The sequence below is a fragment of the Bactrocera oleae genome, chromosome 3 (genome assembly GCF_042242935.1).
Source record: "Bactrocera oleae isolate idBacOlea1 chromosome 3, idBacOlea1, whole genome shotgun sequence".
NCBI lineage: Eukaryota > Metazoa > Arthropoda > Insecta > Diptera > Tephritidae > Bactrocera > Bactrocera oleae.
In genome coordinates, this window is record NC_091537.1 from 35,174,088 (window position 1) to 35,236,318 (window position 62,231).

A 62,231-nucleotide genomic window follows, 5' to 3' on the forward strand; every position below is an offset into this window, starting at 1 on the left:
ATTATTATATTTTGATACTATTGCAACTATATTATATATTAGTTTTTTTTACTTATTGTTTTTGCTTAATCTTCTTTTGTAACTTTCTCAACTGTAACATTAAATTCGAGTCAGATCGCTTTGTTGCCAAAAATCTTTGGTTTGTGCTAGCTTTGTGATGGGCTTGCCCATATTAAATGTGTAGGCCTGACAGGTAGAATCTTAGATTCTCTTCTTGACTGTAAGAGATTGCGTTGGACCTGTTTAAATCGCAGATAAATTAATTTGATTCCGAATAAATTTGGTAAATGCTTAGATTTAGTATACATTAATACCTTTTCAAAGTGTTCCGTTATTTAGAGTAATCCTCTTGTTCTACTAGAGGATTCGTATCATCCTGAATTGGAAATATGTGTCGAAATCATAGGCAATGTACAGAATGGTAATCATCAAACTTCTAGCCTCTGTACTCGGTTTAACTTTTCAAAAGCTAATTTTAAAAAGTCAAGTAGAGAACTTTCCATGATAACATGGCCTGATTATAATGGTGATATTGAGTTCATTGCCTCGCATTTTAATAATATTATTACGAAATTATTTGAAAAGTATTATCCAATAGAAAGTGTCTGTGGTTTTGGAAAGAGTTATATATATTGAAAAACAGAAAAACTCGAGCATTTAAACGTTTAAAAAAATTGGTTCACAGTATTTAGACCTAAACAAAAAATTTTATAATATGTACTTAAATAAGGTAAAAAAGAATGTTGTACGTTATCCAAAATCGTCTTGTGATTTCATTAACACCAAACGCATGATTTCCAAATTGCCGTCAGCTGAAATACAATTCTTTCTTATCATGTGACAATCACATTGAATCCAACATGTTTGCACAATTTTTCAAGTTAAACCATGGTAATAATTCTCCTAAAACTTTTTCCTATCCGCACGTGCTATGTCCGAATACTTTATTAACGCTCCAAATATTTATGAAGGAGACGTCCTCCTTAACATAAATATATTTACTTGCCTTTGACAAGGATATTTAATTCCTCCATTAAACACGGTATATTTCCTTCAATATGGAAACAGTCATTTATAATCCGACTCGTAACAAATTTACTTTAATTTATAAACCATGTACCATTGGTATGAAGTAAATCTCTCGACTCTCATACATAAACTTGATCTACAAGGCTCTCAGCCAAGATTTCTTCAATGAATAGCTTCTTATTATTATATTGTAATAAGTTTCAGTCTGTTGCAAACAGACTTAAACAATTTGGTTGTTTCGTGTGATATAAATGATTTTCCATTGAATTTCAATAAATCTAAGAAGATGTGCTCCCCCTTATAAAAAACAATAGTCTAAAGCAGGTTCTTAACTTTCTTGATTTGGGAGTTACTATGGACCATAAGTTTGATTTTAGTATTCATATTGATACCATGGTCTTCAAAACAAAAGGTGGCCTCAGTTTTGTTAAACGTTGGTCTAAAGAATTTAGAGATCCGTATATTACTTAAACACTTTTTACAACTTTGGTTAAACCTATATTGGAATATGGCTCAGTTGTATGGAACCCTAACTACCAAATCCGTTCTGACAAGTTAGAGCCTATTCAAAAATAATTTTTACTTTTCGTCTTAGCGCATTTCCGATGGGATTCTAGGGTAAGTCTACCTCCATACACTAGTCGTTTAAAACTTATAAATACACCTACACTTACTAGTCGTCGGGAAATGCTTGGCATAATGTTCTTCGTGAAAAACTTGAATGAAAGTTTGCAGGTCTTTTTTCCTGTCTGAAATTAAATTTAATATCCCGGTTCGCTCTTTGAGGCAGTTTAGACCCTTGCTGTTAAAATCGTGTAGATCAAATTTCGAACTAAACGAAGCATTCTGCCGTATATGTCATGATTTTAAATCTCATTCCTGCATATTTGATTTATCTGACTCACTTTGCAAAATTAAAAAGATTATATTGCCTTCTCTTAATAAATAAAACCGTAACAATTTATTATATCGTAACTATAAATCTTAGCTGTTGAAATTTTTATTTCGGTAGCTGAGCAGTTTTAGATATCAACGCTTAAAAAACTCTCTTGCCTTTTCTGACTCGGCTAATTCCGCACGTATGCGATTGCACCCGTCGCGTCGGTTGGGCGGGAGGAAGGTAATTGTTGGGTTATTATTATTATTATTATCTATTTATATAAAGAAGGATGTATATGTTATAAAATCGGTAGACTCAAAAACTATTTCAGCGATCATTATGAAAATTGGTAGTATATATATTTTTTCACGGAGAATCTATACTCTCCCCATTGACGTACTTACTACCAGGTGGCGCTACAATGTACCGACTTCTGTATCGTTTAACCGATTGTTACAAAAATTAGAGGTTGGCGAAAATCCTCCGCTGAACCCTCCACGAGGGTGCTGACTGGGAATAGATACCACAGTGTCACAACGCATGCAAGGACGAGATGACAGCAGTTCGCCCCTGTTGTAGTAGTGAGGCATTTAGCTAAGGTCAGGCTTCCATCTAGGTTTTCGTTACTCTTCAATGGTACAGCATCCAGACAGGAGGTCTTACTATAGTAGAAGGAGTTTAAAGGGCTGGATCAAGGTGTCATGGGACCCCTTGTAGTAGTGAGGTATCTAGCTAAGGTCAGGCTTCCTATCTGGGTGGTCGTTACTCTTCAATAGTACAGCATCCAGATAGGAGGTCTTACTATAGTAGGAGGAGTTTAAGGGCTGGATCAAAGTGTCATGCGACCCGTTCCGAGGATCACCCTGGCTGGGGGCCCTTAAATAGCCCAGTCTCGCACGAGCTAACGATTGGCTGCTAAGCAGGGGAAAGAGGGAGATACCAAAGGTTTATGCTGCCAATAGTGCGTCAGCCAAAGAATGGCCTACCTTTAAGATTGACGACCCAGCGAAGGCAAAGTATGCAGAGAAGCGACGCGCTGCATACCTGCTGAGGAAGGGGGAGCTGCGACCGCAAACCAATGAGGAGCTCACAAAAGAGCTCCAGGAATGCATTGATTGCGCGAGAGCTTCAAGCTGGAAGCACCGGCAGTAGCAGCTGAGAGACAAAGGTCAGCTGAAGAGGCTAAGCCGTCAGCTAAGAGATCAAAGACTAAGGGCGTGACGCCCGCAAAATCTTTCGCTGATGTGGCCTGGAACCGCATAATCATTGGGGTGCTGGATGAGGGTGATCCCGAAGGAAAAATTAGCAGAGCCCAATGGAAGTGGATGCAAGTCGCACTGACGAATGTGGCGTTGGAGGTGCTAAGCAATACAGGTACACCCCTGTCGTGTACGGATGCCGGATGGTATAAGGGTCAAATAAATATGATAGCGTGTGACGACGAGAGATCGGTCCAGCTATATAAAGCCGCAATACGTAATAGGGGGGAGGTCTACCCCGGAGCCAAACTAGTAGCGGTAGACAAAAAAAATATCCCATTCCGACCGAAAGCAAGGGTATGGAATCCCTGCTACACCATCGCAGCCGGACCAGATAATTTAGCTCATAAAAGCCTGTAACCAGAATTTGCCAACTGGGGGATGGAGATTCGTCAAGCTGCTGCAAATATCTATGTTGTCTCTTATGCTGAGACATATTCCGTTGACGCATGAATTAAGTGGTCCGACTAACTAGGTCAGCTGCGGTAACCTGATATTTGACTATGCTGCAAATGACTACGTTATCGCTTATGCTGAGTCGGCTTGCCGGCTGTAGCTTTGTAGCTTATGGGTTCAACTTTTAGGTTTAGCTTTAAGTTAATTTTGTAATGTAAATCAGTTCAAATCAGACTCAATAAATGCAGAAGTGTACTGCATAAACTATACAAGCTACAAGTTGTTCTTGTAATAACTATACGTAACTGTGACTGGATCTGAAGGCGTAGCCTGCGAACGGTTTGCATCTAACGTGGGATATTTTTCTATCACACTCGATAACTTATAAACGATCAATTTAGTAAAATAAAATTGGAATGAAATGATCTCACTTGATGACGCATCAATTTGGCGTTAGTGGAAATTAATTGCAAAAGATAGTTATTATTGAAGAAATAGAAGATTTGTGTGCTGATATCATCATCGTTATCATACAAAAATTAAGGAAGCAAAAAACATATTAAATAATACAAAAAAGGAGAAGTACATAAAGACGACAACACGAGGATGGGAAAATCCAGTTAGAAAGAAGAGGTACATACAGACAACAATACGAGGATGAGTGAATCTATTTGGTACAGAAAAATAAGTAGCTGTACCTAACCCAAGAATGGTCAACGAAGAAGTGAGTGCAATTACCGTTACGCAATTTCACGAACAACCAAATTTCTCTCTGGTAATCGGAGAAGATCAAAAATTGGGAGAGATAGTTGAGGAGAATAACGCGATGACAGCGAGGCAATACTCATTGAAAGCGATGAACTGAAGGAAGGCGATATACGCGTAGAACACATTACCGATGAAAAGAAAAATGTATTTAACGATGATGCTAATAGTGTAAACACCGAATTGTTGTCTCCTCTGGTAAGGAGGATGAAAAGGCGGGAAAAAAGACCTTTCAGACATAGATGTTGAAAATGATGCCACAATGGAAGAGTAGGACACAAAGGTAGGTGAATACAAGTATATAAACCCAAATAAATGTGGCCACAGTAGAAGAAGAACGCGGTAACACACATGAAGATAAGAATCAAGCTGAAGCAATCGAACACAGAGAGGAAGATGATGCATATGAGGAGAAATAGATTTTGCACAAGCCGACATAATTACCGAAAAAGTGCGAAGATGTTGTAGAGAGAAGAAGAGGTCGATTACGCATGCACATTTACTATATGGAGAAACTATTTAAATATTTTTTAATGAATTTATGGTACATTAAAACATATGGCTTTTGGACTTTTAATACCTTATAATTCCCTAATTAATGCATTAGTTATCCGATAGGTTACTTTTGTTCTAGCCTCGGGAAAAAAGTAACTATTTCTGGTCTTTCACTACACGTCGGTGTGACAATCTTACTCTCTCTCTCTCTCATTGCTTTTGTGCAAATGCTACATATATTTTACTGTTCTACTTTGCCAACTGTTTGTTACTCTTTGGCTATTTGTTTGGTTAGCCAGCGGTTATTGAAAACATTTTGTATGGTTATTGATATGATTACCTATAAGATAGATAAAACTGGTTCCTAGGTTATTTGTTTGGTTACCTATTGGTTGCAGAAAACTGGTTGATCGGTTACTCGTCAGCTGCTATGGGTTATTTGTTTGGTTATTTGGTTATTCGGCTACCTTTTTCCTTAAAAATGAAAAAATGTTAATTCTCATTTAATTATTTATTTATTTAATTTTTTTTTCAAATTTAAATGTTTACAAGTTATGGTTTCATTTTGACTTTCTATTTTTAAAAACTTTTAATAATTATTTTAGTTCAGCTTTTAATTATTAGCATTTATATCATCTATTGTATAATCCCATAGCATTTGAAGCAATGAAAATCTGACACCATAGGTGGCATCAGTTTAAGCTGTTAAGCTGTAATTTTTTCTGTGATGTGAATTTTTGTGCGATTTGTCAGTTTTAATAAGTTCCATTAATTTTTTATTTAGTGATTTATGGGTGCATTTTCAAATTACATAAGGATAAGTGTACTTATCATTTTTTTATTGCATTAACTTAAAGTTCATATTTTATAAATTCTGTGCCAGTAATTTTTTGTTTCAATTTATTCTATTTTATCTTCTCTTTTTATTTAATTAATTTTCTGACGCTATTCACAGCCGAGTTGCGCGAAGAGTTTTTATTGGTTTCAGTGCTTTTAAAACTGCTCGCTACATAGTTATTTTTAACTGTTCTTGGAATAATATTTTAGAACTTTTATTGCTTTCGTGTTTAATTATATTTATTACTAATATTATTATATTTTGATACTATTGCAACTATATTATATATTAGTTTTTTTTACTTATTGTTTTTGCTTAATCTTCTTTTGTAACTTCCTCAACTGTAACATTAAATTCGAGTCAGATCGCTTCGTTGTATACATTAATACCTTTTCAAAGTGTTCCGTTATTCAGAGTAATCCTCTTGTTCTACTAGAGGATTCGTATCATCCTGAATTGGAAATATGTGTCGAAATCATACGCAATGTACAGGATAGTAATCATCAAACTTCTAGCCTCTGTACTCGGTTTAACTTTGCAAAAGCTAATTGTAAAAAGTCAAGTAGAGAACTTTCCACGATAACATGGCCTGATTATAATGGTGATATTGAGTTCATTGCCTCGCATTTTAATAATATTATTACGAAATTATTTGAAAAGTATTATCCAACAGAAAGTGTCTGTGGTTTTGGAAAGAGTTATATATATGAAAAAACAGAAAAAAACTTGATCTACAAGGCTCTCAGCCAAGATTTCTTCAATGAATAGCTTCTTATTATTATATTGTAATAAGTTTCAGTCTGTTGCAAACAGACTTAAACAATTTGGTTGTTTCGTGTGATATAAATGATTTTCCATTGAATTTCAATAAATCTAAGAAGATGTGCTCCCCCGTACATTTGTGCATTCCTCTCCTTATAAAAAACAATAGTCTAAAGCAAGTTCTTAACTTTCTTGATTTGGGAGTTACTATGGACCATAAGTTTGATTTTAGTATTCATATTGATACCATGGTCTTCAAAACAAAAGGTGGCCTCAGTTTTGTTAAACGTTGGTCTAAAGAATTTAGAGATCCGTATATTACTTAAACACTTTTTACAACTTTGGTTAAACCTATATTGGAATATGGCTCAGTTGTATGGAACCCTAACTACCAAATCCGTTCTGACAAGTTAGAGCCTATTCAAAAATAATTTTTACTTTTCGTCTTAGCGCATTTCCGATGGGATTCTAGGGTAAGTCTACCTCCATACACTAGTCGTTTAAAACTTATAAATACACCTACACTTACTAGTCGTCGGGAAATGCTTGGCATAATGTTCTTCGGGAAAAACTTGAATGAAAGTTTGCAGGTCTTTTTTCCTGTCTGAAATTAAATTTAATATCCCGGTTCGCTCTTTGAGGCAGTTTAGACCCTTGCTGTTAAAATCGTGTAGATCAAATTTCGAACTAAACGAAGCATTCTGCCGTATATGTCATGATTTTAAATCTCATTCCTGCATATTTGATTTATCTGACTCACTTTTCAAAATTAAAAAGATTATATTGCCTTCTCTTAATAAATAAAACCGTAACAATTTATTATATCGTAACTATAAATCTTAGCTGTTGAAATTTTTATTTCGGTAGCTGAGCAGTTTTAGATATCAACGCTTAAAAAACTCTCTTGCCTTTTCTGACTCGGCTAATTCCGCACGTATGCGATTGCACCCGTCGCGTCGGTTGGGCGGGAGGAAGGTAATTGTTGGGTTATTATTATTATCTATTTATATAAAGAAGGATGTATATGTTATCAAATCGGTAGACTCAAAAACTATTTCAGCGATCATTATGAAAATTGGTAGTATATATATTTTTTCACGGAGAATCTATACTCTCCCCATTGACGTACTTACTACCAGGTGGCGCTACAATGTACCGACTTCTGTATCGTTTAACCGATTGTTACAAAAATTAGAGGTTGGCGAAAATCCTCCGCTGAACCCTCCACGAGGGTGCTGACTGGGAATAGATACCACAGTGTCACAACGCATGCAAGGACGAGATGACAGCAGTTCGCCCCTGTTGTAGTAGTGAGGTATTTAGCTAAGGTCAGGCTTCCATCTAGGTTTTCGTTACTCTTCAATAGTACAGCATCCAGACAGAAGGTCTTACTATAGTAGGAGGAGTTTAAAGGGCTGGATCAAGGTGTCATGCGACCCCTTGTAGTAGTGAGGTATCTAGCTAAGGTCAGGCTTCCTATCTGGGTGGTCGTTACTCTTCAATAGTACAGCATCCAGATAGGAGGTCTTACTATAGTAGGAGTTTAAGGGCTGGATCAAAGTGTCATGCGACCCGTTCCGAGGATCACCCTGGCTGGGGGCCCTTAAATAGCCCAGTCTCGCACGAGCTAACGATTGGCTGCTAAGCAGGGGAAAGAGGGAGATACCAAAGGTTTATGCTGCCAATAGTGCGTCAGCCAAAGAATGGCCTACCTTTAAGATTGACGACCCAGCGAAGGCAAAGTATGCAGAGAAGCGACGCGCTGCATACCTGCTGAGGAAGGGGGAGCTGCGACCGCAAACCAATGAGGAGCTCACAAAAGAGCTCCAGGAATGCATTGATTGCGCGAGAGCTTCAAGCTGGAAGCGCCGGCAGTAGCACCTGAGAGACAAAGGTCAGCTGAAGAGACTAAGCCGTCAGCTAAGATATTAAAGACTAAGGGCGTGACGCCCGCAAAATCTTTCGCTGATGTGGCCCGGATCCGCATAATCATTGGGGTGCTGGATGAGGGTGATCCCGAAGGAAAAATTAGCAGAGCCCAATGGAAGTGGATGCAAGCCGCACTGACGAATGTGGCGTTGGAGTTGCTACTAAGCAATACAGGTACACCCCTGTCGTGTACGGATGCCGGATGGTATAAGGGTCAAATAAATAAGATAGCGTGTGACGACGAGATATCGTTTCAGCTATATAAAGCCGCAAAACGTAATAGGGAGGAGGTCTACCCCGGAGCCAGACTAGTAGCGGTAGACCAAAAAAATATCCCATTCCGACCGAAAGCAAGGGTATGGAATCCCTGCTACACCATCGCAGCCGGACCAGATAATTTAGCTCATTAGAGCCTGTAACCGGAATTTGCCAACTGGGGGATGGAGATTCGTCAAGGCCTTCGATGACCCTGCAGTGTAGACGACACATTCCACAATGCAGATTCAGTTGCTTGTAACAAAGGACTCCGTAGAACCGCTAACGAAAAGTGGTTCACTAAAGTGAAGGTCACGACCTACAAGTCAGACGCCGATGCAGGAGAAAACTTGGCATCGAAATCGGAATACGAAGTCGAGGAAGATCTAATAGAGTCCTGGAGTGATATGGAGAGCACTGAACAAGGTGAGTGTACTTCGCGGTCTAAACTTGCAGTCAGACTCTCTAAACTTTACACTGAGAGTGAGCTTTTGAGCGACTCTCAAGAAGACGCAGAGAAGACACTAATTAAGGCGTCTTCTTCAAATTAATTTACACCACAGCAAACTAGCTTCTCTAGCTATAGTTAACCGCATGACAGAAGAACGGCTTGACTTCGTCCCCTTTCAGGAGCCATGTGTTAATGGAGGGCGTATTTGCTGTCTGAGGACACCGGGGTATAATTTATATTATACATGGCAGGGTGCGTAGGTAAGGCTAGGACTTGTATACTGGCTAGTAAATAGCTTAATGTCTTTTTATTGCACAGTTTTAGTGATAACGACACTACAGCAGTAAGCCGGGAGACGGGCGGAAAGAAATACCGGCTGGCATCATGCTACATGCCGTATGACGACGTAGCAGTACCATCGCAGCTGATCAAAGAGGGCATGGAGAGGGCTGGAACGAGACACCGAAGCATCCAAGTGCTCGATTATTCTTGATTGCGACTCCAACGCGCACCACACACTATGGGGCAGCAGGGGCATCAATGAAAGAGGTAAGTTGCTCTTTAATTATTTAATAGGAAATAAGCTTTCGCTATGCAACATTAATAACCAGAAACCGACAAGATGTATTAGATATAAAACCTGTGTCGGAAGACCTGGTGGATAAAATGATACAGTCGAGGGTACTGGAGGAACACTTCTTCTCAAATTACCGCTACATTGACTGTATAATTGAAGAGAAATTTAGTATCATAGAACAACGAACTGGCAGTTGCATATGCAGTTTTGCAGTATGCGTACTCTGAGGGTAAATCCACATAAACGGCGTTAAGCTTAGTGGTAGTAGAGATTGAAAAGTCTCTGGAGATAAAAGAACACACCCTCGTAGCTTTCTTATACATAGAAGGTGCTTTCAATAACATCCAGCCGAAGGCCATACTGAGCGCGCTTAGAGATCTGGACATCACTGCGCCTCTCCGGAAATTAATTAAACAGATGCTCTTGAGTAGGTCAATTATTTTAATGCTGGGAGTTTCAACGAGGCGCAGATCTGTCCGAATCAATGAATAAAATGCTGGTGGATCAGTTTCAGATAGAGGCAAGTTCCAATACCCTCGCTAGCCTTATGCAGACAATGTTAAACGATATTAATCGATGAGCCGTATCATGCGGACTGAATTTAAATGCTAGCAAGACAGAACTAATATTGTTCACTAAGAAACACAGTACTCCAAAAATCACGCCGCCAACTTAAATGGCACCAGTCTAACGATAGGAAATAAAGCAAGCTACTTGGGACTACAGCTACAGCGCTTTACACGTGCAAAAGAATGGTGGTGCCCAGATGGGGACTGACGCTTTGGGTAGCTCACTGACTCTATACAGCAATTGTAAGGCCGATCATGACTTGCGGTATATTGATATGGTGTACATACAATTACATAAAAGAAATAGTCGTAGTGGACAAAGAAGCAGGGATAAGCTTATATACGGATGATTCCAAACTGGATAACCGAGTAGGCGGTGGTGTTTTCTCGGCTAAACTAGATACCTAAATCGCTTTTCGGCTTCCAGACCAGCGGAATGATATAAGAACTCTAGTAGGAGTAGACCTATAGTCTAATAGGCCACTGTCTAATAGACAGACATGCAAGTAGACTTGGAACGCCATATAACGGTTATTGTAGAAGCTGTCAGGAAGTAGAAGAGGATTAGACCATTAAACATCTTCTATGCGATTACGTGGCACTATATAGGAAAAGAATCGCAGCCATCGGTCGAGGGTTTCTTGACGATGTCTCAGAGGTTGCACGGATAAAACTTATCTCACTTATGAAGTTCATCAAAAGTGCGGGGTGGTTCAGAAGAGCCAGTAGAGTGAGGGGACCTTAGTCCCGATGGTATCACAATGGGCCTTCTAAAGGCCTAGGTGTGTCGAAAGACAGCCACTCTACTCACCTACCTACCTACAAAAATTTGTAAGTACATGTATTTTTTTCATGGAGAAGACGATACCGAAACAATATGACCATGTAATTTATCTAAAACTAGCTGAGCCGGCGAACTTCGTACCGCCATAGCGTAGCTTTGATGCAGTACTTTATTTTGTATAGCTGACTGTTGTCCTATCTTAGGTATGAGTACGTATTCAATTTAAACTGGAATCTATAATATCCTCCATATAAAAATGAATCCCTATTTCCCTGGTCTTGCCATAACTGAGAAGGCGATAGAATTTAATTAAGTAACCACATTTCCGAACAAACGATGCACTTTCAATATAGGTAGTCTATGGCTGTAAATTATGATGACATTCGTTACGCACTTTTGTTAAAACATGCAAAATTAAATGTATTTTTTCAATCTTTCTGAGACATTTTCTTAATATTTTTTAAGAACCTTCTATAGAGTATTAAAAAACAACAAAAACTACCAGCCATATCGGTCTAGCCGTTCTCAAGTTATGGTGTGACAACGGGAAACGAGTTTCATTTTTATATATTATATATAGATTATCGCGAAGAATGAGCCATTACTAACAGATGAACAAAATACTATTTACAATCGGATTTAGCTAATTGCAAGATCGTTTCAGCACTATTGTACACGGAAAAAGAAAATTAATTGGCAGTATTTTCCCAGACAAACAAAATAATTACTGAAATCTAAACTGGTTTTGTAATAGGGCTATATTGATAGCAAAATATGTTAAAATTAATTTCGATAATAATATTTTTACTATATTAAACAGCTTACTCAAATATAATTTAATTATGCCTTAGCCACAGCAAGCTTCTAGTAGTTTTATAAACAAATTTACAAAAAATAGTAATTTGGCAGCGTCTTGCTTTCATAAAAGTAGCAATTTTAAAAGAGTTTTGTTCTATTCATCGAATATAGTTTAAAGAAAAGAAAGAAGACCCTCTGCCAGGGAAATTATAGTTAAACTTTTCGAAGAAGGAAAAACATACCTTGAAATCGGCCGGCTTGTTGAAGGGACAAATTCTTTCATACAAAGAGTAATAAAAAAATTACAAACACAGAGGCGTTTTTGTATCTCGGTGCGTCCAGGGTGGCCAAAAATACTAGCACAGCGTGAAACTCGTAACGTTTTGCATTGTGTGAAGCAAAACCTTCGATTTACTGCATCCAAAATCGATTAAAATGATAAGAAAAATTTTAAGAAATCCCTCTGCACTGACACCATTCGCAAAATTTACAAAAAAAAAATAAGGTTTTAGGTCGAGTCGCACACAAGAACTCATTCATATCGTTAGTCAATAGGTGAGTCCATAATGTTGCCGCGAAAGAGCACTAAACAAGCCCCGGGAGTTTTGGCAAATAGTTATTTTTTCCGATGAGGGCATGTTTTGCGTCTTTAGAATCAAGGAGCGTAAGATCTTATGGCGAAAAACAAGAACGGCACTCGATAAGGAAATATTGACGCATACGATGAAGAATATATGGGGGTGCATAGCTAGCAACTGTGTGGGCCAAATGAAATTTATAGAGCCCACCATTGTTAAATATGCATACATTAATATTTTAAAAATAAGTTTCAAGCAAAGAGTGGTAGAATTGGAAGTGACTCCTATTTTCTAGAGGATAACGACCCGAAGCATACAGCAGACATCGTTAAGCTTTAGTCACTCTACAACGTTCCCAAGCAGCTTCAAACACCACCATCGCCATACTTCAATCTGATACACAATTAACTAAAAAGATATGCTCAAGGATGTGCTGCACGAGGAATGGGCTCAACTCCCTTCAACAGAAACCTCTAAGCTATTTTCTAAACGTTGGGGATATATCCGATTATCTTTACTTCTTTAGGCAAAGGGAGGCGCAGTATACCATCATACAGTACGTTCCACAGGATCGGACCCAATACGGCACACCACCCGCGAATTTATACTTTTTCGGTCCTTCATCTGTGTCATAGAGCAGCTGCCTGTCAGATAAGTAGCTCTTTATGATTTTCAACAGATAAGATGGTGTTCTCTTGGTCTCTAGTGCTTGCAGTATATTTGGGCCAGCTGGCCGAAACAAACGAGTTTTTTACATCGAAAGTAATGACTGCGCAGTATAGTTAAGAGCTCGGTTCCCCTGCCGGCGTTGAATTTTCCATATCTTTGAGAATACACCTTCTCGCAAGGATCGTGTATATAACTCCGTGAATGGCTTTGTGTTGAGTTTTTCTGCGAGTTTCAGAGCCCTGTTGGGAGTACCATCCAGTTCTGGCGCTTTAGAATTTCCGAACCGCTCAACAGCTTGTAGTACTTCCTTATCATTGACCTCTGGCTCATCTGTGCCTTCTGGCTCTTCAAAGCGTGGAACTCCACATTCTTGGCTTTGTTTAGGAAACAGCGTTTCCACTACCTTTTGGAGTAATTAGGGACAGGTAGGTGCTTGACCTTTGTTCCATCCAATCCTTGTCATTACGGTCTTATATGCTTCACCCCAGGGGTTCTCGTTTACTTTCTCATATAGAGCTTTGAAGTAGGCATTTTTGCTCTGTTTTATCGCCTTTTTGAGCTTGCTTCGGTTTTTCTTGAAGATGTCACGAAGTCCCTTATATTCCCCTCTTCCTATGCTCCGTTGACATAGACGTCGTGCTTTTGCTTCTCCATTCTAGAGCCCAGGCATTATGTTAGGTGTGGTTGTCATTGCTTCTTTCACAACTTCGTCCAGTATTTTTTCATAATCAGCCTGCGATATACTTGGCGGTATGTAGCAACTGTCAAAATAAATCCCACATATTTTTCCTCGTGTGAAGTAGGCATTTTGCGTTAGTGGTATGTCTTGTATCGCTTTATCTCCACATGCCCATATTGCGACCTTATTGGTGGTATCTGAGATCCACATGTTAGTGCCTTTATTTTTATATTGTTCACAAATTATTGCTACACCTATGGCTATTTCATAGGCCATTTGCGTTAAGAGATCCTGAGCTGCCTCGCAGTGGTTAAAGTTTATTTTCAGGATCTTTACTTTCTAATTTTACTACACATTGCTGTATAGATGGGGCATCTTCGGCTTACTATTTGGTGGTCGGTGTTCGTTCTCCCACTGTTTTTACATGCAGTGCAAAAAGATTTATTAGCACTGGTTTTTGCAAGGTGGCCCGCTTCTCCGCATTTAATACAGCACTGACTCCTGTCTTCCGTATTGTTGCATGCTTTCGCCACGTATATTGCCCAGCCGATCTTTATCTTTTGCGCCTGCAATAAATATTTTTCTTCTTGCACCGAAGGACTTATCTCTGCTTTTTGAGTGCCTGCGAAAGCCGCTCAAATGCTTTTTATTGATTTGTCGTTGAAAAGGCAAGCTCTTTAATTTGAGAACGAACCGCTTCTGCAATATCCCCTTTCGTTCGTAGTGATACCGCCCATGTCACTCACTTCCAATGTTGTCTCCTGTAGTAGAGTTCTTATTTGCACCTGGTCGCCACTTATTTTTCCTATGTTCTTCTTGTAACCTTCAGTGCTTCCTGTTTGTGTCTTCTTCAGTTCAAGCAAAATCTCTCCTTTGGCTGTCTTCTTTACTCAGGAGACGTTTTTGCCAAGCTCTTGCAAAGTTCCATTATTTTTTACCGTTCGGAGTATGTCAGCGTACGTCATATCACCGTTTCTTGCAATTGCAGTTGCATTAGGTTGTATGTGTGGTGCGGGGTTTGCAATTTTTTTTTACTTTTCTTCCTTTGCCCTTTACGTTGAAACATAATCTAGTCCTCTTCTGTTGACGACTCCGTTCTTGAACATTTATTATCGCTCTTTTCTTCCTCGCAACTCTTGTTAACCACCGTTTTCCCCGTCCGCTCTTCGTGGGATGTTTTGGTCCTTTTTGGTGGCGTCTTTATGCTTATTTGGTTGTTATCTCGTGGCATTTTAGGCGTTACTCTAACAACTGTTTACTGGCTTGCTTCCCTCATGGTATTGTTGATGAAAGGCTGTGGCGGGCGCATCATATTCGCTAATTTTTGGATAATTTCTACCAGTTCGTATATGATCCCGTTTGGCTTGCCCCAGACCCGAAGCCTTCTTAAAGGGGTTTGTTGCTAGTTTTTCCTATTTTGTCTACATTAATCAGTTTTACTAGCGCATCGGTCGTAGTTACGTCCGCACCTAACATGGTGAACAGACGCTGACCAGGAAGCCGCTCATTGTGTGTCGCGCCTGAATTTTTGTATTACTCATCATGCTTGGTGAGGGGGACACCTATTGTTGAGAGGCGGCTTCGACTCGCCTCTGTCTAAGGAGTAAGTTTCGGGTTAGCTGGCTTTTATACCGCATCCTCCACTCCTGCCGCTCCTCGTCGGGGATTGCTTATTCGTTGTTACTTATTTCGCAATTAACCTGCGACTACAGGCCGACAGGCTATCCGTGACCTGACGACCCCCCCCCCCCCCCTCCGGTAGCTTAAAGCTCAGCTGCAAAGCCTGATCCCCATAAGATCAAGACCAACGTGTAACTTATCAGTAATAACATGTGCGCACACTGTTCTATACATATGTACATACATATGTGCGATGGCATTGCCGAACAGATAATGCATACACAAACCTACATACACATATGAGTACACATGTAAATATGTCACCCGCACAAATTACAAACATTGTTCTACAAAAACAACAATCGTCTTAAGTAGCATAAGTGGCAGCCAAATTGCTGAAGCCCAAATTTATAGTAAATCATACAGCAACAACATTTTGATTCATGAACGCAGACGTACTCTTAACAAGCGAGTTGACTTATTCATAAAAGTAAACAATATACACATTTTTCCGAGCATGCGTTTGCCTACAAACGTCTTTTCACGACGATGGTAAAAGCCAAAAATCATAAATTGAACAACTTTCTGATTGATTCAAAAATTTGCGTCGATATATAATATATGCATGCTTATACATATGTATTTACGATTGTTTATTGGCAAATCTATTAGAGCGGCAAGGGAAGCGGTGACAATAGGTGATCGTTCGTTTGTTTTAAGAAACGTCAAAAATTATACTGAAATTTTAACATTGTTTACTTCCGGTAACATTTTGATTGGTTACCAAACAAATGATTGACATGGGTTCCCTATGTTAAGGTAATCAAACAAAATGTTAAATTTTCAGCTGTTGACATTTTTTTACCAAACAAACATTTTTTGAGTAATATGAAGTAAACTTCCACTTTCAATTTTGTGCTAAAAATGACACAGAAGAAACGATTTTTAATAAAAATCCCAATTATTAAAGTTTAAATACATATTCAACATAGAAATGTACAATATTGGCCAGTTATGATTGAATTATTCATACTTATAAAATATTATTATGCATATATATGGCCCCAATTATATATAAAATCTAGAATAGTTATATAATTTACTTATTTGTATTTAGTAAGCTGTCATTACTTCACACAAGGGCAAAGGATGATAGTTTACGTACAAGCCGTAGAACTTCAGCAAATCATTCATTTCCTTCTCAACCGATTTACGCGCAGTCTCTATGCCCAAAACTTGTAATATTGCAATTCGATACGCAGAAACTATGACAAATTGAGTGTTGGATTAAAATCGGGCATCTTACAGTAGAGATATTACCAAATAGGTTCCTCACTATAAACTTTTCATGCATATAAACTCTTTGTAGAAGTATTACGCTTTATATCACAATGGTCTTCGTTTGCTGGTTTCCTGTTTTGAAAAGAGTTTAATTTAATAAACATGTATGACAATTAGCAATTAAGCAAGATTCGAAACTTAACTGACGCTCTTTAAATGGCAGATTCAATGGCGGCAATTTCTGACAGATTAATTTTCTTTGTGTGCATCTTTTTCTTTCGCATTGAAAAATTTTACCTGACGAATGTTGCTACTCTACAAAAAGTTAGATGTGGTTATGTAGTGGTGTAATACGTGAAATTTTACAAGTGGGGTAGTGAATTGGTTACCACCAAGATTGTTAGAATATAAGATTACGCCAGCCGCCATGTTGTGATGTCAAATAGCCTGTAAATTATAAACCAAAAATTACCAATTTTTAATTCGTGAAATAATGTATTTATTTATTCAATTTAGATATAGTATACAAATATTATATCTAAAAAAAGGGCGCACTGGCTGACAGGGCCCACGGCTCAGTTTTGCGAAATGGTATTGTTATATTACTATGTTATAATATGGTGTTTGTCACGTGAACAAATTTTATACTCTCGCAACCTATTGCTACAGAGTATAATAATTTTGTTCACCTAACGGTTGTTTGTATCACCTTAACTAATCGAGTTAGATATAGGGTTATATATATATAAATGATCAGGATGAAGAGACGAGTTGAAATCCGGGTGACTATCTGTCCGTCCGTCCGTCTGTCCGTCCGTGCAAACGCCATTAATCAAAAACAAATAAATTGCCATAACTAAGCTCCGCAATAATATACAAGACTGTTATTTGGTACACAGGATCACATTAGGGAGGGGCATCTGCAGTTAAAATTTTTTTTAAAAAGTAGGCGTGGTCTTGCCTCTAATAGGTTTAATATGCATATCTCCTAAACCGCTAATGTTATAATAACAAAATTCACTGGAAGCAAATTTTTTTAGAACCTCTACCCACAATGTAAAAATAGTTGAAATCGGGTGGCAACTCCGCCCACTCCCCATATAACGGTACTGTTAAAAACTACTAAAAGCGCGATAAATCAAGCACTAAACACGCCAGAGACATTAAATTTTATCTCTGGGATGGTATGAGGTGACTTTATAGGAACCGCGTTCAAAATTAGACAGTGGGCGTGGCACAGCCCACTTTTAGGTGAAAACCCATATCTTGAGATCTGCTTAACCAATTTCAACCAAATTCGGTACGTAACATTGCAGTCGACGATTAGGTGGTCTATGGATAATAATCCTTTGCAAGAGGATATGGTTTTTTGAGAGTTTTCAATGTAATTGGACAAATATTTTGGTTCGGTTGTGTGGAAATTAAGGTATGCGAAACGTACGGCAGAGTCGGCGAAATAATTTCCAATGATACCTAGTGACTTTTTTTGCAGACTTGTACTCTGACGAAAAGTTTGAGTCATTTGAATAATTGTACGTTTCTGTAAAGGAATTTGCTATTTCTATTGAAGAGGCTTTGATTGTAGTTAATTGACCTAATTGGTGTATAGGGTGCTCCTGTTAACGATTTTATGTCAGCCCATGTGGATGCCGGTGATATGGAGGCTGTAAATTTTTCAAAGCTTGCTGTTTGTGCTTCCTTCACCGCGTGAAAATAGCATTATCTCTCTTGTAACATTTTCAATTCTTTAGATTTTTTTTTTAGGTATGCCAGCTGGTTTTTGTTTTTTTGCGTAATGTGTTCAATTCGGAATTCCATCAATGGGTAAAGTTTTTATGGAAGAACAGACTTCTTTGGGGAATGGATACATTAGCAGACTTCTTTATGGCTTTTGTGATTTCGGCAATTTTTTGAGTTATGTTAAGGCTCTGAAGATGTTTGAAGTGGTGTTTGGATATTGTTTGGTGTATGTTCCAGTTTGCTCATCAGTAATGAATTTTGGGATAAATTTAACTTTTTTAAGGTTCAAGGCTAGGTTCTCCGTAAGTACTACGTTTTAAATTTTGTTTCCTCTACTATTTGTTTTATTTGATCTTAGTTAAAGAAGTAGCCAATGTATTGTTTTGAAGTTATTGTATTGCTTGTGTTTAATAGTATTAATAGTATTAGATCGTCGTAGTTGTTTATATAACCGTTTATGTTCCACTGAAATATTTTCAATCCCATTTTTAAGATAAATTTAAGATATATATTTTGCTTTTTTTGTTTTTTGTTTTATATGTGTTAAAAATATTTCTATATTTGGGTGAGTCTGATGCGTTGCTATTAGTTGATTGCAGTTTACCCAACTTGGATTATTTTTGCAGTATTTGGCTGTGTGGCCAAGATTCTGACATGATTTGCATCTCATTGGATTCGGAATGTATTCTCTTATCTTAACAGAGTACCATGAGATGTCGATTTTGCTTGTAAGTTTGTGAAGGTCAAATGATAGCAGCGCTTCACCGCTAAGTAAAAGGGCACCATTTACGTTTTTGCGTTAAGCTCTTTAATTATTTCTTCGTCTAATATTACACAAGATTAAGCAGGTGGCAAAGATTGTTCCCTTGACAGTATTTAGACAATTCTTTTGTACGCACAAAGCGATCCTCTATTGATTTTGACTTTACTAGCAGCAGAAGGTTTCCAACTCTAATCGGTTGTATTTTTATAATATCTTTGCTTATTGCGTACATTGCTTCACAATGAAGCAAGAGTAATCGGACAATGACGTGTTTCGATCAGCTGCGAACACGACTATGGATTTTGGGGTTTGCTTTTTTACCACTGGCAATTCAGGGAATTCGAACTGTTCGTATGTTTTTCTTTTTTTCATATTTAGGGTATTATCATAATATTGCAAACCTATTTTCGTCTAAGTTAGTAGACCCTGTGGTAACTTTTTGCACAAAAAATCGATACGAATTAGATTCGTTAGAGGCGATGCGCGGGGCTTAAGAGAAACTAAGCTAATGAAATGAGCTGGAAGCTGGTGTTGCGCGAGTTAAGGAAAGTTTACTTACAAACAAACATCAAAACAACCTTATCTCTGAATGAACAGAATGTATGAAAACAACATTAAACAAAACAACCTTATCTAAGAACAATGCAAATGTATTTAAACAAACAATATGTTATATGTAAAGAAACTATCAACTAGTAATAAGTAACACTAGTTAGTATAAATAGCAGTAAGATCTATGTAACAAGTTAGTCTTAAGAATATCAATAAAGAGTACACATTTCGGTGCAGCTCAAAAGTATATTTCTTTCGACTCATATCGTGTAAACGATATTAACTCGCGCTAAAGCACAGAAAACTAAATTAGGGGGCACCGAGCTGATTAGCAAACCAATGTCTGTTCGTGAAATAAACTTAATTCCTTTGTTATTGGTTAAAAAATTGTAGTCAAATTAATGGAATAATGTTGCGTGAAAATATTTGCATCATTTTTTAGTAAACAATTTGATTCATTGATATTATAACAGCTAATTAACTGGTTGGTTGAAATGAAGAAGTAGTTTCTTTTATTGTACACAAATATCCTGATCAAGAATTATAGAACGTAGTTGAGTTCTGATGTATTTCTATGAAATTATAGTGAAATAATTCTGAAATTATATCGGAGATATATTTGTAACATATGTAAACAAACATTTTTAACTTATCGTCAATAAGTTGTATTAACAACTCACTATAGATTTACTTACTTTTGACGACTATGCTCCTTATTCAATCCTACAAAAAGTTATCAATTTTTTGGCAGCTTTTATATCCGAAGGAACACTGAAAAAACTTGTTTTCATTAGTTTATTTGCATTCTGGCAACTACGAATTGGCTGTATAGTGGCTTCTGGCAAAGATTCAGCTGTTTTCCTATGTGTGTGAAACAGCCGTGATCACCTGATCGATTCTGTATTTTTTTTGACACAGAGATGTAAATAAAAGGAATATATTGTAGTTTAACAACTTGCTTGTGAACATGCATTTGTAATGGAGAATATTAATGAAAACTTTCAAGAATATTTTTGAAAATAAAGATTTATTGCTTTTCCTCACCACCTCTGAGGTGTTCGGTTCCCCAGGAGGCCTATATTCCCCCATATAATATATACAGTTCTAAAACAATCTACTTTTCATGACAATTCTAACTCGAAAAATATATACATAAAATCAGGTTCATGAATATTAATAACATCAGCAATATAAGTTGAAATATTCAACTTGATTTAAACAAAAACGAAAATAAATATAAAAAATTAGGTACAATTCAGGATTAATAACAATAATCAAAACAGTCTACTAAGTAATAAATAAAATTTACTAAATATTCTAAATCACCGTTACACAATAATATTTATATATGATAAAATTGGAAATATTTAATAATATTTCAATACAATAAATAATAATTTAAATAATACTATGTAAATTTAATCTTTAGGAATTAAAACAATCGAAAAATATTTGAATATGGAATAAAAAAATTCTTAAAGTTATAAATTTTAAAACATAACACGGCAACACACCATAGCAGATTTGTATCATTTGGACGTTTTAGTAGCAGAATATTGGTTGGCAGCCTGTGTGTGACTTTAGTAGTAGAGTATAAGTAGGTAACCCGTACCAAGTGTGATTTTAGTAGTAGAATTTTCGAGGCAACCCGTACCAAGTATGACATTTTTGGGTTGATTAGTGAAAATCGTAGTATTGGTTAGACGGCTTTTACACACAGATTCTTTTGTAACTCATGTTCGGGTCGCACGTTTTGTTTTCTTGTTCATGACAGCTCGCTGCTACCCTTTTCAGCATTCCTTTTCACTTTTAAATTCTTTGAATGGTTGCAAGAGCGCTCGGTTTCAATCGAATCTATACCACTCGTTCAGAAATTTGAATTCTGTTATCTATTTTTTGTATGTGATATGCAAATATGTATGCATTGAATAATAAGAATATTTTGAAAAATTGTAAATAAGGAAATACTCAAAATTCAATTTTAATTTTTAATAACATACCCATAACCGCAAAGAATTTAGTTCGAACAAAATTATGCGATTTTAATACTTGAAGAAGGAAATTCCTGTTATAAATTCGGCCTTGAAAATATTAGTAGCGGGTATTCAACACATTCTGGTGGATTAGGGAATTCCCGTCTTAAGTATTTCTTTGAAACTATTAAGCGGGTAGGTATTATGCATATTGTTCTACCATATTCATGGTAATTTATTGCAAGCAAAATGTGAGACCATCATCCCAACCTACAAATGAAATATGCAACACGCTCTAACTGTGCAGAAAAAGTAGACTCGAGTTGCTGGACTCTTTTTGCTCGTGTGAATACACAGAGCGACACCAAAAGAGAATTTAACGAAAACGATGGTCAAAAGAGTCTGTGTGTACAACCCGTGTTACTTGTAGTTTTATACAATGAGTTTATCATAAGCGCCCTTTACACGGTCATTTTTGTATGCAAACATGGTATGATGCAAAAAAAACTGGTTTTCGTTTAAACGGTCGAACATGCAATCATACTTTATTTCTCTGTTATTTGTGAACGAAGCAACATCAAGGATGAAATGACAAGGATGACATGAAGCGAGACTCTCTCATTTTCGCTAATTTTTCTGTTATTATCGAAAATGAGAGAGTCTCGTTTCATGTCATCCTTGTCATTTCTTCCCTGATTTTAATAATCAGGGAAATTCGAACAGCTGATGTCAAAAAAGGCGGGATGCCAGAAATAAACCCGCTAAAAATAGCTAACAAAAGTAGTGCGAAACGAAATTTCAGGGAACGACACAAATATTTTTGAACAACATGCAACTAAATTTTATTTGCTAATTTAATTTAAAACGTTCATCATAAAACCATGATATTTTATTATGACTTGTATTGTTTCTTTGTTATAATTTTTTTTTATTTATATGTTTTTTTTTATATTATATTATAAGATTTTTTTTAAAATTTATAATCCAGAACGCTTAGATAAATTTCAAAGAAGTCCTTCCACAGTTCTTTGCTTATCCGTGACGTCATTACGCTTCAATGTTTGCTTACGACTGAAAAAATATACTGCGTGCATGATGCAAGCGTTTACACCATAAAACATGTTTATAACAACATCATATTTTTAAAATTTTTTAAAAACCATCGCACATGTATGACAAACACGAATTTATTATGTTTACACGCTCATTCTTCTCATCACGCCGCACATGCTTGCAAACATGAATGACCGTGTAAAGGCCGCTATAGATTCTGATTTGTTCTGGTATTCGTGTTCGCCACAATATCAAGTTCTTTTTCTGGACTTACATACATGACCTTAAATTACGATTTTTATACTCTCGCAACTTGTTGCTACAGAGTATAATAGTTTTGTTCACCTAACGGTTGTTTGTGTCCCCCCTACTATAAGGTTATATATATATAAATGATCAGAATGAAGAGACAAGTTGAAATCCGGGTGACTGTCTGGCCGTCCGTCCGTCTGTCCGTCCGTGCAAGCTGTAACTTGAGTAAAAATTGAGATATCTTCATGACACTTGGTACACGTGTTTCTTGGTACTGTGAGACGGTTGGTATTGCAGATGGGCGTAATCGGACCACTGCCACGCCCACAAAACGCCATTAATTAAAAACAAATAAATTACCATAACTAAGCTCCGCAATAAGATACAAGACTGTTATTTGGTACACAGGATCACATTAGGGAGGGGCATCTGCAGTTAAAATTTTTTTTAAAGTGGGCGTGGTCCCGCTCCCTAATAGGTTTAACGTGCATATCTCCTAAGCCGCTAATGCTATAATAACAAAATTCACTGAAAGAAAATGTTTTTAGAACCTCTACCTACAGTGTGAAACTAGTTGAAATCGGGTGACAATTCCGCCCACTCTCTAATTTTATCTCTGAGATTGTATGAGATGACTTTATAGGAACCGCGTTCAAAATTAGTCAGTGAAATCCCATATCTAGGGTTCTGCTTAACCGGTTTCAACCAAATTCGGTGCATAACGTTCTTTTCATATTGCTATGTTATAGAGCGAAAATAGGCGAAATCGGACTACAACCACGCCTATTTCCCATATAACACCATTTTAAATTCCATCTGATTCTTTCACTTTCCACTATGCATATGAAGCAACAATGATTATATCGGGGTAAAACTTTGCGTGAATAATACGTTTAAAGTATGCCACCTTGTGACCAAAAATTGTCTAAATCGAACCAAAACTGTTCAATCCCCTAAGTACTAAATATGTGGACCCCAGTGCCTATAGTAGACCTTCTCAGAATCAGAAATCTCAAACGAGTATACCATTTGACTTTGCGAGAGTATAAAATGTTCGGTTACATCCGAACTTAGCCCTTTCTTACTTGTTGAAAAGAATTTCCCTAATATATATATGTATATACATAGCGATATAGCTATAGAGAAATAGTTTATACTATGTTTTGATATTGATTATATTGTTTGACTTATTTCATTTCACTACTAGACGGCTTTTACATTGGGACTCTTTTGACCCTCATTTTTTTTCAAATTTTCTTTTGGTGTCGCTCTGTGCACTCACACGGGCAAAAAGAGTCCAGCAACTCAAGTCTAGTTTTTCTGCATTCCTTTTCACAAAATTTTCTTCAATATTTGTGCGGTTCGACTGCGCAACACTTAGGGCATGTTGCATAGTTCATAGTATGTTTGTATGTTGAAGTGAGCGGTTAGGAATTTTTTTTTTTTAAAAAGGTTCATATTGTAACGGATTTCTCGACAAATCGTCTACCTGTAACTCACTCTTGAGTTCGATCACTGGATTGTTAAATAAAACTCCCCAATTTAATGGCTACACACTTATCTATATTACTAATTCCAACAACTTTACACTTATTGCTCGTTATTCGAGCTTACAACTTCTTGCTTATGTCTCAATTGTTCTTATCACGACAACACTCTAACTAGAACTCTTTGCTGCACAGTCCGGCAGCCCTTATATAGTAAATCTTCTTCTAGAACATTCTGGCAACTACGAATTCGGTAACTAGTTGCTTCTGGCAGTTTATCGTTGATTCGATTTTGTTCTATCATCCGTGTTCGTTGAGTAGTTTAAATTAAGTTTCGAAAGCTATGTATTTTATGCATATTAATCCTTTGATTTATTTAGACAGATGTGACGGAAAAAATAAAATGGTCAAAAGACCAAATTGAAAAATTGATACAATTGGTAGAATCTAACGAATGTATTTATAATGTTAGATCTTCGATGTATTTGGATCGAAATGCCAAAGCTCAGGCGTTCAACAAAATAGTTCAAGATGTAGAAATGCCGAGTTTAAATGATTTTGAGGTAAAAAAAAATGGAAAACCTTAAGGTCGCAATATTTGCGAGGAATTCGCGAATTCCGCACTTCCAAAAAAAGCGGATCTGGGGTGGATGACATTTCTACACCAAAATTGTGGTGCTTCTCCTATTTAAAATTTCTGGAGTCGTACACACAAGTAAGGAGCGGAGAATCAAATTGCGAGGTAATATTTTTAATTCATTTTATTTATTTCATATTTGTATTAATACAAACAAATATTATACTATTATATAGGATCCTGGTTCGTAGATGTTTATTTCCGAATTTATTTCATTGAGTCAATTAAACGATACACCAAGTACCCAAACGACTTCGGCAGAAGTTATTGCTATAGTAAGTAAATTTACCATGTCTAAGTAAAAGAAATGAGCTTAAATATATTTTTATGTCCATTTTTAGACTAATGATAGCAGCTATAGAAAAGAAGCAGGAAGAAAACGGGGAAAAGAAAATGCATTCCAAATAGGGCCATGTAGTTGGTTGGGGAATTTAGTAACCACTAAAATGGAGGAGATAATTCCCGAACTACAAGAAGATGCTGCATGGGAGGTACAGTGCCTTATGCGACGATTGGTACAACAATCAAAGAGTGCTTCGTCATCACGCGCCACTCCCTCTGATATTCTCCAGAATGCCATGAGTGGTGGTTTTGACGAAAGTGATTTCGTCCTTTAAAAAATGTGATGAATTAAAATAGACTGAAATGTTAATTTTCCATATTATGTATATAGTTTAGTTGAAGAAAAAATGTGATGAATTAAAATAGACTGAAATGTTAATTTTCCATATTATGTATATAGTTTAGTTGAAGAAAAAATGTGATGAATTTAAATAGAGGATAAATCTATATTTATAAATCTTGATAAATGAATATATTGCGACATGAAATAAAATTTGAACTAAGCCTTTTCATTTCCATTAAACCTTATTTATTACATGAAGAAAACAGCGGTTTATGTAGGTAACGATCTCTTCCAGTTATATAAGTTGGTATGGTGGTCTCACATCTTGCTACCTAAAATTTGGTAGAACAATATTTAGAATACCCGCTATTAATATTTTCGATGCCAAACTTATGACGGGAAGTCCCTAACCCATTGTATTGTATTGAATACACGCTACTAATATTTTCAAGGCCAAACTTCTGACGGGAAAAAGAAATAAATATAAACGCATCTTGATATTTTTATGTACGTATAAAAAAGTAAAAATAACTCCATTTTTATTAAAATTCAATTATGATACGAGGGCTGCTATATAGCTGGCTGGCCTAGGCAACACTAAGTGTTGGCAGGTGCAATCTAACATTTCCATCGGAAAGTTTAACATTTTTTAGCATACCATCACTCAGAACGTTTTGTCATTTAATCGTGAATTGTTTTATTTACAGGGAATTAAAAAATTTATCTCGGCCAAAAAATGGAATTAACCCGTGAACATTTTCGTGCGATCATTTTTCACAACTTTCGACGTGGATTATCACGACAAGAGTGCATCAATGAACTTAAATCTTTGTATGGCTATGAAGCACCATCCTACAGCACTGTGAAAAACTGGTACAACGAATTTAATCGTGGCCGACGCTCGCTCAAAGACGAATTCCGTGAAGGTCATCCAAAAACAGCCGTTGTGCAAGAAGACATCGATGCCGTACGTGAACTGATAATGCAAGACCGTCATGTAACATACCTTCAGATAGAGGCATGCCTGTGCATTTCTCCCACCAGCATACATTCGATATTGCATGAACACCTGGCCGTAAAAAAGGTTTGTTCTCGTTGGATCCCGCAGAATTTGACAATCGCTCGTGTGGATTGGTGTAAAGAAATGCTAAAAAAATACGATCGCGGTGCTTCAAAAGACGTTTATAAGATCGTCACAGGTGACGAATCATGGATCTATGCGTATGAGCCCGAAACAAAACAGCAATCGACCGAAAAAAAAACCTTTTCGTTGATAAATATTCGTATTTTCATTATTAGGCCAGAAATATATATAGCACCTCTCGTATTACATTGAATACTGCTAAACAACAATTACAGCTTCCAATCAACTTTTCCCTCGTTGTTGAAGTATGCCATGAATTCATGTCGAATAGCTTCTGCTCCTCCTCTCCGCGGATTGTTGTTACTACCAGGAGCTTCCGGAGATCCATAGGTTGTATTACTCAATGAGTTTAACCCACTGTTATTGTTTGTTCCCAAAAAGTTGTGCAGAACACAGCAGTGTAATTTTTTGTACAGACTCTACTTTTAAATTTATTGGAGCAAGGACAATTCGGAATCTGTTTGCCAGAATCCCGAAGGAATGCTCAACAACATGTCTGGCGCGAGAAAGGCGCGAATTGAAAACTTACTTTTCGCGAGAGTTGGTATGGTAGGGGTATGGCTTCATCAAGTGCGTCGGAAGCTGGAAAACATCATCGCTAACCATCACATATGGGAGACATCTATTATTTCCTATTGTTGAATTTGTTGGGAAACTTCTCTCTTCTCGCAGCACCTCCGAAAGTTTACTTTGCAAGAACACTCCTGCATCGTTACATCGGCCGTTACAACCTATATCCACAAAAATAAATTTACAATTTGCATCAACGAGGGCCAACAAAATTGTGCTTTTTGTGCCTTTATAGTTGTAATAAATGGCTCCATCTTTTCGCGACGGCCTAAAGGTTATGTGTTTGCCGTCCAATGCGCCCAGACAATTTGGAAATTGCCATCTTATCGCAAATTCATTGGCTATAGAAACCCACTCGGAGGAACTGCTTGGAAACTAAAAAAAAAATATTTATGTAATTATTTAGTCTATAGAAAATAATTATTTATATCTTCAAATATAATCCTCTTAGTCTTCTATATATAGAGTCACACACCTCTGGAATTATTCCACTAATCGCAGAAGTCGAAATTTTTGAAGCAAAGTTCAAACTCTGAAACGTTTCTCGTATAAAATATGTACAATAATTGAATTCTTTTAATTTTTGAATACGCCAATTTTATAACAACAAAGTTTCAAGTTATAATTACCTGTGGCAAGAAAACGTAGAGTCAGCGATAGTTTTTCCGCTGGAGAAATTGCTGCACGCATCCTAGTATCCTCCTTTAATAAATCTTCATTTACTGCAGATAGTATAAAACCAAATTGATTGTCTGACATTCTTACATAATTTTTATACTCATTTTTATCGAGCGAGAGTAGTTCCTTTATTAAAAATGAATGCGAACCGTTTACTGATCGTTTTTCTCTCCATACCTTTACCCATTGCCTTTTCTTTTTCTCTATAGGCATTTCTGCCACTTTATCGAACATATTAAATAGATCTACCATTTAAGAAATAAATTTTATTTAATATTAAATTTTTAAATAAAAGTGTCAACAAACCTTCACATATGTCTTCCTTTTCACAATCATCCGAATCAACTTCCATGGCTTCCTCAATACATTCAAAAATATGTGTCATTAGTTCAATTTTATCCTCATATTCCATTTTTTTCTAAAATATTTGAATATATCTGCATATTTTGATTTAAAAAATCATAACAAAAACTTTAGTTCCGACATACCGTCTCTTCTAATGCACAACTTCCAAATAACTGCAACTATGTACGCGGTTCAAAAAAATATTTTTGAGTATCTTATTTTTATCCTTATTTACAATTTTTCAAAATACCTATTACTATTATTCTATGCATACCTACATTTATTTGCATATCACATACAAAAAATAAATAACAGAATTCAAATTTGTGAACGAATTCATTTGAAACCGAGCGCAATTGCAACCATTCAAAGAATTTGAAAGTGAAAAGGAATGCTGAAAAGGGGAGGAGCGAGCTGTTACAAACAAGAACAAAGCGTGCCACCCGAACACGAGTGGTACGGTCCCTTCGTCTTTCCTCGTCGTCCCCTCGCCAACAATAAACCGGTTTGGGTTACAAAAGAATCTGTGTGTAAAAGCAGAGCTACCTGTTTAATGTGTTGAAGTAGTGCCGGGCATGGATAAAACCAAACTCTTTGATTTGAGAGAGCGCTGTCAAAGTCCACATTTTTTATAACATTTGACAGTGGTGCCGCTAAGGAAAGAAATAAGTTTTGAGATTTTTTAATGTATTTCTTGGGTATTTTTCGGTTTCCTTCTTAATATTAGTTTAACAAGCTAAATATCCTATATGACGTCTAAAGATATGTACATGTATATTTTAATCACAAAAGATTTTCAAAATTATTGTTTAAAACTTAATTTAACAAAATTTAATATTTCAAAACACTTACAAGTTTTAAATAACCTAAACATTAACCTTATTTCTTTTTTATACACTCTATAAATAAATATCTTTTGATAATTTATTCGGAAGTCAAAGTTTACATAACATTTGCTGGGAAATCTAACCAAAATATGTATATACGTTGACAATTGGTCCTGCTAAACAAAACAATACTCTGCAACAAAATAACCGCTCTTTTTTAAAAACAAAACTATATTAAATCTCTTTAAATAAAGATTAAAAATATACGTAAAAGTCACCAAAAATCTGATCTCACAAATTACTCACTGATTTCGCAATTTATTTCTGCGGGATTCTTAGTGGTAGTTCATTGTTTTGCTTGTCCTCTGTTCAGTAGCTCATGAACTCGTGACTTTTATTGGCAGCACTGAAAGTTCATGAGCTCTCTCAGAAGGCAAAGAGAGGAGTTTTGGATCATTTTATCCATGGTGCCAAATATTGTGTGTAATAAATCAAGGATAAAATAAATTCAGTACTTCACTAAGAGTATATTGCTTTTATCTATGATTGCTGATTAAAAAAGAATTGAAATTGCAATATTTTTGAAAATTTAGAAAATATGAACTTCCGAAATATAAAAACTGTAATAGGTATAAGTTTAAATAAGATTTGCTCTACACGTGAAGTTACGACCCAAATACCAGTTATTAATGAAAACAACTTTCCTAACAAAAATAACAGCTTAAAAATGGCTGGGTGGCAAATTCACAACTATGGAACGAGTGAAGAATTACAGTATGCGACGGGTTTAAGAATGCCCACAATTAAAAACTCTACTGACTGCTTAGTGCGTATTAATGCTACAACAGTTAACCCTATTGATGTAGCAATGCTAAGTAAGTAGAACCGAACTACTAACTTCATAGTATTAATTTTAAATTAATAGGAGGATATGGTTCAAAAACTTTAAATCTATTGCGATATCAATATTTAAAGGCGATAGAGTTTCCATTAATTCTTGGGCGCGAATTTTGTGGTGAAGTTGTTCAAAGTGGAATGGGCGTCGATAAAATTGCTGTAGGTGATAGAGTATATGGTGTTGTGCCTTTACATGTAAATGGATCACATGCTCAATATGTTGTAGTGCCAGAATATTGTGTAATTATACAAAAATATATTTTTAAATTAATTATACTTAAGTACTTATATTTTAGTTGTCAATAGCTCCAGTTTCTTTATCTAATAAGCAAGCAGCGTCAGTCCTCTATTCTGGTCTAACTGCATGGTCTGGGCTATATGTTACCGGTCGTTTAGGAAGCATTTGTGGAGCAATATCCAGTACTGGTGGTGGCGAAAATAGACGTATATTGGTAATGGGCGGCTCTGGAAGTGTTGGTTCACTTGCAATACAACTACTTAAATCACAAAAAGCTACTGTTATTGCTACATGTAGTTATAATGCTATTGACCTTGTAAAAAATTTGGGAGCTGATTATGTGATCGATTATAAAAACTCAGCTGAGTTCGAAACGTTGCGAAATTATGCACCTTTCAATATTGTGTTGGATTGCGCAGGTCAAGGAATAGAACTGGCAAACAAGCTTAATTTTCAATTTGATCAGTATATAACGTTCTCTTCTCCTTTGTTGAAGAATGTAGATAAGTTTGGCATAAGTTTCGGAATGTTGAAAAATATAACTCACTTCATTCAAGCTAATGTGAAACTATTTTCCGGAAAGAGGATTTTATTAAAATATGGTTTCTTTATGCCAGCACCACAAGGAATTGAACTACTGACACGTTTGGTGAAGAAAAATCAGGTATGTAGTTACTTCGAATTTATAAAACTGGTCGGACGAAGCATGTGAAGTTGTTTTTAAGTAGGTGTAAAGAACGTTGCTTCTAAAAATAATGTGCGTACAACTATTGTCATTTACTTTTTAATTCATATTAAACTTAACTCTTTTTAAATGTACGTAGGATAACTCCTGCGCTATGAAGTGTTAATTGTACAGCTAAAGCATGCGATTTCGGTCACTCCTCTTCTTTTCAGTTCCTATCAACAAGTTTTTTTAATGGAACAGAAAACACTTTTATCTTTAAAACACTTTTTAGTTTTCAAACCATTTTCAAATCGTCTACAAGTATTTTGAAGTATTTTACGGTACTTAAATTAAAATAATAAAAAATTTTAACTTGACCCTCTAATTGATAGCGTATTCACTTATGCCCCTGCTTTTGAAGCGGCTTTACATGAAATGTCTGCCAGAGTTGAGAATATTTCAAATATTCCAATCTTTTTATTTTAGTTATTGCCAATGATTGATAGCTCATTTACTTTTGCTGAGTTGCCCTGTGCTTTTGAGAAGGTGAAACGTGGTCATTTGCGAGGGAAAGTTGTTATAACAATGTCTTAATTAAGAAATAAAATATTCACCTAGTTTTGCTCTTAATTGAATGGTAAGTCTATATATGAGTACATCAGGATCAATAAAAATATTTGTTTTAAGGTGAAAAGTTTTTTACTCGCCATGTATGCACCTATACTTGTTTATACAAATTTACGGTCTTCTAATAAGGCCGTGTGCCAAACTCAGAACTGAACTCATGAATTCAAATATTATTGGTTTAACATTCGAAACAGACATTGTATAGGTTTTGGGTGTCACGGAAACAAATTTTATTTGTTTGGTTATCAGAAGCAAAGCAACAAGATATTCGCGGACAGATTTGAAATGTAAGTTAAGAAAATAATTTATATTATTGTTAAGATTTAATTTATCTTTATTTCTGTAGGAGAAAACATAAGAATAAAACAAAAAATGTCATATTTATTGAGTTTAAGGAAAATATGAAAATATTTTAAGAGGATTTACAAAACATAATAAATGTAATTTAACACCCAAATGCGCCTTTATTCTGTTTATAATGTGATGTAAATCTGTAAATTAAGCATGTATATACATATATGTATATAGCATACAAGTAAATGCAAGCCAAATTTCACATGCGATTCCCCTGGTACAAGTGGAGTACTGTGATCTCTTAATATCTTCTTTTTAATTTTTTCGTTACTTATTTCTTCTAATAAAATAAAAGCTAAAATAGCGGAACTCATGGTAAACTTTAAAATACTTTATTCAGTATTTGAATATATCAAAGGCTTCCAAATTTATTAATTTTTTATGTTACATTAGTACACAGAAGATTCGAATATTGGTTTTGCGTATGTTCGAAAAGACGAAAATCCAATCAGAATCTGTAACACCGCTGAAAATCAGAATTGGTTTACAATTCTGACAACTACGCAAATCTGTCTTGGATTCCACAACACCCATGATTAATTCGTAATTATTCATTTGTTTATGTTTTATTAATTATATTCAATACAGAAATGATACTCTAAATAACGAAAGTTCTTGAGTTTGAATTTTTTTTTTATTATTTAGCCGAAATATTTCAAATTAAAATTAAGATGAAAAAATTGGATAAAAATAATAGTTGATTAAAAGATCCTAATGTAAATGTAATTATGTACAGGTTGGTGGATAAGTTCCTGCTCTCACCAAGAAATAGCACTACTAGCTCCAATTTTTTCTCAAGTTGGTACGTCTATCGTGAGAACACATACAAAGTTACAACTCATTCCTCCTAATAATTCTTTGTTTACAAGCCATTTGAAGTTGACGTGTCAGAGTATTTATTAGGCCTAAAGACGATCCACTCGGAGGACGACCAAAAACCACATCAGAGATCATTTAGGAAGCTCATAATATTGTTACTGAAAATCCAAGTTTGACTAAGCGTGAAATTGCTAATGCCATAGGCATCTCAGACGAACGAGTACATCATATTTTACATAGAGAATTACATACACACGTTAACAATTCAACAAAAACTGGATCAAAAATTAAATTCTTAGTATAATTTGGAGCATTTTAAGCAGAATTAATCCGATTTCTTGCGTCGTTTTATAGCTATGGATGAGACTTGGATCTACCACCCTGCTTCTAAATTGAAACAAGAACGTTTACAGTGGACTGAAGCTGGTTGTTCAACTCCAAAGCAGCTGAAGTCACAACAATCACCAAAGAAGGTTATGGATGCAAAAGGAATTTTGTTGATTGATTATCTGCAGAAAGGTAAAACAATCAACTCTGAATATTCTTGCAGGCTTTTGGATCAGCTGGATGAAAAAGTTCATGAGAAAAGACCTGGTTTGCAGCACAAAAAAATAATTTTTCATCAAGACAATGCACCTGCTCACAAAGGTGTTTCAACAATGACAAAATTCAAGGATTTAAAGTACAAATTGCTTGAGCACCCACCGTATCCACCGGATTTGGCTCCCAGCGACTATTACCTCTTCAGAAATCTGAAATAATTCTTTCGTGGAATCTGGATCTGTGCTCTATTGTGCCTTGCCCTCATTTATATAGGTCTAGAACTCTGATGAATACCAGGAACTGCTGGGTGCCATTGAGGCAATGTGTTGAATATATAGATCCAAGCGCCTTACTGCAGTTCGCTACGCCATCTACAAGTAGGTGGTTCAGAGCTTTACACTCCATGTCGCACAACCGACAGTATGCGCATGATAACCATGTTGAAAAAATAAAAAAAAACCAGGATTTCAATGTTGTTGGTGACAAAGGTGATTTAGTTTAGTTACATTAAGTTCCGCTTGTAATATAAAATAAATTTTTTAAACACTCATATGACTAATTAGGTCAAGGAAAAATTAATTTTTCGTGTATAAAGGATTATCATTGCAATGAAATCAGACAATAATAAAATTAGTCCCATGGGTTAATTTTGTTTCAAGTTTCATTAAGTAAAAGTAATTGTACAATTGAAGTTCATTGAAAAATAAGTTTTTCAACGCATTTAACTTTCTTCCAATAATATTGTTTATTATTTAATATTCTCTAAAAAGTTTTATTTTTTTATGTAGTGTGTTCCCCATAATATGTGCCACTATCGTGTGACAGAGTGTTCCAATTCGTCTACATAATCATTGTATAAATCTACAAATAGCCAAAGAATCAACTGTGTTCCAAGAACTTTACACAGCTGAGATCACCTGGTCGAAATCTGCATTTTTTGGACACAGAAACAAAAGGAATATATTACAATACCTCTCAAATAATTTTAACAAAAAACCAAAATAAATATATAAAATCAGGTAAAAGTCAATCGTATTCATAAATCAATACAAGTCAAAACAATCTTATTGTATTCACTTCAACAAAAAGAAAAATAAATATAAAAAATCAGGTACAATCAGGAGCAACAATAATAATAATCAATCTACTAAGTAATAAATAATATTTATAAATATTCTAATTTATGGGAGTAGGTATCATTTGACATGCAAAAAGGTGATTAGTGTTATAGGGGGACTCATTGCATGCAGGATATAGATTTTTTATGTCAGGGTCTATTCTGGATAAGTAGGAATTTATCCTGCTACAATACCCAAAACGAAGTTGCTCTAGGGTCACTCTAGTTTCACGCGGCAACTCGAGCTCTTGGTCTGTAATAGGTGGTGTTTGGGACTCCAATTACGTCATTCACTTGAAGGGAGTCAATGAAGGTGTTAATAGTTCCGCTGTGAATGGCGTTCAGTGCCTGTCGGAAATAGATTGCGTCCGAAATTTGGTCGGTATATTGTTTCAGTCCAGAGGAATAAATGGTCCTGATGTTTCTAGGAGGCTTCGCTTCAAGCAAGAGATGGTTTCTGCAAAAACACCCGAGCAGAAATTGCTTGGAAAGAAGTAGTCCTTTACAGGGAACAAGCGAGCCTCACTATGTATATGCAGACTTTCGAATGTGACGCTAAAATTTTATGGTTGTTTACCATTGGAATTTCGACATCATCGACGGAAATTTTGAGGTCCAGTTTGTACACTTTACGGAAGCCGTGCTGCAGTTCGTCTAAGCTCAGATGGTGCGTGAAGGTCCGGAGTAACAAAGCCTCAAGTATTTCCACTACTGGAGAAAGGGTAGTTATCAGGTGACAAGACTTCCCTAGGTTGGCAAGCTTCCCAGGTTTCAGTAGTTGGACCACCATTTTGATTTTCCGCACACCGGTATATGAAGAGTGGTCAATGACAAGTTAGGGACGTTGTTGAGATAACTTACTCCCATCGAGCCAAGAATTTAGAATCAGCATATTTATTCCATCTGGGCTGATGGATTTCGATGACTTTGTTGTTGGTGTAACGGTTGTCTAGTCCCCGCTTGGGTGGTAAGATTCAATTTGGTTGTCGCCGAGGTCATCTAACTGGAGGCCCAGGAAACGAGCTGTTTGTTGTTGTTGTTGTAACGGTTACCTAGTCCCCGTTTGGGTGATAAATTCCAGATTCGTTGTCGTCGAGGTCATCTAACGGGAGGCCCAGGAAACGAGCTGTTTCGGCGGGGTCGGACCATATGGAGAAGGGTGTTAGATGGGTGGGGTTTGTTGGGCATGCAAAGAGGTGGTTAGTGTCATGCGGAGACTCATTGCAGCTGTTTCGACGGGGTCGGACCATAGGGAAATGGGTGTTAGATGAGTGGGGTTCGTTGGGCATGCAAAGAGGTGGTTAAAGTCATGCGGAGACTCATTGCATGCAAGACATATATTTGGTACATATGTCGGGGTCGATTCTGGATAAGTAAGAGTTTTATCTGCTACAGTATCTAGAACGAAGTTGCGCGAGAGTCACTCTAGATTCGCGTGGCAACTCGAGCTATACGTCTGCGATGGGTGGTGGTTTGGCTCCTAGTAGGCCATTCACTGAGAGGGAGTCGGTGAAGGTGTTGATGGCTACACTGTGAATGGCGGTCAGTGTATGTCTAAAGTTTGTTGCGTCCGAGGTTTAGTCGGCGTAATGTCCAATGTCGACGTAATCAAGGAAGGACCTCTAGATGCTCCTACAAGGCGGCTCCTCTTCAAGCAGACGGCTGCAGGGGTGGTTTCTACGAAAACACCCCAGCAGAAACTGCTTGGAGAGGAGCTCGTTATGTTCCTTAGCCGGAAGCATACGGGCCTCACTATGTAGGTGTTTTATTGGGGACATAAAGAGGCATCCCGCGATAGTCCGGCGTGCTGTGTTTTGACATGTCTGAAGCTTCTCCGTCTGCGTTGCACTACATCCAGCTTGTTTAATTCTTCTAAGTTTGGAGTTTTGACCTCGTTTTGACTTAAACAAAGACTTACCGATCCAAACAGGGTTAGATCGCTGAAATAACTGCCCTTGGCCGGATAAAATCCGGGTCAATTCCGGTATCGTAGAACCGGCTATTGTGGGATGCCTTTGCGAAATCGTTGGCTAACACATCTTTTCGCCTTGTACACCGATGCTTGCAGTATAAATTGTCGGTTAAAGAAGTTCCCGCACTTCTGCGTGTCCGAGCAGGCACGAGCGTCGAATTGAAACATGATCATCAACGTGTCTCCTAGGATGAGACAGGGTTTTGACAGTAGTTCAAAGCTTGCACTCTCTGGCCGAGAGATTACATGACTTCAGGTGCTTCACCCATTTCATCCGCTTATGTTGATATACCAGCTTTCGAATCTCCAAATAGAGATCACTTATACGGGGATCACAGGGATCGACCAGGACTGCTAAGACTGCTGCTTCAACTGGGAAATTTGGTCATAATTTCTAAATTCTAACAGCGGGATGGAAGCGAGCAGCAGCGATCATCTTGCAGAATTGACGTTCGTCAAAGAATACGTCCGTAGGAATGGGTTCTGCATTGATGAGGCTCTCGGTGAATTCTTTGACGCCGACACTTCGTTAAAGTTAACGTAGGTGCGGTTGTCCACAGAAGTAAAGTCAGAGTATATACGATTTCTCGATCGATATTATTATGGGCAGATGGTCTGATGCTAATGTTAGCATAGGTCACCAGGTTATGCTGTTTATCAGTCCACGACTAGCGATGGTGATATTATGCGAGCTGCTACAGGTGACCATAGTTCTGGCAGGGGCTTTGTTATTCATTGGGCAGAATGTCGAATCGTCTATCTGTTCCGCCAGATCCATGCCCTTACGAACGTTTAACAGGCAGAAGTGCCAAAGATCGTGGTGCACATTTGGGAGTGAGAGAGTTGTACAGGTCTGATACATACAGGGGCGTAGCTACCGCCGTATTTGCCGTATCAATTATACGGGGGCCCCCAAAGTGTGTAAGGTAAAAGAATAAAAACTTTATAATTTATTTTATTTTACAAATGACAAAATTCTAAGCAATTCCTTTTTTTCCCGCCTTAAGCGGGCGTTCAAAAGTTGGCAACACTCTACATCGTTATGGCGGGCTGCGGGACTTCCCCGTTTTACTTACTTCATCTTCAACTCAGCGGGGAATCCCCGGGAATCCTTCATCGATATCGCGATGTACGTGTACGTTGCTGTACTTTGCATTGGATGTTAAACCACGGAGTACAGTGCACTGTTTATTTACGCGCTTTATATAAATGTGCATTACATTGTAATTCAGTACAAACAATAATGTTCTTCTGGTTTAGCAGTATTAGTAGCGATTTGTAAAAGAAATGAGTGAAAGGAAAAGAGATTATCCCAGCGGCGCTGAGAAAAGAAAAATTAAACAGAAAAGGGACGAGGTTATAAAAAAAGTGCCCAAAATTTCTTCATTTTTTCAGAGACAAGATACTGTAAGGTAAGTACTACCCAACCCATTTATTAGGGGCCCGTAGTGATAAACAAGGAAATCTTTTAATTTCGGTCTGTCCATCTGTGCGTCACAAAAAGTGGTCTCCCCCCTCGATTTTCACAATTATACTGTTTTTAGGGTTCCGTGCCTTGATTAAAAAAAAAAACAAAATTCTAACTTATCTATAGGATCGATTTGTTTTGTTGTTTGTCTATCAGTCCGTATCGTATCGTTAATTGCGTGTTGAGAACTTCAGATGTGCAGACTCGCTTTCGGGTTCTCGTTTTGTATGGCCACTACACTACGCGCTGCGTTTAAATAGCACGCAGGTGTATAGTAATGCACGGACGGGCTGCAGGTGATTTTGTATCTACTAATAGGTACGAGCACAATCCGTGTAGAGTCTGTTTGCGTCTGAACTGAACACTCTCTAACTGTGACCCTTAGTAACGTTATTTATTTATATATAACTCTTTTTAGTTTAGTATCAAGGCATTCGTATTTATTTTTTAACAATTACTCGTTTATTTTTAGATTCTTCTGAAGCATGTTCTTCGTCAATTATCCATCCGGAAATAGAAGAAAGCCAAGCACATACTTTATCGGATGTCCATCCAGAAATCGAGGAACCCCAAGTCAACGATTCTGATATATCTGCAGATTGTAATATAATTTCATCAGATAGAGGAAATTTTGGTGACAATTTAACTAAATGCGAACGAAAAATAATTTTTAAATTAGGTCCATTTAAACCACAAGGACCATTTCCAAAAGTTTCAGAAACGAACCGACCTTTTTCGGCTTATTATTATTCATATTTCAATCAGGCAGGCATAAAAATTATAAGACCATGGTTATGTTATTCTAACGTTTTAAACAAACCGTACTGTCACTTCTGTTGGTTATTAGCAGATCGTCAAAACAAATCGTACTCCTCTGCTTGGGTTAACGGTGTTTCGTTTAGAAGCAATTTCACACAAACTATTCTTGACCATGAAAAGTCACAGCAGAATATTAGTGCCTCACTCTCTTATAATAATTGGTTGCAAGGAAATACCATCGATACTCTATTGAAAAGTAAAATTACATTCTGGAGAGATGTACTGCATCGTATAATTAATGTTATAATTACTTTAGTATCTTGTAATCTACCTTTGAGGGGGCATGATTCTGATTCTGGCAATTTCACGTCTGCTATCTAACTATGATGCAACTTTAAAAGAACTTCTTCTAAAACCGAAAGGTGAAATAAATTATTTAAGCCCTACGATTCAAAATGAAATTATTAGTTTGCTTGGTACCACCGTTAGGAACAATATTATCTCAGAAATTAAAAAAGCTCCATTTCTGACAATAATTCTGGATACAACACAAGACTTGTCAAAAATTTACCAACTATCTGTAGTTTTTCGATATATCTCGGTTACAGAAAATGATGATAATGTGCCTAAAGAAATAAAAATCTGTGAATCCTTTTTAGGATTTATAGCAGTAACCGATTGCAGTGCTGCAGGTCTGAAAACTGTCATTTTAAATTTGACTAAAGAATATGGAATTGATTTGACTATATGTAGAGGACAGGGATACGATGGAGCAAATGTTATGTCGGGTGTGTATGGAGGATTACAAACCTTAATAAAAGAGCATGCTCCAAATGCCGATTATGTTCATTGTGCTGCGCACGCTTTAAACTTAGTTTTGAACGATGCTGCGAGACATGTTCGTGAAGTATCGACTTTTTTCGATAATTTAGAAAAAATATATACTTTTTTTGGCAATAGTATAAAACGCTGGGCTATACTAAGTGACGATTCATCTGAAAAATATTTGATTACCCTTAAAAAGGTATGTCCTACCAGATGGTCTTCTAGGAACGACGCTTTATTAGCAGTAAAGAAAAATTTTTTACTAATCATGAAAACTTTGTACCAACTAAATTTAATTTCAAATAAAAAAGATGAACGTGAAGAATGTAAAAGTATAATTAATATTTTAGAGAGTTTTGATTTCTTAGTGCTCGTTACATTTTTTTCTTCACTATTTGAAATTATTAATCCTGTTTCTAAAGCTCTACAGCATGAAAATAATGACTTACAGAAATCTAGTATTTTATTAAGTAATCTTTTAAATAGATTGTGCCAATTAAGAAATCAGAATTCATTTAATAGTTTGCTAAATGAATCCAAAGATTTAGCAAAAGAGTAGGTGGTAACAACTGTTTTTAAAAACAGTAGGCGAAAGATAACGAAGCGTTTTTTTGATGAGTTATCACAAGACGAGAGAATTTCCGACCCGGAATCCTATTTCAAAGTCAATGTATACTATTGCTGTTTAGATATACTAATTTCTCAAACTAAAGAAAGATTTCAGAGCCTTAGCAACCTGAGTAGTATATTCGAAATATTACAACCGGAGAAACTCCTATCTTCTTTAAGCGAAGAGATATTAAACGCTTCCGGAAAACTGTCTGCTAAATACAGTAAAGACATCTCACTTAATCTTTGTGCCCAATTAAAGGCTCTAAAAACATGCTTAAATTCTGAAATTAAAAAAATTTATTCCATTAAAGAACTCAGTGAATTATTGCTAGTAAAATTCAATAGTCTTGTATCCAGTTTTCCCGAGGTAATCACAGCATGCTTTTTATTCTTGACCCTTCCAGTTACAACCGCAACGGCAGAAAGAAGTTTTTCAAAATTAAAACTAATAAAAATTACTTAAGAACTTCGATGGGACAAGAACGGTTGTCAGACATTCACTATTGTCCATAGAGGCAGAAACTTTAGAAAAACTAAAATCATCATCAGCCATAAATGATTTAATAAATCAGTTTGCCGAAAAAAAGGCAAGGAGAGTGAATATTTAAAATTCGATTTTTATTTGTAAAATGGGTAAATTATGTGATAAATAAATATTTCTTCTCACAATATTTTTTTTCTTTTGTGAAAAATCTTTACCTCCATATAGGAGTTAGGTTAGGTTAGGTTAGCGGGTCGATCCTAAGAAGGATCACACTTGGACAGCTTAAACGCCGGTCCGTTGTGGTACTCAAAACTCCTATGAGCCGGATCAACTTGTTGAGATGGCCAATATCTGTTTCGGCCAGATCTTCTGGACCGCCAAAAGTATGATTGCCGAGATGTTTCAATCTCAACCTAACAAAAGCCGGACAATGGAGGAGAAAGTGCCGGGATGTTTCCTGGTCGCCGACCAGCGTCTGCTGAGCTCCTGCGAGGTCCATTGGTCCAGAGCGAGAATGCAAGACGTTAGTGGAGAACCAACTCGATCCCTTTCCGATGTGAGCGGGGCAAGGGTACCCCCCCTGGCCAGCTCTTCGGCCTTGCAATTCCCAGCGATTCCGCTGTGACCAGGCACCCAAACGAGCCTGATATTGAAGTAGCCTGATGCTAATTCTAGCGAGGACAGACACTCCTTGACTAGCTTTGAACGCACGGTTCGCGCACTCAGGGCTTGTATTGCCGCTCTGCTGTCGGAGTGAATGCTCACCTCTCTAAACGTAACAGTACTTCTACCGCCACCTTGATCGCGGCCACTTCCGCCTGAAAAACGCTACAGTGGTCCGGTAGCCTGAAGCAAAGATTGACGGAGAGCTCTTTACAGAAAACCCCCCGCTCCAACTTTCCCTCCTAGCCTCGACCCATCCGTGAAAAAACTCACCGCGCCTCTTCTCCAGCGGCTTCTTCCCCTCCACATCTCCCTCGTCGGGATATGAGCAGAGAAAAAGCCGCCTCGAGAGGCCGCTGTGACGCAGTGATCCAAATTTTCAGGAATGCAGGTGAAGGAGGAGAGAATTGCGGCGTGTCCTTGTTCGGACCTCTTCACAATACAATCCAAAAAAATTTTTATACGGGGCCCTGACAAGGCACGCTACGCCACTGGATACATATTCCTCAAGTATATTGGTTCTTTGCGGCTCTATTATCTATGTATACATAAAATTGCCGAACAAATAATGCATACACAAATCAAATTACATACATATATATATGCGTACGCATGTAAATATGTCATCCGCAGAAACTACAAACATTGTTCTACAAAAACAACAATCGTCACAAGTCAATATGTCACCCAAATAGGCGAAGCCCAAATTTATAGTAAATTACACAACAACAACATTTTCATTCATGAATGCGGGCGTACTTTTAACAAGCAACCTCGCTTCATTCATAAAAATAGATACCTACAAGCGTCTTTTCACGACGATGGCAAAAGCTAAATATTATAAACTGAACAAATTTCTGATATTCCCTCTAGAAGGGAAAAGTGACAACCCCGCAAAAATGAGTATTAAAATATTTTTGAATAAAAGTGACAACATAGTATATTTGTCGATTTACAATTCAAGAAACTTTTTAAAGAAAATATTCAATATTCCTCTGATTTATGTATACAGTTAACCCCGGTTAAGTATCACTCCTCCAATCCCTCTTATCTGCCTGTGTCTTGCTGCATCTCACGTTTTTTTCTTAATTTTTTAAGGAAAACGGTAATTTTTTTTTAAATACATAGAAATTATTTTTTTGGTACCACTCGCTTAAGTACCACAATCGCTTATGTACTACAAATCACAAAAGCTCTTCAACTTTGGTTTTGGCACTTAACCGGGATTGACTGTATTTGCCAGAAAATGTACATAAGTGCGTATGTAAATATTTGAATTTTTTGTACACAAATCTGCCCGTATATATGCACACGACTTGTTGACTTTGTTTCCATTACGCATGCCACGTTGTATGTATATGAATAGGGGTTGATTTTGCACTTGCCATGTTCGATGTATGTTTGTAAGAGTGTGTATGGTTCTGATTTCCCATGAAACAATGAGTGTACATATTTACATACATAGTTGCATGTAGACAAATTAACAATTATAATGGGTACTTTTATATTTGTTTACATGCACACATAATTATATATATATAAATATATATATAAGAATATTTGCGACCGCTTGGTCTTTTCTTATAGGGTTATGTTAAGCAAGAGGTGAACAAAATCAAACCCAGAAATCTGACTGAACTGAAGCAGTCCATTAAATACATATTTGAGGCAATCCTGACTTCAATCCTTCAGTCCGCATTAATTTTCTAATTAGGTGTCGCATATGCGTGGCAGAGCATGGAGGAATAATTAATTGTATAAAATAAAATTAAAATTTTCTATACAATACAAAAAAAATGTATAAAAAAGAAACTTATAACGGTTTATTTTTGTAGCATGATTCGTGAGCCGCCCTGTATATGCAGAATATCTTAAAGTTATATGTAAATTCATTTATTTAAATTAATTTATGTTAATTTATTTTTACTTTCTTGTGAGTTATTAATAATAATATAAACATATTTTGATATATTTCTTAAAATAATTCAAGTGCTTGACACCATTATGGAGTCATAAAAGTACAGAATTGTGTTTTGCCGTCGGCATTTTCATATCCTGTGTAAAAATATTTGTAAATTTGTCTATAAACAACATATGTATGTAGATATGAACATTCATATTACTTCATGTGAAATCTCCGTTGACACGGTCAACCAATGATCGAAGCTCACGTTCTTTGCTTTTATGTCAAAGAGTCAATCTGTCGAAGGACTGACGCGACGACAAAGCGTCACAACATTGTGTTGTTGGTAGAAAATCCGAGATGTGCCGAAAAATAAACGAACGCTCGCCGATTGTCATCGCTTCCCTTGCCGCTCTAACAGCTTTGCCCACAAATCATTGTAGGTATGTATGTTTTTATATGAACATGCTACACTACAAACATTGTTCTACAAAAACAACAATCGTCACAAGTCAATATGTCACCCAAATAGGCGAAGCCCAAATTTATAGTAAATTACACAACAACAACATTTTCATTCATGAATGCGGGCGTACTTTTAACAAGCAACCTCGCTTCATTCATAAAAATAGATACCTACAAGCGTCTTTTCACGACGATGGCAAAAGCTAAATATTATAAACTGAACAAATTTCTGATATTCCCTCTAGAAGGGAAAAGTGACAACCCCGCAAAAATGAGTATTAAAATATTTTTGAATAAAAGTGACAACATAGTATATTTGTCGATTTACAATTCAAGAAACTTTTTAAAGAAAATATTCAATATTCCTCTGATTTATGTATACAGTTAACCCCGGTTAAGTATCACTCCTCCAATCCCTCTTATCTGCCTGTGTCTTGCTGCATCTCACGTTTTTTTCTTAATTTTTTAAGGAAAACGGTAATTTTTTTTTAAATACATAGAAATTATTTTTTTGGTACCACTCGCTTAAGTACCACAATCGCTTATGTACTACAAATCACAAAAGCTCTTCAACTTTGGTTTTGGCACTTAACCGGGATTGACTGTATTTGCCAGAAAATGTACATAAGTGCGTATGTAAATATTTGAATTTTTTGTACACAAATCTGCCCGTATATATGCACACGACTTGTTGACTTTGTTTCCATTACGCATGCCACGTTGTATGTATATGAATAGGGGTTGATTTTGCACTTGCCATGTTCGATGTATGTTTGTAAGAGTGTGTATGGTTCTGATTTCCCATGAAACAATGAGTGTACATATTTACATACATAGTTGCATGTAGACAAATTAACAATTATAATGGGTACTTTTATATTTGTTTACATGCACACATAATTATATATATATAAATATATATATAAGAATATTTGCGACCGCTTGGTCTTTTCTTATAGGGTTATGTTAAGCAAGAGGTGAACAAAATCAAACCCAGAAATCTGACTGAACTGAAGCAGTCCATTAAATACATATTTGAGGCAATCCTGACTTCAATCCTTCAGTCCGCATTAATTTTCTAATTAGGTGTCGCATATGCGTGGCAGAGCATGGAGGAATAATTAATTGTATAAAATAAAATTAAAATTTTCTATACAATACAAAAAAAATGTATAAAAAAGAAACTTATAACGGTTTATTTTTGTAGCATGATTCGTGAGCCGCCCTGTATATGCAGAATATCTTAAAGTTATATGTAAATTCATTTATTTAAATTAATTTATGTTAATTTATTTTTACTTTCTTGTGAGTTATTAATAATAATATAAACATATTTTGATATATTTCTTAAAATAATTCAAGTGCTTGACACCATTATGGAGTCATAAAAGTACAGAATTGTGTTTTGCCGTCGGCATTTTCATATCCTGTGTAAAAATATTTGTAAATTTGTCTATAAACAACATATGTATGTAGATATGAACATTCATATTACTTCATGTGAAATCTCCGTTGACACGGTCAACCAATGATCGAAGCTCACGTTCTTTGCTTTTATGTCAAAGAGTCAATCTGTCGAAGGACTGACGCGACGACAAAGCGTCACAACATTGTGTTGTTGGTAGAAAATCCGAGATGTGCCGAAAAATAAACGAACGCTCGCCGATTGTCATCGCTTCCCTTGCCGCTCTAACAGCTTTGCCCACAAATCATTGTAGGTATGTATGTTTTTATATGAACATGCTACATATTGACGAAGATTTTTGCGAGCCACGGAAAAATATTTTAGAATTGTGAAATATTTTAAATCGACAAAACCTTTGTTGCCACTTTTGTCATTGATTTCTGTGTTTGCAGGGTTGTCACTTTTCTCTTCTAGAGGGAACATCAGAAATATGTTCAATTTATCATTTCTAGCTTTTGCCATCGTCGCGAAAAGACGTTTGTGGGCAAACGCATGCTCAGCGTTCATGAATGAAAATGTTGTTGGTGTGTGATTTACTACAAATTGAGGATTTGTCAATTTGGCTGCCATATTGATTTCTAGTGCTAATGCTATTTGAGACAATTGTTGTTTTTGTACAACAATGTTTGTATTTTGTCTATTGGCTGACGTACTTACATTTGTACGCTTAAATGTCTGTAGATTTGTGTATGCATCACTTATTTTGCGCGGTCATGCGCATATTTGTACATACATACTTTCATATAAAGCAGTGCGCTCACATGTTTTTATTGATAATTGATAATATATTATTACAAGTATATTATATAATATAACATATGTACATAAATAAATTATTAATTCTGTAACAGCTGAAATTAGAAAATTATGAAAATAGTAAAATATCATTTCTTGCATAATCTTTCACATTTTATCAATGTAGCATTTGTGCAAAAAAATCATATTTGTATTTTTTGTTTTCTCATTCATTTCATTTCATTTTTCTCTTTGTGTTGGGAGATACGTAATTTGTCAGAGAACGCTGTTATAAATTCTCATTTCTGTTAAATAACAGCAAATATTACAGAAAATGGTGAACTCCTTGATCTCAAATTTTCAGCCAACCAATCGAGCATCATACAAAATTCACTTTGCACCTTCTCGTTCATTTAAGTTCTCGGTTGGACCTTCTCTATATTTTACATTCTCTGCTTCAGATATTTGTTTTGACAGAAAAGTATGATGTATGCTTTTGTATGAGTACGTATACATCGAAGCGAAACGCAGTAAAACGAAGAAAAATTGTGGGCAACTTTCATTTTTTTACACTTTGCCAAGCAACAGTCGCTAATTCTGACATACCCTTTGCTTTCCTCGCTTTGTTGTTACAGTATAAATTGTCAAGCAAAGCGAGAAAGTTACATGTGAATTGAACCATTATTTGTAAGAAAAAAGAATTGCTAGAAAAATCAATGAAATAGTGCTTGTTTAAATTATACCTGTTGAAATCTAGATTTGGAAAAATTCTCCTAACTCCGTCATACCTTCTTTCTTCAATAACTTACCTTTTATAATATAAACTGCTTGAAAATCGAATTGAGGAAAGTCTCATTCAGTTGATTTATCTTAATTGCCACAAGACGGTTCTCAAAACCCCTAAAATAGCCAGGAAAAAACATTTGCTCTGTGCACTGGATATTGGAAGTGGTATGATTTTTTCAAATACTCTGGGCGATATAATATTTTGTGACGAAACTAAACTATGATTGATGCATGGTGTACTAAGCCAGGTTTGGAGAACTTTCTGATAAGGTTTATAGGTGTGAGCAACTGTTTTTCAATGATGTGATAATGAAGGAGACATAGAAATTTTTCAAAAGAAATTGTCTAGAAGCGCGATTAAGGCTGGGCTTATTGAATTTTATGACTCAAGAAAACTGAAATACAAGCTGAATCAGAACAAGAATACAAAACACAAACTTTGTTTTTATTAGTCTACTTAGTTGAAGATTTAAATAATAATAGATATTTTGCAAGGTATTAATAGACAAATAAATATTTAAATTAATGTACACATAAAATAGATTTAAGATACATACCTTCTGCTCAAATATAAACGAGACTGGCTCAAACAACAAAAACGGTTAATTATTCTTCAATATTTATTTTATCCCCTTCAAAATAGTCACCATTAGAGGCGATACACATATGCCACCTTTTTTTCCAATCTTCCTAACACTTCTGGTAGGCCGCTTTAGGTATGGCTTTCAGTTCCTTCTTCGAATTCTCTTTTATGACTTCAATCGACTGAAAATGCTTTCCACGAAGCGGCAATTTGAGTTTAGGGAAAAGAAAAAAGTCACACGGTACCATGTCGGGTGAATACGGTGCTTGCGGAACAATATTTACGTTGTTTTTGGTCAAATAATCGCGTACAAGACGAGACGTATGAGCTGGATTTTGGAACAAGTCGAGCAGACACACGTCTCATGCCCAAAACATCGTGAATAATGCTATGAGCGGATCCATTTGATATGTTGAGTTCACTAGCTATCTCTCTTTCAGTCACACGACGATTTTCTAACACAATTTTCTTTACTTTTTCGACGTTTCCTGTCCAAAAAACCTAAGCAAAAAAAAATATGGCCATATGTCATGTCCTTGTCTAGTTATGGATAAAGTCTCGTTTTGCGTTGAGCAGAAGGTAAACCTCATGATTCGATTAATAAAGGTTTGAAAATTATGTCAGCTACGTTTTGACACTGCGTTACAAAAAGTTGTATTTGCGAAGTACGATTAGAAACTATTTCTTTAAAAAAAAGTTTCGAACGATTACTTAACTCGTTAACGGAGGAATTAAAATATATTCCCAACTTTCAAAACAACGAAGTACGAATGGAAACCTTTCATTTGAAAGAAGGTTTACATAGTAGTTACGCAACGAAAATATAAAGAAATTTAAGTTCATTTATTAATTATCCACTTTTGTATTTCTTCCAGCCGTCTTCAACACGTCGATCTCCAGTTTCATTGTAATTTTCAATTTTGCAACCTTTTTAAATCTGCTTTCTCCTGTACGTTATTATCTAGGAAATCTCCTTTAAGTCAATCGGAATAACTTATATTTTATAACTTTTTATCTTAGAGGCTTCTTTCATATTAGCCATCTGTACCCTCCCCTCTGCTTGAACTTTTCTTCAATCGCATATGTATGTCTAAATTCACGAAATGAACTGATCATCATTTCGATATAAATACATATGTATGTAACCAAAATATATATAAACGAATATACGCCGTCCCTTGCATATACTGAAAATCTCACACTCTTAGTGGGACTATAGTATATTTAATATTATAAACAATAGGTGCACATCTATAGTAATGAAAAGTTAATTAATTAATTTGGACAATCTATACAATCTTGTACTCAAAAAGTTAATGGTTATATATAACATAAGTTTAGGCACACATATTCTGGTCATTCTGACTCATTTAAAAAAATGTATTGCCGCAGGTTTGCTGTCATTCTGATCATATGGAATGGTGCGATTATTTTTTCGCCTTTTAAACTGATCACGCTTACTTTGGTTCTCGTTTGGTGATAATTCCTAGGCGATTCACTTATCAGTACGAAGTTTTTTTAAAATTTCCATATGTTTATGCAAATTATATACATATTAACAAATATAATGTATGTATTGATGTTATTAATCTTTTTTCTTTTCAATGTTCTTTATTATAAATATGTATGTATGTATTTTTTTCTTTCATGGAAGTAGAACTAGATTGCAAAATCATTTAAATCCCGACTGATTATTATAATTATCGCTGTGATTTTTACGTGTCATGCATATGGCCGCATGCAAGAATATGTATAAATACATATAAATATTTATATATACTGTTGCATATTTATTTATTACCATCTACAATAAGACCGGGGAAATGAGCAATGTCTTCGTACTGATAATGTGCGCGTGCCATAATAGAACTGTCTACCTAAAATCTAAAAACCGCGTGGCGTGACACTCGTCTATGCAAAAAATATTACCAATAATCATTGAAATATAAAGAATAATAAGCAATTTTTAATTTGAAAATTCAATAACATGTGTTCAAAAGAATATACATAACATATGTACTAAATATATACTTGCGTACAATACAAATACAATGTAAATATACGAACATAAGTATCTTAGGTAAAACTATTTATATACCGACAGATTTCAATTTCAATTAACTTAATCAAAATTTAATCAAATTTACAAACAATAACAATTTGCAAAAGTAACAATAAATATTTTTTAGATACAAAAAGTTGTAGTTAAAAAAACAAAATTGTTCGCAATACGAATGTTCACCACTTTTAAGTAAAGAAATCTCTAGATAATATCTTGTTACACAATCAGAACAGTTTTAGTAGATACACAAAGGTAAAACTTTGTCGAATACTACAAGTCAAAAAAAATAAATATCTTCTTCAAAGCTTTAAAAATCAAAAATATTCATTATTCATTTTAAATTCAGTTTTTAATGAAATTTGATTCCAAATTCGTTTTTGTACATACATATATATTACAATATTTCAATGGAGGATCCAAATTCAACATTGTTGCCATATATTTTGGAGACCCTAAGCCGCAAGCCAGAGCTCTGTAAATACTTTGCAAACCAATACTGTTTTTTTTTATTTGCTTCTAATAAACACATGTATGTACGTATGTTCTTGTATGTGCGTTGCAGGTGACACTTTCGATCATATTTGCAAAGACATTGAAGAACAACTAATTGCTGATAATAATACACGCTATGGCAATGTGCGAGTCGCTTTGCAACGTGCTTTAAACGTGGGCCAATCGCTAGGAATCTTAACTTTGACTAACGAAAACATACGCATGCCTTTCAACTTTCGTTCAAGCACAGCTAAAAACACAAAAATTATGCCAATTTCAGGGCACCAAGAAGTTCAACAGCCAGCAATAGGAACTGGAAACCCGGTGGTTCAAAATGATACTGATAAGAACATAATAGTACCTTCGACGACGCATGTAATACGTAATTCACATCATATCTTAAATATTGATTAACTTATGCATTTTAGAATCGTAACCTGCCAAACAATTTTGATGGTCGACGAGGTAATCCCGACTTTGGCTTTGCACCGCCTAAACGTTCCAAAAAAATTCGAGGCCGTCCAAGAGGAAGCAGTTGTGCACGGAAATCAACAGCTACTCGAAGTTATTCACGCGGAAGGTCGGGACGTGGCCGCAAACGAGCCCGTAGTGCTAATGGAAGAAAAATCAATAGGAGACGCTAGAACTTGTGTTTTCAATATAAATCAACTGTACTATGTAATTTCACAAACAAAATTTGTATATTAAAATACATTTCCTCATGCCAAAATATTTATATATTTTTATACTCTCGCAACCTGTTGCTACAGAGTATAATAGTTTTGTTCACCTAACGGTTGTTTGTATCACCTAAAACTAATCGAGTTAGATATAGGGTTATATATATATAAATGATCAGGATGAAGAGACGAGTTAAAATTCGGGTGACTGTCTGTCCCTCCGTCCGTCCGTCCGTCTGTCCGTCTGTCCGTCCGTGCAAGCTGTAACTTGAGTAAAAATTTAGATATCTTTATGAAACTTAGATATGTTTCTGGGTACCGTTAATCAAAAACAAATAAATTACCATAACTAAGCTCCGCAATAAGATATAAGACTGTTATTTGGTACACAGGATCACATTAAGGAAGGGCATCTGCAGTTAAAATTTAAAAGTAGGCGTGGTCCCGCCTCTAATAGGTTTAATGTGCATATCTCCTAAAAATCTAATGTTATAATAACTCTCCATATAACGGTACTGTTAAAAACTACTAAAAGCGCGATAAATCAAGCACTAAACACGCCAGAGACATTAAATTTTATCTCTGGGATGGTATGCGATGACTTTATAGGAACCGCATCCAAAATTAGACAGTGGACGTGGCACAGCCCACTTTTAGGTGAAAACCCTTATCTTGAGATCTGCTTAACCGATCTCAACCAAATTCGGTACGTAACATTCTTCTCATATTTCTATGTTATAGTGCGAAAATGGGCGAAACCGGACTACAACCACGCCTACTTCCCATATAACACCATTTTAAATTCCATCTGATTCTTTCACTTTCCACTATGCATATCAAGCAACAATGATTATATCGGGGTAAAACTTTGCGTGAATAATACGTTTAAAGTATGCCACCTTGTGACCAAAAATTGTCTAAATCGAACCAAAACTGTTCAAGCCCCTAAGTACTAAATATGTGGACCCCAGTGCCTATAGTTGACCTTCTACCGAAAATATCAGCCAATTCACAAAGAAATCTTAAACGAGTATACCATTTGATTTTGCGAGAGTATAAAATGTTCGGTTACATCCGAACTTAGCCCTTCGTTACTTGTTCGTTATGCGATTGTTATACAAATGAATTAAACATATAAAAAAATTTAAATTGGTTCCATTTTAGGAACAAAGATACACCTTTATAAGTAAAACACGCGTTCAGATTTTTATTGAGATAGCTCACATATTAGCTCATATATGTGGTATAAAGTCCCCCGGAAATTCAAAAATCTTTATATTAGGAATAAGGGAAGTATTGACTCGATTCAACCCATTTTTGACATACAGATATATTATTATATGAAAAGGATCCTCTCGGAATTTCAATTATATATCTCACACATTGACCGATAAAAAGTTAACTATAGGCACTGGGGTCCACATATTCGGTACCTAGGAGCTTGAACACTTTTGGTTCGATTTAGACAATTTTTAGTCATAAGGCGGCATACTAAGGCATTATTCGTGCAAAGTTCTATCCCGATACATTGACTGGCGCTTGATTGGCATACTGGAAAGGAAAGAAACAGATGGAATTTAACACTAAAACTACGAACCGTTCAAAATGACCGGTTGCATCATTTGCTTATACCATTTCCTCTTTATTCCTATTTAATATTTTACGATTATGTCATGATTTGTATTAAATTTGTGTACAGAACAATAGATTATTTTGTTCTTACGCTTCTTATTTTCAGAGAGAGAGAGACCTATTTGAAGTAGGTATATAGTAAATCTTCGTAGTTCTAGTGTTAAAATTGTGTTATGTAGAAAGTAGGCGTGGTTGTTGTCCGATTTCGCAAATTTTCACACTGTAACATAGTCATGTTAGAGTATGACCGAATTTGGTTAAAATCGGTGAAGTATCTCCCGAGATATTGATTTTTCCCTAAATGTGGTCCGGAGATATGCGATTCGTTGTAGCAAATACCAGTTTTGTATCCTAATTTGCAGCTCAGTTATTACAATTTATAGGTTTTGGATTAATTACGTTTTGTGGGCGTGGCTGTGGTTTGTATACGCCGATATATACTGAACTTCTTGAACATGTGTAGGATGATTCATCAAGATATGTAATATTTTTACTCAAGTTATATCTTGTTAGTTTTAGTTGATACAAACAACCGTTAGGTGAACAAAACTAATATATATATATATGAGGACTTCAACTATCTGACTTTAATAAATGTGATTTCTTAATGGAATTTTGAAGTAATATTTTACTGATAATACTTGTATCGTGGTGTCAAAAATGAATAAAATTGAGTTAATACATTCCCCAAACAACATACCTAATATACGGACTTGGATGGCTTTTTTAAAATTTTTTTTTACCATATATGCCGGTCAAGATGTGAATATTTTAGCAAAATTAAGGGTGGGGAGAGGGGTGGTAAGGTTAATTCGTACAAAAATCCCTTTATTGAAATCATTGGTTAATTAAATTATGACACTGAAGAGTGTTGTATAAAATGTTGCCAAAAAATATTAAAAAAGTAAGGAATGGCTAAGTTCGGATGTAACCGAATATTTGATACTCTTGCAACTTGCAAGAATCAAATCCGGTGAAATATCTTCAAATGTTAGCAAAACTTTATATTAAGAAACGTTGCGAAAGAGTACAACATTCATTATTTAACAAAATCGTGAAAGAATTACGATCAAATTTGGCATTTAATTAAGTTATACACGGTGGCTCACGATTCGTGCTACAAAAACAAACCGTAATAACTTTTTTCCTGTTTGAGTAATCGACTTAGTTTTTATTTATATATCAGGTTATTATTTAAATTTTTTGAAAATGATTGCTTGTGATATCGAAAAGAGGGTTTGGATAGTGCAGCGGTACCATGCTTTGCAGTCCGTCTTTTGCGTCCAAAGGGAATTCAGACGGAGTTTTGGCGGCACTCCCCCGAGTAAATGGACCATTATGAAGTTGGTAAACATATTTGCCGAATCTAAAAGTATGGCAAGAATACCGTACAATCGAGATCCATATGTATGTGTTCAAGAAACATTCGCGGTTGTTGCATTGTCAATTCTGGCAAATCCAAGAGTTTCGACTCGCAACTTATGAGCACAACTTGGAGCTAGCAGACGGTCATTACAACGGATAATTCATGATGACTTAAACCTGTTTACGTAAAAAGTCCAAATAATAAGCGGGTAAAATCCTCTAGATTTGTCAATTCGCTTAGAATTTTGCCAACAAATAATTGAAATGCTCGAAGAAGACCATAACTTGATAAGTTGCCTGTTTATGTCTGATGAGGCTCATTTTAATCTAAACAGAAATGTAAATAAGCAAAATCGCCAAATATGGAGTGAATCAAATCCAGAAATAATCCACAAGACGGAACTTCACCCAGAACGAGTCACTGTGTGGTGCGGGTATTATCGGGATATACTTCTTTAAAGAAAACGGTCTAACAGTAATTGTCAATGGGCACCGTTATTTAAAAATGTTGAATGAGTTTTTTACCCAGAACTGCGTCGAAGAAATATCCCTTTCAATAGCGTTTGGTTCCGGCAAGATGGAGTAACTGCACACATAGCCTGACCGGTTATGCGGAGTTCCAACGAAAATTTGAAAACAAATTAATATCAAAAAACTCCACTTTCCGCTGAACCCCAAGGTCACCTGACTTGACTCCACCAGACTTTCTTTTATGGGGTTATGTCAAACAAGAGGTGTACAAAACAAAACCCAAAAATCTTACTGAATTGAAGCAGTCCATTAAATCGATAATTGAGGCAATCCCGATATTTAGCACGATTCTTGGGCCACCCTGTATAATAGGTCATAGACCCAGTAAATTTTGTAACTATATGTTACTTGCCGTCAGCGAAAATTATATTAAAATCATCCTCAGATGAGATATATCGGACAGAAACTTAACCGAAGAGGCTAAATTTAATATATTGAGTTGATGTGCAAAGCATCAACCAGAAGATCACAATTGATGATATTTGGGATATGCGACTAAGACCAAGATCTAGACCAACTCCAATCATTTCAGCGGTTTGTTAGAATAATGGAAATTATTATATGTAGTATAATATAATTTCACATATTTGCGGCATTAAACTAATGTAAATCCAATATTATACTTTCAGTAAATTTTGCTAAGATATCTTATTAGATATATTTATTAGATATATGGGAGATTGACACGATTTTATCCATTTTTGGCATTACCATATATTATTAGAAACAGATACCCTCTGAGTTTTACTAATTTATCTCCCATACCGTCAACATTATATAACTAGTAAAGTCAACCGGATGTTTGAAAATCCTGATAATCGTTTAATGGAGGCATCCGTATTTCAACTCGTCTCTTTATCCTGATCATTTATATATAACTCCATATCTATCTCGATTAGTTTAACAAAATTATACTCCATAGCAAGAATACTCTGTTGCGAGAGAATTCAACATTCATTATTGGATGAAATCGTGGATAAATTACAATCAAATTTGGTAGCTTCTTGACTTATATTGAAGGTCAGGATCGGAATTCATTATATTAGGGATATGAGGTTTAGACCGAGTTATAGACCAATTCCGATCAATTCCATTTATATTAAGCAGTAAAACACATAATCTTTAAGAAATCTTGTCCATTCAATTTCGTTAAAATATTACACATTTTGACTAACCTGAACTGTATAAATCCGGGTGGCAGGTCGGAAATTATTATATAGGCTGTATTGCGATAGAGAATAGTATACTTGAGAATATATTTTCAAGCAATTTTATAAATATATAGTTACATACTGAACGACATATTCGGCAAAAAACTTGATAGAACAACGAAAATCATTATACATATGTATGTAGTACATGGGAGTTGGGGTATTTCGTAGACTAAATACACATATTTTCCGCAATAAGCTGTAGTATATCTGATATTATACGTTCAGTTAATTTTACTAAGATATCTTACATATTTACCGATATATTTGGTATAAGTTCAACCAGAAGCTTGAAAATCTGATATTAGGTATTGGGAGACAGGTAGAGGTAGTAAGTTCAACCAGAAGCTTGAAATTCTGATATTAGGTATTGAGAGACAGGTAGAGGTAGTATTGACGGGATTTTGTCTATTTTATCACATGCTATTAATATGCCACATACCAATAAAATACTCCGTGGGTTTCATTAAGGTACCTGACATATCATCACTCAAATATATGAAGTAAAGTCAGCCGGATATTCGAAAATCCTGATATTAGTTATATGAGGCTATGGCAAGTTTTCACCTGATGTTATCCATTTTGTGCACAAAGATAAACAGTTAATGAAACACGTCCTCTCATTTTCATTAAGATAACTCATATATTGGAGGATATATGCGATATAAAGTCAGTCGGAAGTTCGAAATTTTCCAAGGGTATATTATTATCAAAGAAACAATATCCCCGAATTTCAATAATATGTTTCAAAATTCTGAATAGTACCTATATGGGGGCGAAGGCTTGTTTTCGCCCGATTTAATCCATTTTATGCACAAAGATACACCGTTATTAGAAAAAAGGCTCTCTCAATTTCATTAAAATAACTACCACATTGACCGATATACATACGTATGTGGTATAACTAAGAGAATTATTGATCCGATAAAACCTATGTTTAACATACAGACATACTATTATCGGGAAAGGACTCTCTCCGAATTGTAATAATATACCTGACAGATTTACCGATATTTTCGTTAAAAAGTCAACTATAGGCACTGGGGACCACATCTTCGGTATCTGATTCGATTTTTACAATTTTTAGTCATAAGGTTGCACATCACAAAGGCACTATTCGTGCAAAGTCTTATTCCGATATATTCGTTGGTGCTTGGTTTGTAGGTATATTAGAAAGTAAAAGAACCAGATTTATTAATTAATTTAAAATTGTGTTATATGGGAAGTAGGCGTGCTTGTAATTCGATTTCACTCTTTTCCGCACTGTAAGATTGAAATATCATAATAATGTTATGTACTGAATTTGGTTGAAATTGGTTGAGTAGGTCCGGAGAAATAACATTTTTCGTAAAAGTGACACCGACTCCTATAAAGCCCTCTTGTACCGTCACGAATGTACAATAAAATTTGATGTCTTTGACGCATTTAGTTATTGATTTATCACACTTTTAGTAGTTTTTAACAAAACCATTATATGGGCAGTGGGCGCGGTTACCATCCGATTTCACCTATTTTCACACTGTCGTAAGAAGAGTAGAAGAGATTTGTCTTGTACCAATTCGGGTGATATAATTTTAATGGTTTGAAATATATATATACATTAAACCTATTAGAGGGCGGGGCCACGCCCAATTTTTAAAGATTTTCAAAACACAGTTGACTCTCCCTAATGGAATTCCTTGGGCATAATTTAATACAGGCAGACAGTCAACCGGATTTCAACTCGTCTCGTCATCGTGATCATCTATATACAGATAGCTCTATATCTATCTCGGTTAATTTTAGTTGATATAAACAACCGTTAGGTGAACAAAACTTTTATACTCTATAGCAACATGTTGCAAGAGTATAAAAATTACGGTAGGGGCTTAACCTGACGGCTATATAAAGATAGCTAATTTAGCAGAAAAACAAGTATTACTCGATTTTACTGTAATTAACAAGTAAGTAAGGGTATACCATTTTGTATTTTCGGAACTAGCAAAGATCACCGATTGACCAGTATTTTCAGTAAAAAATCAGTCATATGCACTTGGTCCATATATTTGGTGTCTCGGTCCTTGAAAAGTATAGTACGATTTTGATAATTTTTGGGCGTAAGATGAAATACCTTGGAGGCACTATTCTTGCAAAGTTTTATTCATTGATGTTTGATTGGTATTCTGAAGAGTGAAAAATCGGATGGAATTTAAAAGTTTATCATATGACAATAGTACGCGTGATTGTCATCCGATTTCGCCCATTTTCACAACGTTATATTGTAGTTTTCATCATAACCGTTATATAGGGAGTGGGCGTGATTATTGTCTGATTTTACTCATTTTCACAGTGTATAAGGAAGTACTAAAAAGACCTCTTCTTAGCAAGACTGGTTTGTTTAAAAGATGCGACAACTTTTAAACCATTTTTGGCCCAAAAGTGTATCTCTCTACTGCGATCTAGTGTATCAAATTACAGTTTTGTATCTTAATTTAGTGCTATGTTATGGCACTTTATTGGGTTTCGTTTAATGTCGTTTTGTGGGCGTGGCAGTGGTCCGATTAAGCCCATATCCAATACCGACTTCCCTTGGGTGCCAAGAAACACAGTTTTATCAAGATATCTCATTTTTACGTACAAACGCATTTAAACATGACACAATATATATATATCTATGGTCTGATTCCGAAATTGTACTAGCCTAACCACCACATGCATGGAAGACGTATATTGCCAATTGAACGTCTCAAATAATTGACCTAGTAGGATCCGCCACTTGGCGACACGTAGTCAGTGCTGACAATCCTGCCGATCTAGGTAAAAGAGGGTGCAAACCCCTGCTTTTTGCCACCACCACCCTATGGTGGAATGGCCCCCGATGGTTAACAGAATCCTCCGATAATGGCCACAAGTGCCCATGCGCATTATATATGCCCCAGAAAGTCGAAAAATCTACTCTTTCCATGCAATATCGGATGATGCTGACACTCAGAGTAGTTGCCTACATGATCAAATTTATAAAGTAGCTAAAAACTAAAGTTAACGTAGCATTTCCAATATAGCGCCAATGCGATACATTAACGCACCTACACTTACAAAAAGCAAAAGTGGGAGTTATCGCATCTATCTAAACGCTCCTAATATGGGTGGTTTATGGGAATACAGCTTCAAATTCTACTTCAAAAAAGTAGATAGATATTACAAATATAAATATATCGAAGTTACCACATTACTACCTCTAGAAAAAGCTGTTCTCAATTCCCGGCCAATCACTGTACTCTCGCAAGATCCCTCTTCAATGGTTTTAAAGGAGCACCCATCCTGGCCATACGTGGGGTGGAGTTGCTATCCTATAAACTAAAATAAAGAAATTGCAAAGAAATGCCGCTAATACAGAAAAATCAAATAAACAAGCTACTTCAAGCACCAACTCTTATATAAAATACATAACATCCATATACAACAAAAAAAGTTTCTTACACTTACAGCATGTATGCCGCCTCCTCGGCTGCTCCATCAGCAGTACGCCGAAATATATATAACAGCATATACGTTCAATACTAGACAAAATATTCGAATAGGGGGCCCAGGATGTTTAAATGAGTAGAAACTTCTCCCGTCAAGTACACCGCTTCACCCGGAAAATAATGACACACCCTAGTATAACCCTCTACAATACACCACACTCATACATCACCACACGGGACAACACAACACGCCACAGCATTGCGCCTGTACACCACCTCAGCAAACAAAAAGGATGGTCTCCGCAGCAGATACACCTCATTCAATAACATAGCGATTCTGCGCGCAACTCACATCATTCGATACGACAACGATCAAGTGCGCTACAATACGTTTCGTCAACAAGCCTGAGCACCTGTTCAGTTTATTTTATATTTTTCATGACACCGATCCTGACGATACATTTTTTCGTATTGGGTTATTTGGTTCGGCCACCTAACATATTTTTAAAATTTAATATTAATGTATACACTTTGTATAATATCTACAACATTGAAAATACAAAGTACAAAAGTTAAATAAATTGCTTACGCCCCATACGCGGGCATTTTTTATAAAAGATTTGTGCGACCTTGTTGCAAGTGTTGTTTTATATAAATAGTGTGCGCTCCCCAATATCTTGGGTATAATGTTAAGTCCTTTTTTTCTTAATAAAAATATCATTAACGTTATTGTATGTATTTTAAAACTTCGAGAAATGACGGAGGCATTATGTGCGGCATTCCAGATTTTTTTTTTAACCAAAGCTATTAATCGGGGAAAATTAAAGGTAAATTATTTTTCAATAACACATATTTTTAACCACTTATGTGGGGAAACCAATTGAACCCGGTTAAATTATGCGGGTAAATTTACGCGTATTTTGTACACAATATATTTTTGACCGATCAGATGGTTCAAATAAGCGGGGGATACTGTACTATAGTTTGGTTTGCACCAGTATATCCAATATGATGTTTTTCGCCATTCCAGTTTGCTTCTTACCATATATTTTGATCAATATGTGTGACATTTTAATAAAATTAAATGGACTTGATTTCTTACTTATAATGTGTTTAGCGCTGAATACTTGTATGAATGAAATCGGTCTAGACCTTTGTCTAAGCCCCATATCCTAACATACCCAATATATTAAATTAGAAATTTGGTCGACTTTATATCCGATATATTTGGATTAGCATAGCAGCACAAATATGATAAATATAGTGCTATGAGTTACGTTTAATATATCTAAACATCTCGGAGCTTAATCAATATCTAGTAATGAAACTAGTTCCATGTTCTCAGCAAAAATTTTAAGTGACTAGATTACATTTAATGTATTCAATAATCTAGATTAACCTACCGTTGGGAGTTATAAAACAGCTATTTTTGACGTTAAAAATTTCACATCGTTTAATATTTATTAAAATAAAACATTGTAATGTCATACTTTGTTAATGGAATTAATGGACGCATTTTTTGATTTTCCAAAGGTGCCAGGTGAATTCAGATGCATTGCTTTTAATTTATTTGTTGGTTTACATAATTTTTCTCTTGGCTGTGCTAAATCAGCTGTGATAAGTTTTCCTTCTGACAAACAGATGGCGCTAAATCAAGGTCGCACTGGGAGATTTCGAGTAATATTGGTGTATGGCGAAATTTTGCTAAGTACAGTAGATTAGTGAGATAATTTACTCAACAGCCTTAATCTTGGGATTAGGTGTCGGTCGGAACATGGTATAAGTGAGTCTATTATCTATAATGCGAGTATTAGGGTGGGTCAGAATTAAATAACTTTTTTTTGGTTTCGATCTTGTAGGAAATTCCTCAACAGAAAAGTTCTCTACAATTTTGTTTTGGAAACTAGCGGTTTTAATGATATTAACGGTTGAAGTTTAAACTTCTAGTGTTTTAGGAAATTTACTACTCTTCCCTTTACAATTAAAAGCTCATACTTGGAGAGACTTTCTTACTATAGAGGTGTCTAAGAACCTATTTTTCAAAGTATTTCAAAGTTGGTATATTTTGATGAAACTTACTACATATGATTCTTAGGACAAGGGAGATCGCAATTGCAGATGGGCGTAATTGGACAACTGCCACGCCTACAAAATGCCATTAAACGAAAATCTCTAAGGAGCCATAACCAAGCACTAAATTAAGATTCAAAACTGAAATTTGGTACAGGGAATCGTAGTAGTGAGATACACCTGTGGGCTAAACAGTTTTTAAAGTTGGCGTAGCTCCGCCCTCTAAAACTCCCAAACCGCTGAAGCTAACTCAACCAAACTTGCTGAGAAGAAGTATTTTTAGTATACAACACACAAAATGTCATAATTATTGAGTTTATGGGACAAAATCCAGATATTTTAAGAGGATTTACAAAACGTAATTTAACACCCAAATGCGTCTTTATTCAGTCGATATTGTGATATAAATCTGTCAAGTAAGCATGTATACAAACAAACAAGTAAAGGCAAGCCAAACTTCACATGCGACTCTCCCAGTGCATTAAGAGGATTATTTTGATCTTTTCTTGTAACATCTTCCTTTTAATTTTTTCGTTGTTTTTTTCTTCCAATAAAATAAAAGCTAAAATAACGGAACTCATTGTAAACTTTAGTAAACTTTTTTCGGTATTTCAAATTTATCAAACACCTACAAATTTATTTATTTGCAAGTTTTGTCACAATAGTAAACAGCTGATTCGAATATTGGTTTTGCATATGTTCGAGAAGACGAGAATCCAATCAGATTCTGTGACACCATTGAAAATCAGAATTGGTTTGCAATTCTGACAACTACGCAAATTCGTCTTGGATTCCACAACACCCCTGATTGTCTTTTTTTAGCGCGGTTAATTATAGTATATATTTTCTAAATTTAATCGAGAACATTTCTCTGTACTACACAGTATACGAATAATTTATGCACACATTAGGAAAACTGCAAATTTTATCATGTCGCCGAAAAGTGTCCTGTTATGTTGTTTCGTCAGATTGACTCTTCTTTACTTAGCTTAGCATTTTACAAAGAATTAATTGAGGGATTTTAATTTCATTTCAAAAGGTGTGCAAAGTATACTTGTACGTATATATGTTCGATATCTGTGAGTTTTGAGTACATATGTATATACATATCAATACTTATTGTTAAAAAAATTGTTTGGTTTTTCTCAAATTTCTGATAAATTATTTTTCGTTTTTTTTTTCTTTCTAATATTCATTTGTACAATTTTAAAATTTAAAGAATATATATAGTTCGATAAAAATCCATTTTTCTTCGCTGTTTTGCTACATTTTATTTCCCATAAGAAAGTTTGGAATATATTATTAGTCTAGGAGACAATCTCTAATTTACTCAACTAGTAGGCAAACGTGGCAGTAATGGAGCATGAGCTGCACAAACCGACTATTAAAATTGCCTAGGTGTACCTTTAGCGACTATTTTAAAAGCTTTCAGGAGTTAGAAGAAAAGGAGACGATAAAACAGCTATCGGTCGAGGGTTCCTTAACGACGTATCGGAAGTT

At 35.7% G+C, this 62,231-nt stretch overlaps 2 protein-coding genes, 2 long non-coding RNA genes and 1 other non-coding gene across 12 annotated transcripts; 3 read left to right on the forward strand and 2 right to left on the reverse strand.

Annotated features, from left to right (window-relative positions):
• Positions 1-16,271: 16,271 nt before the first annotated feature.
• LOC106621418 (uncharacterized) lies at positions 16,272-20,531 on the reverse strand. 4 transcript variants are annotated; one of them, XR_004975978.2, is made up of 4 exons: positions 20,365-20,531; positions 17,004-17,061; positions 16,822-16,929; positions 16,273-16,746 (listed from the first exon to the last, which is right to left on the reverse strand). It is a non-coding gene; the product is annotated as an uncharacterized lncRNA (long non-coding RNA). The 4 variants fall into 4 exon arrangements; XR_004975979.2 differs by having other exon boundaries at positions 16,272-16,746; positions 16,818-17,061; XR_011395148.1 differs by lacking the exon at positions 20,365-20,531 and adding an exon at positions 19,519-20,296 and having other exon boundaries at positions 16,272-16,746; positions 16,822-17,061.
• Positions 20,532-24,706: 4,175 nt separating this feature from the next.
• LOC118680457 (uncharacterized) lies at positions 24,707-25,872 on the forward strand. Its single transcript, XR_004975980.2, has 3 exons — positions 24,707-25,176; positions 25,248-25,346; positions 25,413-25,872. It is a non-coding gene; the product is annotated as an uncharacterized lncRNA (long non-coding RNA).
• Positions 25,873-27,616: 1,744 nt separating this feature from the next.
• Positions 27,617-29,149, reverse strand: LOC106621416 (uncharacterized). The gene is made up of 5 exons (XM_070106461.1): positions 28,980-29,149; positions 28,577-28,612; positions 28,395-28,506; positions 28,040-28,333; positions 27,617-27,785 (listed from the first exon to the last, which is right to left on the reverse strand). Exons 3-5 carry the CDS (start codon positions 28,498-28,500, stop codon positions 27,745-27,747), a joined length of 441 nt encoding a protein of 146 aa, XP_069962562.1. The 5' UTR covers positions 28,501-28,506; positions 28,577-28,612; positions 28,980-29,149; the 3' UTR covers positions 27,617-27,744.
• Positions 29,150-29,690: 541 nt separating this feature from the next.
• On the forward strand, positions 29,691-33,984 carry LOC106621422 (reticulon-4-interacting protein 1, mitochondrial). Of its 5 annotated transcripts, XR_011395151.1 has the most exons (7): positions 29,691-30,135; positions 30,186-30,397; positions 30,454-31,059; positions 31,549-31,699; positions 31,750-31,976; positions 33,217-33,335; positions 33,413-33,984. XR_011395151.1 is itself a non-coding variant. In XM_036360232.2 (6 exons), the coding sequence occupies exons 2-5, from the start codon at positions 29,988-29,990 to the stop codon at positions 31,654-31,656; spliced, it is 1,074 nt and encodes a 357-aa protein (XP_036216125.2). In that variant the 5' UTR covers positions 29,691-29,889; positions 29,981-29,987; the 3' UTR covers positions 31,657-31,699; positions 31,750-32,146. The 5 variants fall into 5 exon arrangements, 2 of the variants coding, with proteins under 2 accessions (XP_036216125.2, XP_014095757.2); XR_011395150.1 differs by having other exon boundaries at positions 33,217-33,984; XR_004975981.2 differs by lacking the exons at positions 33,217-33,335; positions 33,413-33,984 and adding an exon at positions 32,036-32,146.
• A 1,815-nt stretch (positions 33,985-35,799) lies between these two features.
• Positions 35,800-39,182, forward strand: LOC118680455 (uncharacterized). The gene is made up of 2 exons (XR_011395152.1): positions 35,800-37,906; positions 38,435-39,182. It is a non-coding gene; the product is annotated as an uncharacterized protein (transcript).
• The last annotated feature ends 23,049 nt before the right edge of the window (positions 39,183-62,231 follow it).

What these genes read in the sequence shown, in the direction of transcription:
- LOC106621416 (XM_070106461.1), bottom strand. Translation starts at nt 28,500, where the DNA reads ATGGAATATGAGGATAAAATTGAACTAATGACACATATTTTTGAATGT. An exon ending in AAAGGAAGACATATGTGAAG is followed by an intron (nt 28,334 to 28,394) that starts GTTTGTTGACAC and finishes CTTAAATGGTAG; the next exon opens with ATCTATTTAATATGTTCGAT. An exon ending in TCTACGTTTTCTTGCCACAG is followed by an intron (nt 27,786 to 28,039) that starts GTAATTATAACT and finishes TTTTTTTTTTAG; the next exon opens with TTTCCAAGCAGTTCCTCCGA.
- LOC106621422 (XM_014240282.3), top strand. Translation starts at nt 29,859, where the DNA reads ATGAACTTCCGAAATATAAAAACTGTAATAGGTATAAGTTTAAATAAG. An exon ending in TATTGATGTAGCAATGCTAA is followed by an intron (nt 30,136 to 30,185) that starts GTAAGTAGAACC and finishes TTAAATTAATAG; the next exon opens with GAGGATATGGTTCAAAAACT. An exon ending in GTTTGGTGAAGAAAAATCAG is followed by an intron (nt 31,060 to 31,548) that starts GTATGTAGTTAC and finishes TTTTTATTTTAG; the next exon opens with TTATTGCCAATGATTGATAG.